This window comes from Silene latifolia, chromosome Y (assembly GCF_048544455.1).
Source record: "Silene latifolia isolate original U9 population chromosome Y, ASM4854445v1, whole genome shotgun sequence".
NCBI lineage: Eukaryota > Viridiplantae > Streptophyta > Magnoliopsida > Caryophyllales > Caryophyllaceae > Silene > Silene latifolia.
In genome coordinates, this window is record NC_133538.1 from 71,018,095 (window position 1) to 71,090,183 (window position 72,089).

The following is a 72,089-nucleotide window of genomic DNA, read 5'->3' on the forward strand; positions in this document are numbered from 1 at the left end:
TATTTGGCAATGTTGTCTACCAGAATGTCAAGATGTGGCAAATGGAAGTCATCCTTTGGACTCGCCTTGTTCAGATCCCTGAAGTCAACGCAAACCAGAATTCTTCCGTCTTTCTTCGGTACAGGAACAATGTTGTCCACCCAGTCAGAGTATTCAGACACTTTGATGAAACCAGCCTTGAATTGTTTATCCACTTCTTCCTTGATTTTTAGGGCCCATTCAGGACGCATTCGACGCAGCTTCTGCTTCACAGGTTTAACCCCGGGCTTAATGGGTATCTGGTGCTCTGCAATTTCTTTGTCAATCCCAGGCATGTCTCTGTAGGACCAGGCAAATACGTCCTTGTATTCGTGGAGGAGGTCAATGAACTGTTGTCTTTCCGAGGGGTCCAGGGTTGTCCCTATCCTAAGTTCTTGAGGTGTGTTATCGGTTCCTACATTAATAGGTTCGGTCTCCTCAATAATGGGGGTTCTGGTTTCCCGTTTGTCAAGTTCTTTGGCTAGGTGAGGTGGGTAGTCACTCAAGTCAAATTCCTCATACTCATTCAGAATTGCATTGCAGTTAAATTGAGACGAGTCATAAGCAAACTTAGCGTTCATTAAGTTGACACGAGCGAAAAGCTCGGAGAGGACAGACATCTCATGGTCAATCAAAGGTGACACAGGAGAGGAGGTGGCCCCTGGAACAGGCTCCACGTTGTCACCTTTCATGGGAGTGGGGGTGACCCGAGTAAACTCAGCCTCTGAATCAGCCACGACCTTGTGATAAAATAGTGGGAAGGGGACCTTGACTGGGACATCAGGAGTGTAAGGATCTATGACAGACTCTGACTCCGACTCAGACTCAGATTCAGATTCTTCTCCACTTCCTTCTTTGAACATAGGGCCTTCTCCAGTTGTGATCTTGAGAATGCGGCCTCGGCGATCGGTCCACTTGACGGTTTTCCTCCAGCCTTGTGTAGCTTTCTCCTGGTCAGTGTCGGAGATCAAGGCAGTTGCGTCAAATCGGTTGTCTTTCAGGGCAATGTTGATGATGTCCTCATAGTCGAGGTGCTTAAGGTTATCCTCTCCAAAGAGGAGGGTGACAGCTTGTCCATCGAGGCATGACGACGGCTTAGACTCAGTTGATGCAGCTTCGGTGTTGTCGCGGATGAAGTAGCAATCCTGGAAGACTTCCACACCCGAGTACCTGTCTTGGCTACATAGTCATAGATCGTTCCAGAAAGCCATGGTAGAGCTCTGATTCTCCCTCGGGAATAAAGTATCCATTGAGGGTCGGATGATAGGGACGGAGGATAACTCCGTGCTTCTTGCGTTTTCGAACTAGGAGGTTTATCTCTTGGATATCTTCATCGGTAGGTTCATATCCCAGTCCGAAGGGGATGTTGGGGACCTTAGCCTGTTTCAAGGGAGGTAAGGTGCTCTTCAGTGGATTGAGGGGCAAGCCCGTGAAGTAACCCTGAAGCATCATGATGCGGTTGACTGTGAGGTTGGAAAATGGGTCACAATCAAAGGGTGTTGATTCATCAGTTATGGCATTCACAGCTTGGATTCCCCACATTTCATTGTCATCTTCCTCAATGGTCTGGGAGGCTATTCCCTTTCTCACGACAGCTTTGATCGGGGAAGCAGGAATTGTGATTGTTTTCCCGTTGAAGGGGACCCTGATCTTCTGGTGGAGAGTTGAGGTAACTGCCTTGATGGCGTGAATCCAGTGTTGGAGCTTGTGCCCTCCACAAATTAGTGTGAGAACATTAATAAATCTCTTATAGGTTCACAAGGGTATACTTCGTATTTTATCAGTTGAATAACGATTACCTAATAACGGTTGGCTTGCTAGAAAGTTTGACGTTATTATCATACAGGTGGCGGTGATCAACTGGTCCCTAAAAGTCACACCTAAAGGATGTGTTTGAGAGATGTGATTATGGAAATGTAATCACATTGATGCCTTATATGACTAAACAGTTAGTCAATGTGTTGATGAGACGATTATTTAATGCCGATTAAATAATATTAGCTAAGACGAATTAACTGTCAATTCGTAAAATTGAATATAATATGTTATATTTAATTAATGTATATAATGTTAGCTTGGACGAATTAATATGTTAATTCGTAATTAAATATAATCGGTTATATTTAATTATAGTTAAAGTATATTTTACACAAGATTGTTATAATATATGTTGTCAGGCCGGACTTAATAAATCGACTACAATCAGTTATGTATGGACTTATTAAAACGGGACAACATGTATGACAATTAATAAAATGTACGCATTATATATAATTTTAGAATAACCAAAAATAAGAGGATTTTATCCTAATTTGTGGTTGTTGCTAAAACCGAAAATAAAAGAGAAAAAATCCTCTTAATTTCGGAAATTTGGGCCGAGATTTTGGAAGAAAAAATCTACCCTATTTTACCTAATACACGGTTTTATAAGGTAAGATGTAGATCATTATTTTTCTACCCTAATTCTCTTTTAACCTAGCCTCCTCTCATCAAAAAGAAAAACACAAAAAAAACCTAAAGTTAATCAGTTAATTTGGGGGATCGATTCTAGCAAAAGAACAAGGGCATATCTCATATCATCTTGGGTGTAACTGATAGGAGAATATCATTGCGATATTTTTCATAGGCCTTTTTAGCTAGGACCGAAGGTTATTTCTTATTCATCTTCGATTTTGTTTATGCAATTTATTTTATGACTAGTTATCATCACAATAAATTCGTTATAATCCTTAAAGTTAAAGGGATGCACACAGATAAATCCCACAAGTGGTATCAGAGACAGGTTACGAATTTTATTTTGATGATTTTCATAAAATTGGATGTAAACAATAATTAGGGTTTCGAAAAAAAAAAAAGAAAAAAAAATTTCGGCTGAAATTTTTTTATGCCGAGAAGAAATTTTTTGCAGCCGATTTGTTTCGTTTTTGTTGTTGTTTTATTTCCATTTGATTCTTTCATATTGTTGTTTTAATCAGTTAAGATAATAATATGATAATTTGTAGATGTTTCGATTTAATAAATCGAGATGTAAATGGAAATCGTTTTTGTCGGATTGATGAATTGTTTTTGCTGTTTTTTTTGGCATATAACTTAATTTAACAAAAGTTCAAATCAATTATGATAATCGGTTTTATCATGATTTAGATATTCTTTTAACAGGTTAAATTTGAATAATCTAGTTTGAATATGTATTTAAATTAAAAGTTGAATATGCCAATCTTGTTAATAGCAACTTTAAACAATTGTTCGTTTTTTTCGATCAAAGGGTGCGGCTGTTTTTCCAAAACAAAAAATTGTGTTTTTTTTTGTTTTAGGGTTTTTCAGCCGAGAAAAAGAAAAAAAAATTTTGGGGCTGTTCTAATTTTTTTTAGCCAAGACACAAAAAAATAGGGTTTCTGTTTTTTTTTTTTTCGTTTTTCAGCCGAGAAAAGATAATTTTTTTTCCTGTTTCTGTTACTGTTCACGATTGGGCAGAATTTTAAAAAAAAAAAAAATTCTGTATTTTTTATTAAAAACCGAGGAAATTTTTTTTTTTGGGGGCAGTTTCGGTTTTTTGCCGAGAAAAACCTAAAAAAATAAAATTTTTTTTTTGTTTGTTGTTTTTGGCCAATTAGTTATTGTGAAGCGGTTCATAATTCATAGATACCTAATTATTTGAAAGAGGTTTAAAATAATGATTGGATTAAATTCATATTACAAGTTTAATGTGAATTAAGATTAAAATTAATGTGATTAATTGAGGAATTGTCACTTAATTTGATTATTTAAATAGGTGGTTTGGGTAAAATTAATCTACATAATTAAAGAATTATGTCTTGTATGTTTAATTTTTTTAGGTGATGCATTTTATTTTAGTTGAATGAATCGTTGAATGGTTTTATTTACGTATTTTTGCAATCGGTTATATTTTGTAATACCTAGTGTGGCCTTAGTCAAATTTTGTTTTCGTAATGATGGGAACATAATTTTTAATGTAATTTGAGATCGTGTATCTCCGTTTGGTTTTCTTTATTTATTACGGTTTTGAAATTAGAATGTAAATAGATTTATTATGTTATTTTAAATTGTAATTTTTGAGACGACTAAAGATGGAGATTGGAGCTCACTCCCGCTACATGGATCAAGATGGAACATCAAGACAAGCTTCTCGGGTCCAAAGATGGATTCCAAAGTTGTACTTATGTTCATTTTGATAGGATAGGCCACACTAGGACTTTATTTTTTTGTTTTACCGTTCTTATTGTTTTTCATTCACATGCTAGTTAATGCATCATATTCAGCCTAAAACAAAACCACCTACTAAAATGCATGAAAATTGACTCATATAGATTGTATGTTAGTTTTCATAGACATACAGATGTCACTCAGTTTAAGCCATCACCTTAGTTTATTCATTCACGCATGCTAGATATTAGTTCACTTAAAATGAATTAAAACAAAGTTGATGGGACCTTCCTCTAAAACGGAAATTGAGATTAGTCTTTATAAGGGCAAACAACTATGAATCCCTTCTTCGTCGGTAGGTATAATATGACCCCTTCTACGTTGGGTAAGTAGTTTGTGTTGACTTAGTTTATCTCAACATTATAGTCCGAAGAGTTTCTCGTGATTATGATGGACTAAAGATAGAATTTACAGAAATTTATCGACCAAGAATTCTAACAGTAGAATTAGCCAAAAGGCTGGCTTATCAATTTACAGATAATTGAGTCTTGGGATCATTTATATAATTCTTGAGGAAGGTCAAATGTATAAATGCTTGAGTCTTCGCGTTATAACAGTATTGCATTAGACTTAAATTAAAATCGATGCACATGCTTATTATTTATTCTTCTTTTCGCAGTGTAGAACACGTTTATTTTACTGTTACAACAAATGGCTGGAAATAACGAAATCCCAATGCCAAGTGCCACAATTGGACGCGAGTCCTGGCCGAAAGTTTTTATGGACAACATGAATCAGTACACGCGACTGAAGAATGATGGGTCCAACTTTGCGGATCGGGAGGCACACTACGGAATGCTTGCCATTCGACGGTAAGCTCAAGTACTTAACTGAGCCAATACCGGTAAACCCAGGCCCCAATGCGGGAGTTAACGAGTCACTTGCTTATAGTGATTTCGTCATGGAAGCGGGTGCGATAAAGAACGTACTCATCTTTGCAATGGAAACCAATTTGCAGAGACGCTTCATTGCCCAAGGTGCGAACAAGATTTTCACCACGCTCACTAACGAGTTCTCAAAAGCACCGAGAATCGTTACTTATGAGCATACCTGTCGCTTCTTTGATGCGAAACTCCAAAAGGGCTAACCGGTTAGCCCACACATTCTTAACATGATTGAGAATGTCGAGAAATTGGAGGCACTTGATTGTAAAATCAGTGAGAGCATAGTCATTGACCTTATGCTTCATTCTCTTCACGATGGTTTTGCCCTTTTCAGGGCGAACTACTACATGAATGACTTAAAGAAAAGTCCTCATGAGCTACACTCACTTCTCGTACAGACCGAGAAGGATATGAAATTAAGTAGGAGCATGAAGTTGGATGTTCCCCCGATTTCCAACAAGGATAAAGGTAAGGGCAAAGCTCCAGGCGACCTAACTGTAGGTAAGCCAAAATTCAAGAAGCCAGGAAACGTTAAGAGTGGGCCTGGTGAGACTAGTGGCTCACAGGGCAAGGCAAAGAGCAGGAGCGGTGACATTGAGTGCCACCATTGTCACAAGACTGGACATTGGAGGAGGAACTGTCCCGTGTACCGTGTGAACATTAAAGCAGGCCGCGTCGTTCCTGTTGGTATGTCATCTTATATTCATATGATTGAGATTAACCATGCAAGTTTCGGAACTTGGGTACTTGATACTGGTTGTGGTTCTCATCTGTGTAATCATTTACAGGGCCTAAGAAACATCACACCTCTCGGAAAGGGTGATGTGGACCTGCGAGTCGGGAATGGAGCTAGAGTTGCTGCTGTCTCGAAGGGAACATATGTAATCCAACTCCCTAGTGGTTTTGAGTTATTTTTAAATAACTGTTACTATGTACCCAGTTTGTCTAAGAACATTATTTCAGTTTCCGTACTTGATAAAGACGGATTTTCAGTTTTAATAAAGGATAATAGCTGTATTTTCTCTTTCAATGAAATGATTTATGGCAAAGCGGTTTTCATGAATGGAATTTATATCTTAGATCAAACCACGGAAGTATTACACGTGAATAATAAGAAATTAAAGGTTGGTGACAAAGATCAAACCTATCTATGGCATTGTTGAATGGGACACATAAATGAGAAACGTGTAAAGAAACTCGTCGATAATGGGACTATTCCCGCATTCGAATTTTCTACATATGGCACGTGTGAATCATGTCTCATTGGCAAAATGACTCGAATTTCCTTCAAAGGTGTTGGAATGCGCGTTAGTGACCTATTAGGACTCATACATACTGATGTTTGTGGACCTATGTCAATTACGGCTAGAGATGGCTATAGATATTTTATCACTTTCACGGACGATATGAGTAGATACGGATATGTCTACTTAATGAAGCATAAAAGTGAGTCCTTTGAGAAATTCAAGGAATACCAGAACAGGGTCGAGAACCAACTGGGTAGAAAGGTTTTTTTTTTAAGTGAAATGTGAGTATATTATATATGTATCAAAAACCAACTCCATATACAATCAAAGCAAATAGCAGCTACTGAAAAAAGACAAATACAAAACAAATTGCATCTATCACATGAATCCTATACTTGCTTGGATATTCAAATCAGTATGACCATCCTTTTCCTTTGCTTTACTTCGTATTCTCTGCTGCACCAACTCCTTCAACTGCCTTGCAACCAACTCAGGTCTTAGGACACATAGATTATGCCTTGCAGAATTTCTATGATACCAAATAGTATATCTGTATGCTATTAGTATCAGAGCCAGAGCTTTCAGTTGCATTCTGTTGCCATTTGCAGACTGAATCTTATTGACAGTAGGGAAAGGTCTATCAGTCCGGACCTCAATGCAACGCTTAACTTTGCAGCTGAAAATGCAATCTTCAAAGAGATGTGTAATTGTTTCAGCTTGTTCTTCACACAAAATGCATAAAGCATCCTGACAGTAACCATAAGCATGCAGTTTAGATTTAGTGTTTAAACCTTCCTACATTACCACCCAAGAGATAAAGGAATGCTTGGGTATATTCCAGTTGCTCCACACCATAGTAGACCAGGTTTGTTGAGGGTGTGGACCCATCAACCATTCATAACCATTGCTAACAGTATACCCTTTGTGGTGAGGAACCCAGCAATTATCAGTGAAGCCAGCTTTGATCTTGTCCTTCACCTTGCAGATACTTTTCCATGTCCAAGTGGAGTCTGCTGCAGGAGTGTAGTCCTGCCAATTTTCACCCTTAAGATAGATGTTATCTACCCATTTAATCCACAGTCTATCAGACTTAGTATAGATCCAGTTCACCAATTTGCCCACAGAAGCTAAATTCCAAACATCAGCTTTTTTAATGCCTAAACCTCCATCAGTTTTGGGTCTAGTAACTTTGTCCCATCCCACCAGTGGTACTCTATGGTATTCAGTACTACTATCCCATAGAAAATTCCTGTAAATAGCCTCAACTCTTTTAATTGCAGCCTTAGGTATAACAAACATAGCAGCCCAATAGTTATATAATGTGTTAAGGACTGAATTTGTGAGGACCACCCTGCCTGCATAGGATAGTTTCTTTGCTCCAAGGCTTCTGATTCTAACCACCATTTTCTCAACAAGGCTATTACAGTCCTTGTTAGATACTTTGCCAGGCTGAATTGGCACCCCTAAGTATCTAAAAGGCATTTTCCCCTTCTGAAACCCTGTGACAGATAATAAGTCCAATTGCAATTCTTCATTCATTCCATTAAAAAAGATCTCAGATTTAGTAGCATTCACCTGCAATCCTGATGCATTAGAAAAGGATGTGAAGGCTCTCATCAACAGGAGAATGGAGGGGGCATCTCCTTTACAGAACATCAACAAATCATCAGCAAACATAAGATGGGTAAGTTTGAGCCCTTTGCACAGAGGATGATAATGGAAAGGCCATCTGACAGTAGTAAAATTGATGAGTCTAGTCAGGTAATCCATACATATAGTGAAAATTAAGGGGGAAACAGGATCACCTTGTCTTAGTCCCCTCTTACCCTGAAAATACCCAAAATTATTACCATTCAAGACCAAAGTATAGGATGTGGTTCTGATGCAGGCCATAATTAGGGAGACAAACTTAATAGGAAACCTCAATCCAATCAGCAATTATTCCACAAAATCCCACTCTACAGTATCATATGCTTTTTGCAGGTCTATTTTGAATAGACATTTGTGGGTGATATTTTTCCTAGAATACTGGTGAACTATATCTTGGCAAATCAGGACATTTTCTATAATGGACCTCCCACTCTATAGTTTTCCTCATGCATCTCTTCTTAATTATACCATGAAAATAGGCTGAATTAACATTACCCTCCTCAGTCCACAAGGCCTTAGATTTTTGCCTAAGAAAGCTGTCCCTAGCCTTCATCAAACCCCTCAAATTCTCCATAGCTGTCACCTCCATATTAACTGGGTAGAAAGGTTAAAGCACTCCATTCAGATCGGGGTGGCGAATATCTTTTAAATGAGTTTGATCAACACCTTAAAGACCGTGGAATCGTTTTGCAGTTAACTCCACCTGGAACACCTCAATTAAATGGTGTGTCCGAACGGAGAAATCGAACCTTACTTGATATGGTTCGATCCATGATGAGTCACACGGTAGTGCCTGATTCATTATGGGGTTTTGCTCTTTTGTCAGCTGCTCTTATACTTAACCGAAGTCCGACTAAAGCTGTCGACAAGACTCCATATGAAATGTGGAAGGGAACGGTCCCTAACTTGTCCTTTATTTGGGTTTGGGGCTGCGAGGCTTATGTCAAGTGGAGACACGAGGATAAGCTCGGCCCGCGATCGGTCAAGACATACTTTATAGGTTATCCAAAAGGAACATTTGGTCATTACTTCTATTCGCCTACCGAACATCGAGTTTTTGTTGCGGCTAGTGCGACGTTCTTAGAGAAAGAATTTCTCGAGAATAAGACAAGTAATAGAACCTTCGAGCTGTCGGAGATTCCAGAACCAACAACCGAGGAACAGATGGAGGAAGTAGTTCCTCCAACTGATGATACGGTTAGTATTCCTGAGGAACCTAGGAGGTCGGGTAGAGTCTCTAATCCTCCGGACAGATACATTGGTATGGTCGAGGAGAATGACGTTTTGCTCCTAGAGAGTAATGAACCCGCTACTTATAAAGGTGTTATGGCCTGTTCTGACTCAAAGCTATGGCTCAAAGCCATGCAATCCGAGATGGACTCCATGTATGAGAATGACGTATGGGATCTTGTTGATTTACCTAATAAGGTAAAACCTCTACAGTGCAAATGGCTTTACAAAATAAAGCGTTCTGTAGACGCGCAACCAGATACCTATAAGGCACGACTAGTGGCAAAAGGTTTCACTCAAGTGCACGGATTGCATTACGATGAAATTTTTTCACCTGTAGTCATGCTTCGTTCCATTCGGATAATCTTAGCGATTGCCGCATTTCATGACTATGAAATTTGGAAAATGGATGTGAAAACCGCCTTCTTAAACGGTTATTTGGAGGAAGAGTTGTACATGGTCCAACCCGAAGGTTTCATAGATCCTGAACATCCTAAGAAAGTATGCAAGCTTAAGCGTTCCATTTATGGACTTAAGCAAGCTTCTCGGAGTTGGAATCATCATTTCGACCAGGTGATAAAAGAGTATGGTTTCACTCGATCGGTCGAGGAACCATGCTTGTATATCAAGTCGAGTGGGAGTAAGATTGTTTTCTTGATATTGTATGTCGATGACATAATCTTGATTGGGAATGACATTCCTCTCCTATCTTCGGTTAAAGAATGGTTGAAGAACCATTTCCGGATGAAAGATCTGGGTGAGGCACAACGCATTTTGGGAATCCGTATCTACCGAGATAGATCACGACGGACGTTATCACTTAGTCAGGAGTCTTATTTGGATAAGATTCTTGAGAGGTTCAGCATGACCAACTCCAAGAAGGGGAACCTTCCAATGACGTCTGGGATGCAGTTGAGCAAGTCTCAGTCACCCACGACGCCTGAAGGGATTGAGCGCATGAGTCATGTTCCTTATGCATCTGCAATAGTATCAATCATGTATGCCATGATATGCACACGTCCAGACGTGGCATATGCATTGAGTATGACGAGTCGGTACCAAAAGAATCAAGGTAAAACACACTGGATAGCTGTTAAAAATATCCTCAAGTACCTACGGAGGACTAAGGATAGGGTATTGACTTATGGAGGCGATACTAATCTATGTGCAATCGGTTACGCAGATGCTAGCTTCCAAACGGATCGAGATGACTGAAAATCTCCGTCCGGGTTCGTCTTCACTCTTAATGGTGCTGCGGTCAGTTGGAAGAGTTCTAAACAGAGTGTTGTAGCAGATTCTGCTACTGAATCCGACTACTATGCCGCTTCGGAAGCATCTAAGGAAGCGATATGAATGCGTCAATTCTTACAAGGACTTACGATAGTTCCGAGTTCGAATGACCCGATCACCATCTATTGTGACAATAGAGGTGCCATCTTCCAGGCTAAGGAGCCAAAGTCTAGCAACAAATCTAGACATGTATATCGGAAAACTCACCTGATCCGTGATTACGTGGAGCAAGAAGAGATAGTGATTGACAAGATAGCTTCGGATGATAACATCGCGGATCCTCTCACTAAACCGTTGAATTTTGATAAGCATGAAGGGCACGTTATTTCCATGGGAATTAAACGTGTTCCTGAGTTGTAGTAGTTGATTATGGATTTGATACATTATCTTTTTCATATACTATTTATAACTTCATCGTTTTAATATAATATTTTTTTTCTATGTGGATTGTACTGACACCATTGAACGCCACAAAGTGAACTAAATTACATTATATTTTGTTTGGTCCGTAATCGCCTTAATGAGCTGATAACTCTAGCTATTATATTTTGCAGTTGATTGATGGTGGGTTCAACGAGCCATAAGTCAAACGGTTGACTGATCGATCACAGATGCGAGATTATAACGATACCTCGTAGGACAAATTTTTGTGACAACGTAATGGAGTCCTAAATGTTTAACAACATTCGGTGCCAGGTCGTGGATAGGACATCCATTGTATTCCTAGAATCGATTCTTTTGACTATCGACTGTCTCTTGAGATTAAGGCAGTTTTTGGGTGACTTTGGTTTCTTTCTCACGGTCTACCGTAACTGGAGGCTAAGTAGATTTTTTCTGGGTCATTTCATACTGTGCTTACATCTGCATGATTCGAGTTGAAGAAAATATCCAACCCTTATCAGGTATAGTTATTTCTCAGGGCCACTCGAGGAGTAGTAACTGAAATGCATGGCCATGCTCGAATGATGATTCGCTTATCAGTTAAGTTACTCTCTAGTCGGGGAAACCACTCTTGATACAGATCACTTGTAAAATACGACCTTTGTGAATACAGACTTTGCAAATTGTTTTACATTGAGTGGGAGAAATTTTAGGATATGAGAATCGGTTATCGCACATACACTTGTGAGGATAAGTGGGAGTTTGTTGGAGCTTGTGTCCACCACAAATTAGTGTGATAACATTAATAAATCTCTTATAGGTTCACAAGGGTATACTTCGTATTTTATCAGTTGATTAACGATTACCTAATAACGGTTGGCTTGCTAGAAAGTTTGACGTTATTATCATACAGATGGCGGTGATCAACTGGTCCCTAAAAGTCACAACTAAAGGATGTGTTTGAGAGATGTGATTATGGAAATGTAATCACATTGATGCCTTATATGACTAAACAGTTAGTCAATGTGTTGATGAGACGATTATTTAATGTCGATTAAATAATATTAGCTAAGACGAATTAACTGTCAATTCGTAAAATTGAATATAATATGTTATATTTAATTAATGTATATAATGTTAGCTTGGACGAATTAATATGTTAATTCGTAATTAAATGTAATCGGTTATATTTAATTATAGTTAAAGTATATTTTACACGAGATTGTTATAATATATGTTGTCAGGCCGGACTTAATAAATCGACTACAATCAGTTATGTATGGACTTATTAAACGGGACAACATGTATGACAATTAATAAAATGTACGCATTATATATAATTTTAGAATAACAAAAAATAAGAGGATTTTATCCTAATTTGTGGTTGTTGCTAAAACCGAAAAAAACGAGAAATAATCTTCTTAATTTCGGAAATTTGGGTCGAGATTTTGGAAGGAAAAATCTACTCTATTTTACCTAATACACGGTTTTATAAGGTAAGATGTAGATCATTATTTTTCCACCCTAATTCTCTTTTAACCTAGCCTCCTCTCATCAAAAAGAAAAACACAAAAAAAACCTAAAGTTAATCAGTTAATTTGGGGGATCGATTCTAGCAAAAGAACAAGGGCATATCTCATATCATCTTGGGTACAACTGATAGGAGAATATCATTGCGATATTGTTCATAGGCCTTTTTAGCTAGGACCGAAGGTTATTTCTTATCCATCTTCGATTTTTTTTATGCAATTTATTTTATGACTAGTTATCATCACAATAAATTCGTTATAATCCTTAAAGTTAAAGGGATGCATACAGATAAATCCCACATCCAGGGACGTCCCAGTAGCATATTTAAGTAGGCGTCGATGTCGACCACTTGTAAACTGGTTTGCCTTTCCAGTGGTCTGGTTCCGACAGTCAGCGTGATGAGTCCTGCGACCTTACGACGAGTGCCGTCGTAAGCGCGTACTCCTTGATTTGTTGGGACCAAATAAGCTTCCTTAATACCCAGCTTGTGAGAAGTCTTGAGGGGAATGACATTTACCCGGATCCATCATCTACAAGGACCATGGGTACATTCTTCTTGAGGCATTGTACGGTAATGTACAGGGAAATGTTATTATTGGCTTCGAAGGGAGGGATATCTTCTTCAGAGAAGACGACTGGGTTGTTCAAGTTAGGGGCGTCCCTCATCATATGTACCACTATTTTTTCAGGGGAAGAGGTGGAGGGCACAATAAATTTTCCCAAGGCCTGTAGCAAAGCCTGTCGATGCTCGAAGGATGTCGCGATCAGTTGCCAAATCGAGATCTCGGCTTTTGCCTTCTGAAGCTACTTGAGGATCGAATTCTCAGGAGCTCTTGGTTGAGTGTCTACTTCCGGACGACTTGGTCGTTTGTTGTTGGAGCGACCGCTGAATTGTTCGGGTTCTGATAGGGGCGTCCGGAACGGGTAAGGTGACCGATCTCTTTCGCCCGTTTCTCTTTCCCTGGGACAATATAGACATCTTCATAATCATCTCTCCAGATGCCGTTGATTTCAGGATCTCGAAGGCACATTGGAGGGGTATTCTTTGGTGGGTAGTTTTTGTGAGGGATATTTCTGTGAGGGCAGGTTTTGTGGGGTTGATTATTGTGAGGGTGATTATTGTGAGGATGGTTATTGTGAGGATGAATATTGTGAGGTACATGCCAGAATGGTCGCGGGAGCAATCCGTCCTGGTGAGGGTAGTTTTGGGCGCTTGGGGGAATCTCCCTCGGGCGTGGTGGTGGGGGATTGAAGATAAGCCGGCGGTAGGGATCGTCAAGTTGGGTAATCCTCTCGGAGAGGCTGGCTATGGCTTCCTCCACTATTGGAACATGGTGAGCGTAGTTGCGGCACTAAACACAAATACCCCATCCGAGGGATCTTTCTCCATGGTGTTTACCTCGTCATCAATTGGCAGGATGAGGTGTGAGCAGTCCAGAGTTGGCTCATCGTTGGAGATAGTGTGGATTCCCAGAGGGTTTGTTTTGTTGTTTGGCGTAGTCGGTGGGGGTAAAGGTAATTCCCCCTTCTCAATCATGTCTTGGATGATGTGTTTGAGTTTGAAGCAGGTTTCTGTATCATGCCCTTTCCCTTGATGGTACTGATAGTAGGCATTGGGGTTCCAGAAGCGGGATTTCTTAGGATCGGTCGGATCCGGGGTGGGTCCGATTGGTTGTAACTTTCCCTGGTCCATGAGCCTCTTCAGGGCACTTGCATAAGTTGACCCTATATTATTGAACACTCTCTGGGGGCGCTCAGCTCTCTTAGCAGATGGTTCAATGAGGTTGACCTCATCGATCTTGTTCGTTTGACCATAAGGGCGAGATCCGGTTGAGCTGGATCCCTGGTAGCCTCTGCCGGTGGTCTTGGCTAGGACACCCTTCCGGAGGTCATCTTCAATGCGTGTCCCAAGAATTTGCATATCCTGGAAGGTCTTAATATTTTGATACCTCAGTAAGTTGGCATACACTGGGCGGAGATTGTTGACAATCTTTTCCACCAAAGTTGATTCACTCGGCTTGCTGACCAGCTGAGTACTTACCCTCCTCCAACGGGTTAAGAACTTGGTGAATCCCTCCTTGTCGTTCTGGGTTAGGACCTCAAGGGTACGGGTATTGGCTTGGATTTCAACATTGTCAGCGTATTGCTTAGAAAATTCAACCGCGACCTCATCCCAGGTAGTAAGGTTCTTCGGGTCAAGGGAGTAGTACCATTGGCGAGGGATCAGTTCCAAGGATGATGGGAAGATCCGGGTGAAGAGCTCCTGTTTGACCCCTTTTATGGACATGTAGTCTTTGAAGGCACGGATATGATTGATCGAGTCCTCCACTCCCTTGAACATGGGCACATCAGTCAGGGTAAAGTTGTCAGGTAGTTGATCCCCAACAGGTTCAAACCTTCGGTTGTTCTCAAGATGGATATTGTTACTCCGGGCTAGGAGCTGTTCTTCCAAGAGCTTTAGCCTCTTCTCAGTTTCAGTCAGAGGTGGAGTGTTATGTTCTCCAGCTTCTTTATTTTCCAGGGTGTCGATACGGGTCTTGACACAATCCAGGGTGACCATAAGAGCGGTGAGCAGGCTGGCTAGCTGAGCAGTCATGACATCTCTGTTGTTATCATTGTTGTTGCTGTTGACAGACGAAGTGGAAGACGGGACCATGAATCTGAGGCAGAAAAATGGCTCACATTACAACTCAATCCGACACGGTTCGAACTCTGAACGCAGACAACACAAAGGACGAGACAAAGACAACACTCAACAAGACGATGGGGACCGTGTATGGTACCTCGGTGCTGACTCTATTTATGACGTGACGGTGTTGACCGAACCTTTGACACGTGTCTAACGTAGCGGCATGACGCCATTAGACGAGTCTCGTGGTGAGACGACTCATAAGTAAAAACCCATATGTACGTTTGCTTCGACTCGACAGACACGAGGTGGAATTGGAATGGTGGACTGAAGTTTTCAAAAATAGAAATTTTCAAAAAGATTCATTTGTCGCTTTGTGGACGGCTTCCAAAGATAGAGATCTCCGCAAGTCGGTCAGTTGAAGGGGTTGTCTTAAGTTTATTTGCAAAAGACGGTTTGAGTTTGAATCGGCTCGGAAAACAAGGTATTGCCTCCCAAGACGGTTTTTGAAATTCAAAATTGTATGTTTTGAAAATCGAGTTTGAAATGTTTGAAGAGGTCTTGGGGACGATGCATGGTCCTCGGGATCTCGAAAGTGTCTCGAGAAAAGGGTGTGTGCTTTTCTCGGGTTTTGAAAGAGCCATTATCGGCGCGAGACGGGTTAAAGTCCGTGTCTAGACGCGGAGATTATAACGGCGTAAAAAGGTGATTTGAAATGGTTGTAGAAAACCGAGTTTGAAAATCGTCATTATGACGGCCTAGAAAGGCGTGCCGAAATGGTTATAAAAAACCGGGTTTTGAAAATCGGCATTACGACGGCCTAGAAAGGCGTGTTGAGATGGTTATAAAAAACGAGTTTGAAAATCGTCATTACGACGGCCTAGAAAAGGCATGTTGAAATGGTTATAAAAACCGAGTTTGAAAATCGTCATTAAGACGGCCTAGAAAAGGCGTGCAACGGTCGGCAGAAGACCGAGGTTTGAAATGGCCATTATAACGGCACAAAAGGGTGTTTTTTGAAAGTTTGAAAATGACTCGGAAGAACTTATGATCAACTAGCACATAAGCACTCACAGTTCATTATATTATGCATTATGCTGACACGGGTTTTGGCTTAGAAGGGTGGGTTACACACCAAGCAATAAAACCCTGATTTGCGAGAGGGATACCAATCCAAACAAAATGTGTAAGGAGGGTGCCCTAGCCTCGTGCTCGAAAGTTATGAAAGCTCTTTGACGAAAAAGAAATGTGTGACGTCAATGGTATGCTTGACTCAATCGGGATTCGAAACACGGGGATGAGAAAACTCACAGCGACGAGACGAGCCAATTGGCCGATGAAGGTTAGGTTGTGGGCCCGGACAAGGAACCCGACCGTGACCGTAATATCAATTAATGCATTCCAACCAAGACCTCATTCGAGTCTCACCATCTAGGGATCACAAAGACGTAAGTGTCCTACTTTTCCACAACGGAGTCGCCAATCTGTGGACATGGCCCACCTGCAAGCCCAACCGATCTGTGGACATATAACGGTCTTTTGAAAGCCACGCTCGGTGGCATAAAAATGCTTTCGACCGGATCGTTTTAGATCGGTCGGTTTCTTCTCGGTAAGGGTCTCGAAACGATTAGAGATGTTCGGAGTCGCCACCAAGCATTTGTGGGATGCTTGGAACCCGTTCGAATCCACTTTATACCTCGGTCAAACGAAGCACAAAGCAGTGTTTGACATTGCTACTAAAGATAAGGAATCGTCCCTCTTTAGCATCCTATCTCTAGAATGACTCTCGTACGCCCTGGATAAGGTCGTCCACTATCCAGAGTTTCTGAGTAAGAGGTGAAGGTACGTATTGGGAAGCCCTTTAATCAGACACCCAATCCCGCCATGTAGCGCCTCTCTTGATCGATCTTGGTTGGTTGAATGCAAAAGTTGATAAAACGGTTTAAATGCATGAATGCGCATCTAATAATTTATACCTAACATGTGAGAGCTTTCTAAGTCGGTTGATTTAATCCAAGTATCAAGTATAAGATGTCGAGTTGGATTAATGGTTGATTTGCATGCAAGACGGAAATTAAACATCCATTTATCGTATTAGGTTTATGGTGCATAATGTGATCCATTTGTCTTAGTAAAGCATTTTGCAAATATGATTTTCGAATGAGCAAATAGTCATCTGATCCGTCCTATATCCGGGCTAACCGGAGTCGGGATCGTCCTAGACAAATGCTGGAAAAGGGAACAGGCCCTGTGCCAGGCGGCCATACGAGGCGCGAGCCTGTTGGCGATGCAAGGGGGTCTCCCCTGGTTTTGAAAATAAGAGAAAAGGGGCTTGTTTAGGCGGGGGCCAGTCAACGGTTTAAGACGCGTTCTGACCATTGAAAAACGTATATAAAACGTATTGAAAATGAGTATTTGGACCCGTTTTGGTTTGAAAGGACCTGTTTAGGTTGTATTTGTGTTGATTTGAGGAATGAGAATTGAATAATCATTATTATTTTGATGATATTCGATGTCGGGTTCGACTTCACAAGCTTGACATGAATAGTTTTGAAAATAATTATGAACTAATTGTTTTAAGTTCATTTAAATATAATTAGTTAATACTCATCATCGTACTCGGGTTAAAATCCGACATGGTATGTAGAACCAAGGATGACTTTGTGTTGGTGACTAATACCTTTATTTTGGAAATGTAAAGAAATGATGAAAGGCTTACAAGTACCTTCCAAAATATAAAGAAATGAAATAAAAGGCTTTAAAATACCTTTTAAATGTAATTAACCAAATATTATCACCGAAACACGGATTTATCCGTCATGGTATGAGGAACCAAGGGCGAAAAATGTTTTATGGTTAAAAACAAATAAACTAAAATAAAAAAGTTTTGAAAATATTTGAAATGGTAAAAACCGATTACAAATATGAAAATGGATTAAAGGGGAAAGACGAGAACAAACACGGTTGAGTTGTGACCTGGGCACCCCATTGAGGCGCGAGCCTTTGTGCACAATAAGGGGCTTCTGCCTCAGGCCAAAACTCAGTTTTGACTCGTTTATCCCATGTTTTGGATCGTGTTATGCATGTTTTAGCATGTTATAGTCATAAAACAAATGAAGACATAATAAAAGAAGGATTTTTACACCCTCATACTTACATGTTTGATTACGGCGAGAAACCGACGTAAGTGTAACAACTCGTTTGGTCAGAAAAGACTCGGTTTAAAACCGTTTTGGTAAGTAAAAAGAGTGTTTTATTAAGATTAGTGACGGTGTAGTGGTCGAAGTGGTCGGTTAAGTGATTAAATACACGATGACGGTACCAAACAATGTGTAAGGCTTGTATTTACGATCGGTAGGTCGTAAATACGCGTCGGATTGTGACTTAAGAAGTCGAGTCGAGAATTTTAAGGGAGAAAAGAGGGGGCGGACACTCGCGTAAGTTCTCAAATGGGGGCATTTGAGGGGTATTTATAGGAAAATGAGTGGTTGTGTGAGTTTTGAGCGATGTGGCCACCTGGGCTGCTCAAAGAGGCGCGAGCCACGCCGCGGGTCTTCGAGTTGTCATGTCACTTTTACACAAGTGCAATCATGATTTGTTCTATCCTAGGATTTGTAGTCACATGTTTGGTACTTGACCATTCATAAATCCGGGAAATCATAGTATAGAAGGCTTTGAATGTTTTGTTTTTTGTGGTTCACTCGGTTTGACTCGTTGTTGGAGTCGGGATTTTGAATTTTTGAGTCGGTTTTTGGTCCGGTGTCGGTTTTGACTCTAGTTAGTGTCATTGCGACCCCGTTGTCGTGCATTAAACACTCAAGGTACTTTTGAAAAGTTTTGAAATATTTTATTTTCGAAATCGTTTTAAGTTTTCCGACGTAAAGTTGTACACAAATTGTCGATCAAACGCTGCGATTCCAAAACATGTTATAGTCCGATAATCATCGGGTGTTTATTGGAGTCTCAGCAGATACTGGTTATCTACAACATCCGATTCATGACATTCGATGACTAGAATAGTCCCTCAACCCCCCCCCCCTCCTAGGGCCGTGTATGGACGTGTGTTTGCCTCGTCCTCCGTGCCACTTTTTTGGTTCGATTTGTTTTGTTTTGTCTAATTATTGCGATTTATTTCAATTGTTATGGTAATTTAATCGTTGTAATTATTGTAATTCATTTCAAGCAATGTAATTTGTACTTTAAATATGGGTCTAGTTAGTCTTTTATTTCAAGTCAAAATGATTTTACAAAACCTTTGCTTTAGCTAGTTAAATTGAAGTATTTAACTAATTAAATCGAAGCGAGTGCACAAAACAATGAAGAGGCTAAGGACGAGTCCTATATAAGCCGTAGCCCTTTATTGTCACGGTTTCCAACGCCTAGATAGGCGTGTCAAGTGTGTCAAGTGAGTAAGTTATGTTTAGCAATTGTACTTAGCTCGAGTTGTATCTTAAATTCAATTGTTTGCAAATTGAGTCGACGAGAATCGTCTGAGTTGTAATAGGTAGTTCCCCAATAGCTTCCCTTCAGCCCATGCAATGTTTGTGAATGCTTGTTAGCATAGCTCAAATAAACCTCACATGCTAAATTACTTGGATACAGTATATTAGATGCATTAAACGATTATAAACCAAGCTCACATGTTAGGATCAAAATGGTGTTTTGCACTCTGTAGCCTTATCCAATTAGCCATCATAGTCCCAAGTAGAGGCCATTATTGCAACTAGCGGGGGTGGGGGTTTTGTTAAAGAACTTTCCATAACGTACTCTCATCAACGAACTCAAATCTCATTTTCAAAAGTGGTTCCCAAATTTTCTTAAATTTGGTGGAGACTCCAAGACGATTTTCAACCCCGTGGATAATACCCCATTTTCCCACATCCAAAACTTCCCTAGACTTCTTTATCATATATTTTACATCATTTTATTTTCAAGTATTCAAACCAATCAAACAACCAATCGTAATCGACCTTGATAGAATTCTATTCATAGCATTTCATAGCGCAATTCCTGTCTCCTTGTGTTCGACCCCTTGTACTACATTCATTTGTGTTTAGGGAATTTTATCTTTGATTAGGTACACGACAAGCCTATCATCTCCAATGGTGACTAATACACAACCAAATAACCATATTCAAGCAAACTCTTGGCCTTATTGCCATGATTACAACATAATTAAAAAAAAAATATCCAAGCCTATGACTGCCATAATGTTACTTCATAGTCCAACTCATAAAGCATTAAGACCAAATGGGATGGCTCCCTCCTTACTCTCCTCCTTCCTACTCTTCATTCTCACTGTCACTAGCACTATCATCACCGTCGCCGTCCTCTTGCTCCATACTCCCCCTAGCCGCTCTGGATGAGCCTGCACCACTATTGCCATGCTGCATGTCACCAAAGAAATCGGCTCGGCTAGCCCTTTGCGGTCCCGCCCAAGGGCCAAGTAAATGCCCATCCTCACGGGGATTAGTATTCAATCCCGTCGGTTCCACGCCATAAGCATTAAAGATTCCCGAGTCATCCCCTAGCCTAGTCCAATAGCTCGGATTACGGGGTGGTCTCACACCTTTATTCGACGCCAACTCGAATATGCTCCTCATCACGATAGCATTGTTCACCCGGTAGGTGAGCTTCGCTCCATTAAGGTTAGGCTCACGAGTGGGTGGGTATTGGGAATGCCCACCGGTGTTTGGTAGAGGTGATATATGTTTAGGGAGGGTCGGTGATGGTACATGTACGGTCGGAGGAGACGGTGCTTGCAAGGTTGTGGTAAAAGCTAGGGGTTTAACATCCTTATCAAATTCAAAGAGGAGCCTATGGGGAATGGTGTAGGTTTGCGGCGGAGGGCGAGGCTCATTTTTTTCTTTGAGTTGATTAGTCTCCAAAAGGTCCTCCACCGCGGGAAGTCTCATCCAAAATTTTCCTTTCACCTTCCACACATACTTACCCTCGCACAATTCCTTAAACCACTTCAAGTTCTCCATGAACTTGTTACTAAAGTACAGTACTCCTTCCATCATAGGTTCATGTTCTGGTCCCGGTTCGAACCGCACGAGCTTTTTCGAAATTCGGGTGACGAGGACCCCACAATCTAAGGAGCCATTTTTTAACTTTGTCATCCTCTCCAAGGCAAGGCATACTATGGATATGGCACTAAAGAAGAAGGATTTTTCTCTATACGGATTCAAGTAGGAGCTTAATTAGAATAAGACTTCGGTGGAATTAAATTTACTCACATTGTCTTTACCGAAGAGCAAATGGGTAATGAAGCGTAAGTAGATCCTCAAAGTTGGGTGCTCCACATCATTAGCTTTCATGGCACCCACCATGGTGCATTCTTTTCCGGTGTATAAGCCTATATATCTTGTCGCCTTCATCCCCTTCAGGGCCTCCTCAAAGTGAGTCTCCTTTTCTTTTGACACTTACAAAGCCTTCACAAACTCGGCCCGCGTCATATCGAAGTTCTTATTTTTGAGCCTGAAGGCCACCCTCTTAGTCGCCTTGTTATAATGGAAAGAACTCAAGAATTTGAGGGTTAAGTACCAATAGCACCTCTTCTTAAGGGTGTATAGGCCCCCAACCCGAGGACGCTAAAAATGTGTTCTATATCCTCCTCTATCCCCATCTGTGCCAACACTGAGGTTGCGACGCACCTAGTTAGGTTCATGGGCCTCTCGTCTAGAGAAAGGAAAACATTATTTTGGGCCTCACTCTCAAACACAATACCCAGAAATCCCGGGGCTTCTATCGCGAGTGGGGTCTCTGGCTCTTGGCAGGGTTGCCTTCTATAAGCGTTCCTTGATGGCCTCGACATGTTAGAAAATTAATCCACTCAACAATGTTTCAGATTTAAAAGATGAGAATTTAAGGCAACTTTAAAACGGATTGAAAACTTCCCCCTTTTTTTCTAGTTTAACTACAATTTGAGTGGAAAAATTTGGCATGGTTCTTTTTAAATTTAATCAACCAAAAGTTTACTTAAGACACGACTTTCCGGAAAAATGGAATTCTAGTGAATTACTCGAGATTATAAATCAAATTTAGAAATCATACTACAGTTCTAGTTGTTATCAAACCTTTGACACAATTAAATCAAAATGAACCATGAAAAATCAGAATCCGGGTATGTATACTACCCATTTTCGAAATTTTGGAGAAAATTTTAGGATACCTTCTCATCTTTATGACCATTGATGGCATTTGTAACACCCCCATCTAACAAAGTGCCTTACCAAGGCCTACCTTATCACATGTGAGCGTTACCATCTCGATTTCACGAGGTAGTTCATATCAAATTGACCATAAAAGAACAATTATAACTTTATTAACACAAACTTGAAATACTTATACAAGTCAAGTTCAACTCTATTATCAACAGGAAAGAATACAAATAACCAAAGTATCGATCGTTTGAACTAGGTGAGACTCAGCAATGACACAAGCCCTCTAAGAATCCCAACAACACCTCACAGCCTCCTCCAAGACACCTGAAAAGTCTACCTGCTCACCATTTGCCAACAATATCAAATAGATCACAGCAGACACACAACAGAAAGAAAACACAAGACACACACACGCACACAAGGTCAACCAGCTATACATACAATCAAAACTCAATAGCATGTAATAAGCCAATCCAAATATTTCCCGTAGAAATCATCAACCTCCAACTCCGAGAGCCAGTGTCCGAACCGCATCCCACACATGAATACACACCGCAGTGAGTAGCCTTGCCAGGTTACCCATCGCAACAGTGATGTGGCTCATATATACACACATTTAGTCCCCTAAATGACCTCATTTCGCATGCTTTTATGTGATTATTAGAGTCGTTTCACTATGTTTAGCTTCTAATTTGCTATACTTTGAGGTTTGTTGCCTTTGGTATGAAAGAAGCACTAACTTTACTTGAGTGGAGCATTACGGAGCTAAATGGAGGCATCCAATGACCAAGCATCAAGAGGACACCAAAAATAAAGGCCATAGTTCAATAAATCAAGTTTTTAGGCAATGAAGGGCAACCCCCACGACCCAAGAATCAATCCCCACAAGTTGTTGGGCAAGAGTGACGAGAAGGGAGCCATTACAAGAGGAAATTTGCTTGGAACAAAATGAATAATTGCTTGTTCGGCTCTGAAACTATGATAGATGAAACGGCGTCGAAAAATCAAGTGGTCTAGGCTTTTGAATCACTCTAATAGAGTTTGGATGAGGAAATGATGTCCGTTTTACAATCCGACCTCAAATAGACAAGCTGAGTACCGCCTCACCCAAGTTAAGCTCAGCTCGCCCAAGCTGGCTGGCATAATTGATTCTTCAAAGCTCAGCTCCCATGAGCTAGCTCACCTCTTGCAAGTTGATGGACTCATCTAATGGGCCTAGCCTTCATTTAGGCCCTTAATTAACCCTAAAATTTACTTACTATATATACCCTCTTTGTAATAATTTGAGAGTAAGTCCTATTAGAGGTGGCTTAGATTAGATTAGGAGTAGATTAGACTTAATCCTTCCATAATTGATGTAACACCCGCTATTTTATAACCTCATTTATTTATTTTTCTTTATGAGATTTAGTTTTAATTCTTAATTTATCGGTTTTTGTTTAAATCGTTGATTAATTTCGTTTTAAGTCATATTTTAGTCCTATTTCTTCTTGGACCGAATTTATATTTAAATGACATTTTTATAAGCTAATGTAACACCTCCATTTATTTAGGAGCCTTTAGCAAGACATTCCCAATAAATAGGACTGTTACCATCTCGGTTACCCGAGGTAAATGATACAAATTAAAAAAACCAAAGTACTTTAATAACTTTAACTCAAATAATGGTTTTATTACATTGCCAACCGATTAAATTTAAATCTTAACATTACAATTTACCACGCAGCGGAAATTACATAAATAAAGTTGTATAAGTCAACTAAGTGATTTAGACAGCAACTATGGTCCAAGTCGAGCTAACATCCCAATGCTCCCAAGTCAGCTAATCTTAAGCACCTGCAAGTCTGCTTCTTATTTATGGTTCATCACAGGTGTTCACGAATACACTGTCAATCACGAGGTTGAGTAGAATAATCACACAACATTAAATATACAAACTTAACAGATGTAAACAGGGGGAATAAATATCACCATCAATTCTCCATTATATTCACCCTAGTCATCCCGGCCCCTGACCGAGGCTCTACCACACCGTCGTCCCGCCAACTCCTGGCCCAGGGATAAACACAAATGTCGTCCCAGTCCGAGACTGAGGATATCTCATAACTCATTGTCGTCTCAGTCCGAGACTAAGGATATCCAACAAAATAATATGCCAATATGAATATTGTTGGAGCTTGTGTCCTCCACAAATTAGTGTGATAACTTTGTAAATCTCTTACAGGTTCACAAGGGTATACTTCGTATTTTAATCAGTTTATTAACGATTACCTAATAACGGTTGGCTTGCTAGAAAGTTTGACGTTATTATCATACAGATGGCGGTGATCAACTGGTCCCTAAAGGTCACACCTATAGGATGTGTTTGAGAGATGTGGTTATAGAAATATAATCACATTGATGCCTTATATGACTAAACAGTTAGTTAATGTGTTGATGAGACAATTATTTAATGAAGATTAAATAATATTAGTTTAGACGAATTAACTGTAAATTAGTAAATTGAATATAATAAGTTATATTTAATTAAATGTATGTAATGTTAGCTTGGACGAATTAATATGTTAATTCGTAATTAAATATAATTGGTTATATTTAATATCAACAAGATGAATGTGTCATAGTGGTAAGAGTGAGGGTACTCAAACCAAGAGGTCATGGGTTCGATCCTCACTAGATGACAATTTACACATTTTATACATTTTTGGAATAACCGAAAATAAGAGAAATAACTCTCCTAATTTCGGATTATGGGCCGAGTAATTAGTAAAAAAATTCTACCCTAATCTCTCTCTCATACACGGTTAAAGGGAGAGATAGGAGTAAATTTTTTTAACCTAATTTTTACCCTAACTCTACCTTGCCTTCTCTCATCGGAAAAACACAAAAAAACCTAAAATTAATCTGTTGATTTGGGGATTGATTCTAGCAAAATCAAAGGGCATTTCTCATATCGTCTTGGGTACAACTGATAGGCGAATATCAACTTTGATATTGTTCTTAGGCCGAATTTGCTAGGACCGAAGGTTATTTCTTAATCCTTTACGATCTTGTTTATGCATTTTATTTTATGACTTGTAATTCATTATTATAATTCGTTATAGTCCTTAAAATTAAAGGGATACATACAGATAAATCCCACAAATATTCCCATCCAATAATAAACAACCACAATAATTCAACATTAATAATAATTTACGCATCCATTAATCCATTTAATTCCACAAAAGAAAACGAGTTGAGTAGTTATCCTACCTTGTAGCAATTCCGAGCATACAAGCCAAAATAATAACGATCTTCTACAACGCCGGAATCTTAATTAGCTAAGGACCAGAGATGACGGAAACGAAATAGAATGATGATGACGGTGAGGGAATGTTGTGTAGCGTGACGAGAGACGATGAAGGCCAAATAACAATCGACGGCGTGCTCAAGCCCTTCTCCCTGTCGTCCCTCTTTTTTTTTTTTTTTTTTTTGTGTGGGTGTGTGTTATAATAGAAAACAGGGGAGGGAGGAGTATATATATATATATATATATATATATATATATATATATATATATATATATATATATATATATATATATATACCTTCCATATTATTAGGTTAGTATTTTAATAATATAATATTAATATTAATATTTAAATAGTGTAGGGTATAGCTAGTCTAACAATAATAATAATAATAAAAATATTATTAATATTAATATTAATATTAATATTAATATTAATATTAATAATAACACAATAACTATAACTATTATTAATATACTTTAACTTTATTAGTATTACTGTTACCATTATTCCGTCTCACTTCTATATAGCTGAATAGTATCCTATTATTATTTAACCCGATACGATTTCTGAGTAATAATTTTATTAAAATATTTACTAAAATAATTATTAATTAAGCTCTCAAAGTACGGGGTATTACAGTCTTGCCTCCTTAAAATGAACTTCGTCCTAGAAGTTCACCCTAATACTCAAAAGATATCACTCAAACTAAAAGAAATGCTAGCATCACCAATTAAAGACAAAGAAAACGTAATTAACATACATAAAAACATGAGGAGTATCACATTCTACCCTCCTAAAAAAAAAATTTCGTCCCGATGTTTTGTAAGAAATACTTAGTAAAGTGCTATGAGAACCAAAATGCCCAAATAATAATAAAACTTCCTAAACCATCTAATAACTAGATATTTTTTCCTTCAGTCCCTTGCACTGTAGCAGCTGCTGACTTCCTACCATTGCTTTGGTCACCTCCTCTCCCTTGGTCATTGCGATTTTGACTTGCATGGCTATTATTGAAATGTCTCTAGTTACTCTAACCTCCTGACTTTTGATTGCTCCCATAACCTGATATAGGAGTATAGTAACCTCCATCCCGATTTCCATTGCCATAGATTCCCCTTCCATTACTAGACTTCGTCGTCGATTGGCATTCCCTTGCCTTGTGCTCGTATTTGCCACAAGAATAACATTTTGAAACATCGAGTTACCACCTCCATGAATAGCTCCGATGCTCCCACCATATCCAAATCTACTATATGGCCTCTTACTTCCTCCGTCACCAACCGTTTCAGTCTTCCTCTTCTCCCCCTTTTCCTTCTTCCATTCCTTCCCCTTCTTCTCTTCTTTTAACATGTCAGCAATCCTCTCTACGTGTCCAGCTCGCTGGTAAACATCATCCAAGGTACTTGGCTGACCAGTTGCAAGCCTCTTCTTAATAGTGGTTGCTAATCCCTTTTCAAACCTAAGTGCCAACATCTCATCACTAACATTCAAATCATCTACATATTCTGACAATTCCATAAATGTGTTATAATAAGTCTCTACTGTCATCTTGAAAGAATCAAATCCAGCTCTCATCTTACTCCTAATATGTTCTGGTACAAATACAGCTCTCATATTCTCCTTAAAACCCTTCCAAGTTATAAAAGGTTCATCACTCTCCCTCCAAGCTTCCCTTATGCCCTCCTTACTACGATTCCACCACAAACCAGCTTTTCCCCTCAAATAGTAAGCAACTTCATCTACCTGCAGCTCTGCAGGACAACCCAGCAACTAAAAAAGGTTGTCAAATTCCCTATGCCAATCCCCAAGTAAATATGAACCTAATCCGTCATATTTCGTCGAGTTGTGCCTTGCAATATTGGCACTCATCTTTGTTGGATCCTGAACTGACCCCTTACCCTTCAGTGCCGTAGTCAAAGCATCATTCATAGATATCAAACAGTCAATCTCCTCTAGGGACACGGTAGAGGGTGTAGGTGTAGTTCTCTTTGGAGGCATGGTTCTATAAAAGTAAAATAAGACAACATAAGCTTCTACCCGCGGAAAGATGGCTTAACATTTTAAAGCAATATGTATCCACAATCAAAACAAGGTGTAGTCAACTGTATCCTATCTTACCCCTCCTTTGGTCCCCCTATCATTATTCCCATCTCTCAAATATCATAGGTTAAGAATCGATAGAGCATTTATAATGAACTTTTGGTAAAACTCGCGTTTTCAGAAATCAAAGTCAAGCTCTAACTTTAAAAAATCACCATTAAATAACCGTTACATTCTACGTTGATTTTTTATACTTTCCAGAAGATATAAAGAGTTTTCAAAAATGAGAAAAAGAATCGAACTAAAATCTCGAACAACCATTTTATAAAGATATTTATAATCCAGTTGGTCCAAACAGAAACCGATCAGCAATCTGTCAAAACCTTGAGTCAATTTTTAAAAATCACCATTAAATATTAAAATTTTATCTTGAAATGTGGCTTATCAATTTGAAAACATATTTGAACTTTTTAAACAGTGGAGTTGGAATTAGGCAAAAATCTTAAGTAAGAATTAAATGAGAACTTTTACAAAATTTTTTGTCAAAAACTTAACTGTACAGGAACATTCTGACCACTGTCCACAAAAATATTTATTTCTCCCAAGCCGTAAAACGTTTAAACATGAAACTAATGACATTAGAAAGCTAACTCACTGGGTTATCACTCATAAAACTTCCAACCTTAGACGATTAACAGAGGTCAAACGGCAACTAATTCAATTAGGGGTAAAATCTGAAAAATAAGGTTCAACTTCTGCATTCCTTTTTACTAGATCATAAATCCTTATTAACACCCTCCTATACTTGTAGTAACACAACTTGGTCATCATACTTCACACAGGACTAGCATCTACTCTAAAGCATTCCTAGAACAAATTTACTCATTTCATAATATTGTAAATAGCATGGTTTCGGGATTCACATAACCGCAAATCGCTAGACATGATACTATTATAACACAGCGTCCAATCATATAATCAATATCAATTCCAATTACTTTCATGCTCATGATCAAAATAATTCAACATCAAATCCTTATTTCATCAATTCCACTCTCCTTAAAATTAAGGTTACGTCCCATAACCTCGGTTATCAACGAAAACAATATACATCCAAGGCAACAATGACTCTTAAGAAAATAAACAACATTCATTTTCAATTACCCCACTCTTCAATATATCTGCAGGTAACCGGTTCAAAACTGGAAGGGTCGGGGTTCGGAGTGAGGGTACCTTCTCATCCTAAGCCAAAAAGGGCTCCTAACAGTTTCTACCCGGGGTCATTTTATTAGACACGTCCTAATTCATTTTTATATTCATTGGTTAGGCCTGAGGATCATTTTGCTCTGATACCACTTTGTAACACCCCCATTTATTTAGGAGCATTTAGCAAGACATTCCCAATAAATAGGACTATTACCATCTCGGTTACCCGAGGTAAATGATACAAATTAAAACAAACCAAAGTACTTTAATAACTTTAACTCAAATAATGGTTTTATTATATTGCCAACCGATTAAATTTAAACCGTAACATTACAATTTAATACGCAACGAAAATTACATAAATAAAGTTGTATAAGTCAACTAAGTGATCTAGACAGCAACTATGGTCCAAGTCGAGCTCACTTCCCAATGCTCCTAAGTAAGCTAATCTTAAGCACCTGTAAGTCTGCTCCCCATTTATGGTTCATCACAGGTGTTCACGAATACACTGTCAACCACGACGTTGAGTAGGATAATCACACAACATTAAATATATAAACTTAACAGAAGTAAACACGTGGAATAAATATCACCATCAATTCTCCATCATATTCACCCTAGTCATCCCGGTCCCTGACCGACCCTCCACCACACCGTCGTCCCGCCAACTCCTGACCCGGGGATAAACACAAATGTCATCCCAGTCCGAGACTGAGGATATCTCATAACTCATTGTCTTCCCTGTCCGAGACTGAGGATATCCAATAAAATAATCTGCTAATAAGAATATTCCCATCCAATAATAAACAACCACAATAATTCAACAGTAATAATAATTTACGCATCCAATAATCCATTTAATTCCACAAAAGAAAACGAGTTGAGTAGTTATCCTACCTTGTAGCAATTCCGAGCACACAAGCCAAAATAATAACGATCTTCTACAACGCTGGAATCTTAATTAGCTAAGGACCGGAGATGACGGAAACAAAATAGAACGATGATGACGGCCAAGGAATGTTGTGTAGCGTGACGAGAACCGATGAAGGCCAAATAAGAATCGACGACGTGCTCAAGCCCTTCTCCCCGTCGTCCCTCCTCTTTTTTGTTTTTTTTGTTTTGTTTTGTTTTGTGGGTGTGTGTTATAATAGGAAATAGGGGAGGGAGGAGTATATATATATATATATATATACCTTCCATATTATTAGGTTAGTATTTTAATAATATAATATTAATATTGATATTTAAATAGTGTAGGGTATAGCTAGTCTTTTGATAGTGTAGGGTATAGTTAGTCCAATAATAATAATAATAATAATAATAATAATAATAATAATAATAATAATATTAAAATTAATATTAATAATAACACAATAACTATAACTATTATTAAGATATTTTAACTTTATTAGTATTACTGATGCGTGTATTTTATATAAGGTTTTTACCCTATATTTACACGCATTTCTGTGTTATTTATGTAGTATCTAGCTACAAATGCCCCCGAATAGTTTACTTTGGTTTGTCTTATATTAATTGCAGGAATGAACCAGAAATGAGCATAATCAAACCTGAACCTGTCCTATTTGCATGCATTTTGGAAATGGAAGAATCGGAGCTTGGAAATTGTCACCTAAGGATGCGTGAAGTGGTTTCGGAAGGTGTTTTGATTTCACCCATGATGATACAGTGCTATTATGCTCGATCGACTAGAATTGGTAGCTTAAACTGGTCGATCGAGTAACTTTTATGCTGAGCGTTCTCGATCGAATAACTACTATGTTCGATCGTGAAGGGTGTTTAAGGAGTCCCTCGATCGAGTACTTATTGTGCTCGATCGAAGTGTTTGATCTTGATGTTACTCAATCAAGTGGTTTACTTCTACTCGATCGATTGGTTTTTCCGTGAGGATATTTTTTCGCAAGGATATTTTATTTCTATCTTAGAATAAATAGGACGACGGCAGTAGAAGAAGGCATCTCTTCTTTTGGATCTAAACTTTTCTCTCTTACTTTTACCTTTTACTCCATAGACCTAAACCTTTGCACTTTCGGAATTGATTGTAATCGGTATTTTTGATCTTTAATTTCAATTATTAATTTATTTCATTTGCTCTTGTTTACTCATCTCTCTTGCATTAATTCTTGTTTGCTTTTATAGTTAGAATGTTGAAGTTAATTGTTTCTTTTGTTCTTGTTGATCTTTCCATCTTCATTATACGTAACTAATATCTTATGCTGGGACATAGGGGAGCCATGGTAATTAGAGAGATTATGAATAGGTGATTAGGATTTGGTTAAGATTAGGTTTGTGTTGTTAATCATTGCATTTAATAGCGATTAGTTGCTTGAGTCGACGCATTCAGCTAGTTGATTCGGTACACCTTGAACTAGATCGAAAGATTGGAAGGGGTAAGACCTGCAGTGAACATTAGGGTATTCTAATGAGGGCGGAAGCTAAGTTAGTAATGTTTTAGGGCGAATAGGGGACCGGAAGGACCTTTTCACTACCCTATAGACCGAGTTTATGCTGACCTTTGACCCTAGATTGAATTCCTAGGAAACCATGGTGAACCGATTGTCCTAGCTGTTTCTCTCTATCTGTTAATCTCTTTAAAGTTTAGTTGTTGTTCCCCTATTTCTCTCTTTCTCTTTGTCTCCGTAGTTTAGAATCAAAACAATTAAACCCCCACGAAATGGTTACTTAGACAGACTTAGTTAGCATGCAGAATTTCCATCTCCCTATGGATTCGATACCCGACTGCCTCTACTACATTTTATAGCGTCTGGTTGGTTTTATTTTTGATAGGATTGCGACAGCCGTGTCAAATTTTGGCGCCGTTGTCGGGGAGACGGTGATATTTTGTTTGCTTTATATTAAGTTTCTCTCTCGTCTCAAGGAATTCATTCCTTGAGACTGATCTCATATTTTTCCTAGTGCAATAGTTGATTTGCAGGTGATCCGTCTTCGAAGAGGACACTGAAATACCTGCTTTTCTTACAATTTCATCTACTAAAATGCCCAACATCGCCAGTGACTTTGAACCTACTGTAGATTCCCTACTCAAAGGTTTCCTGCTTCCTACTACAAATGCTGGGACCTTTGAAATTCATCCATCCTACATTCAGTTGGTCGAAAGGAATCTTCTTAAGGGAGTAGCTGGTGAAGATCCATGCAAGAATATGGAGTTGTTTACTGATTACTGCTCCACTATTCCTCTAGTTGCTGGTGTGACACAAGATAGGGTTAAGGAAATTCTTTTACCTTTTTCTTTGACTGGTGACGCCCCGGATTGGTTGAGAGATTTGGATAGGGAAGCTGCTGGTGTTACTGACTGGAATTCCCTAGCTTTCGCCTTTTACAAAAGGTACTTCCCACCACAGCGCACCAATGCATTAAGAGGCCAAATCACTACTTTCACACAAATGGCTACTTAATATTTGAGTGAAGCTTGGACTAGGTTCAAGAAGCTAGTTTGCTCCGTACCTCATTATGCCTTCCAACGATGGTTCTTATGCACCCAATTTTATAATGGGTTGTATGCCGATCAAAGAGCTATATTGGATGGTGCGGCTAAAGGAAGGTTTCAAAAGAAAATTGATGACAACATGGGATGGCATCTTATTGAGAATATGGCCATTCATGTAGCTGAGTTTGGGAATTCTATAGGAGGAAGGCAAGTGAGCAAAAGCGATGGTGAATCCCATGTCGCTGAGGTAGCAGTGCTTAATGCTGGGTGTGACGAGACAGAGGGCCCGATAACTCTGGGTGAACAAGAACCGGTCCATGCCATGATTGAGCAAGTGGTGATCTGTGGTAGATATGGCGCGGAAGGACATGATCTGATTACGTGTATGGCAGAAGTAGAGCGAGTCCATGCTTATCAACAATTCAAGCAAGGAATCCCGTTCTCCCAATTTTATGAAGATTTAGCCATACCAAGTGTGTCTAATCCCATTGATTCAATGCCGCAGCAAGATGAATCTTCTTCTACAAATATAGAGATAGCGGAGCTAAAATCCTTAGTGCTATCTTTAGCACTACAAGTCCAGAAAAATGCAGAAGAAAATGAGGATTCTATGAAGAAGTTGCACGATCAATTTGCACAATTTTCATCTGAGAAAATAAACCAAGCAAGTCAACCACCCTCTTGCGACCCGGTTAATGTAATCAATCTCCGAAGTGGTCTTACCTATGATGCACCAAAAATGCCGGAAAATGCCGATTTATCTGTTAACGAAAGTCCAGAAACTGTTTTGGAAGAGCAAATTGACGAAGATGCTCCTGATCCTCGTCAAAGTCCTCGATCGAGTGAGCTGGGTACTCGATTGAGCAGTTCTCCCACTGAAAGCTCTCGATCGAGTGATAACAGTGCTCGATCGAGAGGTGCCGAAATTGAAGACCTCGATCGAGAGGATGGTGTTCCTCGGTCGAGCAGATCCAAGGAGAAACGTTCTCGATCGAGTGAAAATAATGCTCGATCAAGTACATGCAATAGCGGAGACGCTGTTTCGAAGTCTAAACACGCTGCTGGGTCAGCTTCCTCTGCTGCGAAGATGCCACATTTAGATAAAAGCAAAGATAGAGTCGTAGACCCGCTTACTGTTACTAGAATTCCTTATCCAGGACGTCTGAAAGATGCTTAGGTTGAGCGACAGTACGGTAAGTTCGTGGTTGTGGTCAAGAATATTCAGGTGACCGTTCCTTTTACCGAGCTAATTACCCAGGTACCTTATTATGCGAAATTTATGAAAGATATTTTGACGCGTAAGAGAGAGCTTAGTGAATTTGACACTGTTGCCTTTATGGAAGAGTCTAGTAATTTAATTCTTAGTAAAGCTCCACCAAAATTGAATGACCCGGGTAGTTTCTCTATTACCTATGTAATAGGAAATGAAGTGATAGATAAGGCTCTCTGTGATTTAGGAGCCAGTGTCAGTGTCATGCCTTACTCCGTTGGCAAGAAACTTAATATTAGTCATCTTAAAATGACCAATATCACCCTTCAGATGGATGATAGATCGGTTAGACAACCGTTAGGTATCCTAGAAGACGTGTCTATCAAGGTAGGCAAGTTCTTTATACCAGTAGATTTTATTGTCTTAGACATAACTAAGGATACCCGGACCCCGATCATATTGGGAAGACCATTCTTGTGTACAGCCGGGGCCATCATTGATATCAAACAAGGGCGTTTGACTCTTGCAGTTGGAGATGACGCTATCACTTTCAGTTTGCCTGGTACACTGACTAGAACAATGATAGAGGATACTTGCTATTCAGTTGATATCGTTGATGAGTCTGTTTATGAGTTCTGGTCGGATTCCTTGATAAAGGATCCGCTGGAAGCTTTGATTTTGCTAGATGAGTGTCTAATAACCTGGAAAACAATGACATTGTGTTGGATCTGCTTGAATCTGCGATACATGAGCGTGAACTCACCGACGCCGAAGGAGAGAGGTTAGAACAATTGGTAAACACTCTTTGAACTATGGAGGTAAAGGTACCTGAGCGTAAGCCTCTTCATTCTCATCTCAAATATGCATTTTTAGATGATACTGAGTAGTATCCAGTTATTGTTAGTGCCAAATTAGATGATAAGCAGCTGACCGCTTTGTTAGCTGTTCTTAAGAAAATTAGGAAAGCAATGGGTTATTCATTGGATGATATTCAGGGCATCAGTCCTGATATCTGTATGCACAGGATTGAGCTAGAGGAAGATCACAAGCCTTGCAGACAAGGTCAGCGCAGGCTAAATCAGAAGATGCAGGATGTTATGATGGCTGAGGTAATGAAGCTACTTGATGCATGTATTATCTACTCTATTGGTCATTCTAAATGGGTGAGTCCAGTTCAGGTGGTTTCTAAGAAAGGAGGAACTACCGTGGTTAAGAATGACAAAAATGAATTGATACCTACTAGAGTAGTGACTGGTTGGTGGATGTGCATAGACTATAGACAACTGAATGCCGCCACAAAGAAGGATCACTTCCCCCTTCCTTTTATTGATTAGATGGTATAAAGGTTAGCCTCTCATAAGTTTTTCTTTTATTTAGATGGGTATTCAGGGTTCTTTCAGATTCCTATTCATCCGGATGATCAGGAAAAGACCACTTTTACTTGTCCTCAAGGTGTTTTTGCCTACCGTAGAATGCCTTTTGGTTTGTGTAATGCCACTGCCACCTTTCAAAGGTGCATGATGGGGATATTTTCGTAGTATATAAAGTCTATTATGGAGGTCTTTATAGACGATTTCAGCGTCTATGGGAGTGATTTTGATAACTGTTTGTCTAACTTTGATAAAGTGTTGCAGCAATGCATTAAGGTTAATCTTGTGCTTAAGTGGGAGAAGTGCCACTTTATGGTCAACGAGGGAGTTGTCTTAGGGCACTTAGTTTTTGATAGGGGTATCAAGGTGGATAAAGAAAAAGTGCAAGTGATTAAGCAATTACCTCCTCATGTCAATGTTAAAGGAGTGAGGAGTTTCCTTGGACATGCTGGCTTTTACCGCCGGTTCATCAAGGACTTTTCTAAAATTGCTAAACCACTTACACAGTTGTTACTTAAGGATGCCCCCTTTATTTTTAATGATGAGTGTCTTTCTGCTTTTAACAGGTTGAAACAGGCCTTGATTTCAGCACCGATTATCCAGCCTCCCGACTGGGAGCTTCCATTTGAGATCATGTGTGATGCCAGTGATTATGCATTGGGAGCGGTGTTAGGCCAGTGGAAAGACAAAGATTTGAGTGCGTTTTACTATGCGAGCCGAACTGTGGATGAGGCTCAAGTGAAGTATACTACTACTGAGAAGGGGTTATTAGCTGTTGTTTATGTGTTGGAGAAATTTCGCTCTTATTTGATAGCTAAGCCACGATTTTTGAGGTGGATACTCCTCCTCCTGGGAATTGATCAACAAATTATAGACAAGACGGGCACAAAAAATGTAGTAGCTGATCACTTGTCGTGGTTACCGCAGCAGGAGGGAGAGGATCCTTTACCTATTGACGATTCATTTCCTGATGATTCTTTATTTGTAGTTGCTACTAACATAGGTGTTGATCCGTGGTATGCAGATTATGCTAACTACGTTGTAGGTGGTCAGCTGCCACCTAACTTGTCTTATCAACAGAAGAAGCGATTCTTTCATGACGTGAAGCGCTATTTCTGGGATGATCCTTATCTATTTAAGGAGTGTGTTGACGGTCTTTAAAGACGGTGTATTCCGAATTGGGAGACCAAAGCAATCCTAGAGGGATGTCATTCTTCTTCTTATGGCGGTCACCACGGTCCGTCGCGAACCGTGGCTAAGGTACTTCAGTCTGGTTTCTTCTGGCCTACTTTGTTTGCAGATGCTAAAGTGTTTGTTTCAGCTTGTGATGCTTGCCAGCGCTCGGGAAATATCTCTAAGAGACATGAGATGCCTGAAAATGGCATTCTAGAGGTTTAGGTTTTCGATGTCTGGGGCATTGATTTCAAAGGACCCTTTCCGTCTAGTAAAGGTAACAGGTATATTTTAGTAGTTGTAGACTATGTGTCTAAATGGGTGGAGGCTATTGCTTCACCTAACAATGATGCCAAGACCATGATTAAATTGTTTAAAAATATTATTTTTCCCTAATTTGGCGTCCCTAGGGTCATCATTAGTGATGGGGGTATTCATTTTAAAGAAAAGAAACTTACAGCTATTCTGTCTAAAGTCGGTGTTCAGCATCGTCGCGGTTTGGGGTATTATCCCCAAACCAGTGGGCAGGTTGAGGTCTCTAATAGGTATATAAAAGAGATTTTGGCTAAGGTTGTTTCTAAATCACGGAAGGATTAGAGTCTAAAATTGGTTGACACATTATGGGCATATCGGATTGCCTTTAAAACGCCGATTGGTGCATCACCATATCGGTTGGTTTATGGGAAGTCTTGTTATTTACCTATTGAACTAGAGTCCAAAGCTTGGTGGGCTATTCATAAATTAAACTATGATTCTAAATTGTATGGTGTGAAACGTTTGTTGCAGCTAGATGAATTGGAAGAGTTTAGGCTAAATGCCTACGACAGTGCGCGCATCTACCAGGAGAAAACAAAGAGGTGGAACGACAAAAGAATCATACCGCGAGAATTTCATGTCGGGAAGATGGTGCTGTTGTTTAATGCCCGATTGCGCTTGTTTCCTCGTAAGCTGAAATCTAGGTGGAGTGGCCCCTACACAGTGACAGTTGTCACCAAGTTTGGGTCCGTTGAGTTAGAGCATCCCGATGGCAGAAGATTTAAAGTGAATCGCCATCATGTGAAGCATTACTATGGAGCAGATGATTATGTTGGCAATGTCGAAGTGTTCTACTTCGACCATCTTGACGGGAAAGAAAACTGAAGCCAAAAGGTCGTGCGGGACCTCTTAAACCTAACCTGCGCTATGCGGGAGGCAACCCGGCTTGTAATTTATTATACTTTGCTTAAGAACTTTTAGTTAATTTTGTATGCTTTAGTTGGTATTTTACAGGCAATAAACTGAATATTTGAACTGGTTTCGTTAGTTCTATGGGTCCTTTGTTGCGGTTTTGCAGATGCTTCAACGGACGCCAAGAAGATCAGGCCTAAGAGATCGATCGAGGACTATTTCCTCTCGATCGAGTACTTTCCTCACTCGATCGCGACCTTCACCTCTTGATCGAGCACCCTGCATAATTGACCTTTCGATCGAGGACAATCTGCTCTCGATCGAGCACTTTTGACGCCCCATTGTACTCGATCGATTACTTCACCCTCTCGATCGAGTCTTTTTGCTTTGACTCGCGTGCTGTGATGTTATGGGGCTATTTGCGACCTCCCATGTTGCTGGCTGAATTGGGGAGGTCCCTACTTCACGTAAGTTTTCGAGCTTTATTCTTCTTTTCAGTTTACATTTCCTTTCCCTATTTTTGAGGACAATGAGGGCATTGTACGGTTTGGTTTGGGGAGGTGATATGCATCCATATCTGTGTCTACATACTATTTTTATTGCATTTCAGTTTGCACGTTTATTTTCACATGCTTTGTTTGTTTTAATCTCAAAAAAATATCATAAAAATCTTCTAAAAATTGAAATTTTTTCGAAATATATAAAAATTTCCAGTTTTACTTTTTGCACTTATGTTGAGTCGGAACGTTATGACTTTTATGCTACGTTGAGTCTTTTACCCTTGCCTTGCACTTTCTTAATATTTCGTTGGCATGGTAATGTGCATAATCTACGAGTTTTTGTTTAAACCTATCTGAACGAATAGACTTGACTCTAATATTGACAAGCTACATATACATTCTAAGAGTTAGAGCTTGATAAACTGGTGACATTCATGACCAGTTTTGTTTAGGATGTGAGTAGTACTCCTTATAAGACATGTAACATCAAATTGCACAAGTATGACGATCTTTTCTTAGTACCTGTGTGAATTCGATTTGCGGTGGTGACACATGTGGAGAGGTAACTTACAACCTTTCTTTCTTTACTACCCCTTAACTTCGCATTAGCCAAATTTGCCTTTTGACCCCCTAACTACATCCAAAATTTAGCCTGCCATGTCAAGCTAGTTAGGTGGTTTTTGTGGGTATGCTATTATCCATGTCAGATTTGATTCGTTTTGAAAGATTTGAAGTTGGTAGTACGAATGAAAAAGAAGAAAAAGTGAAATGAAAAAGATTGGAAAAAATATGAAAAAAATGAAAAATGATGAAGAAAAAAAAAGAATCATGTGATAAAGTTGCTGTTATGACATGCTTATCATTATTTTTCATGGGGAGTCTTTTGATGATGTGAGTGATGTTTTGCCACAATGGAACGGTTTTACGTTTTGTATTGAGTAGTGAAGCGGAATGAGTTGATTATTTGGTTATGGTTGTACTAGCTTGGCTTTACATCCACTTATCCAAATTTATTTTGCCCCTTCTTACCCAATTACCTCATCTCACATTATACGTAAGTTCTCGGCGTGTGTCTTGGTCCCGATTGGTTGAAATGAATATGTACGGTTGATAGAAATCGGTTTCATGTTAGCTGCATGCATGTTCTTATAGGTCGAAGTTTAGGTGAGCGTCTTTACTTCTTTCTATTTCATACAATTATACTCAACTTGTGCTTAATTTGTGTGATGAGTGACCCGTGAGAGTCCGATATATATGAGTCTTGCAAGGTCGACGGTTCAGTAGTTTAAAACATTGATTTAACTCGTTTGCATTTGACCCATTACTAATTGGTTATCCGTTGCATTAAATTGGTCTGGTGGACACTTTGTAGATGGTAAGTTGGTCCCGTTCCACTAGTTGTCTTCAGTTGCATTTATAGTTTGTTTGGGGACAAGCAAAGGTTTGGTTTGGGGAGATTAGATGCGTGTATTTTATAAAAGGTTTTTACCCTATATTTACACGCATTTCTGTGTTATTTATGTAGTATCTAGCTACAAATGCCCCCGAATAGTCTACTTTGGTTTGTCTTGTATTAATTGCAGGAATGAACCAGAAAGGAGCATAATCAAGCCTGAACCTGTCCCATTTGCATGCATTTTGGAATTGGAAGAATCGGAGCCTGGAAATTGTCACCTAAGGATGCGTGAAGAGGTTTCAGAAGGTGTTTTGAGTTCACCCACGATGATACAGTGGTATTATGCTCGATCTGTTGGAATATGTGTCCTCCGACAATAATGCGATCACAACTGTTGATCATAATGATCACATGTTTAAATCTCATTTTAAGAATACATGTGGGATGTAATATTTTACAGTCAACTGGTCCACACATATCGGTAATGATTGGCTGACTAGAGTTTGACATTACTGTCGTGCGATGGTGGTGATCAGTTGATCCCCTTAGGTCATACCTATAGGGAAATACTCTTAATTGATTATTTAATTAATCGTATGCCGATACGAGTTAATTAAATTGCTTAAAAATTGACGGATGATTTTGTGAGTAAAATTAACGTGTCTTATTGTAATTCGATTATATTAGATACGGTCTAAGTAATTGAATTGTTTTATTACTTAGATAAAATTATTGTTTACGAAACAATTTGGAATTGAAATTGAATGAATAATTTATTATAAATACAAGACGTTGTAATTTATAATTTGATAAACCGTTTTGGTACAAGTAATTACGAATTACTAGTCGATTTTGTAAATGACATATTTTATGAGTAACATTACAAATTCACATGTCAAGTAACCTGTCACATATGTCACAATTGACAAATGACAAAATAAAATGGACCTTCCATTTTATTTTGTATCTACCGAAAATTGGAGGGAGTATTAGTGGAAAAATTATGTTGATTATTTTAATAAGAGAAAACATAATTATTAAAGCCTAATCTCTAGCCATGCAACCCTACAAGCTTTTGAGAAGAGCAAAAATAAAAGGCATTGGGCATGCTACCCAAGGCCAATAATTTCGGCCACCATATGGGAAAAGAAAAGAGTTTTTCTTTTCAATTTTCCATTCATCATTTTACATATAATTTTTCTAGTGTAAGAAAAATGCATGCTCTCTACAATTTGTGAAAATTCTAGAGAAATAAACTCCAAATAATTTCTCCTCTCCACCGAAATAGTAGAGAGACAAATTAATATTTTGTGTCAATTTTTAATTTAGACTTTTATTATTACTAGATCATAATAATATTTGTTATTGAGAGGTTTCCTTGGGTATTCACTTTTGGGAGAGATTCTATACTTGAATCTTTGTTCATCCATTATTTGGAATGCTCAAGAACTAACAAGAAGGAGATCTTGTTGGTGTCCTTTTAATCCGTAATTATAGTAAGGAAAACGACTTCTTCACTTATCTATTTTAGTTTGCATGCATAAGATTTGTATTTAATTTTATGACTGAATTAAAATGTAACATATATGAATATGTTTAGTAATGAGATATAGATTTCTAACAAGCGGTATCATGAGCCTTAGGTTGTTTGCATGCAAATCGGTTATAGTTTTTCCGAGTTATACGATGAACATATAAAACTTATAAATTTGTGTTATTATGATATATCACGAAATAAATTATGCATGTGAAAGTTTCTGATCCTAAAATGTATTTAGGATATTTTGGTTAATTTATGGATTTTTATTGTTCATCTTATATAATAATGGCATTAAAAATGTGATTTTATGATAAAAAAATGTCATTTTCGGACTAAAATTAGCTAAACTTCGAATTTTCCATTGGTTTTTGGATATGTTTTCACATATATTATTTTTATATGACCTGTACATTTTCAGAATTGTTAGAGTTTTTATGCTCGAAATACGGATTTTTCATGATAAAAATCGAATTTAAATGAAAAATAGGTTAATATGAGAAATATTTCGAATCTGGTCATATAAATTTAGTATGTTGTCACATGCAATTTTACAAGATGTGTGTAAAATAATAGGCTATAATGAAGTCTTTATGCATGATTTATGATTTTTTGATGAAAAATAGCATAAATAGTGACTCTAATTAGTGAATAATTGCTAAAACATACTTCATGACTAAGGAAAAACGTCACATGTTGCATTCTATTACCTATTTCAGATCTAAAATTAAAAAGTTGATAAATATAATTTTTCTCATGTTTTATGATTATATTTGATAAACCCGATAAACCGCAACATAGTTTTTCCGATAAATTTTCGAAATTTTAACCTAAGTTTTTGAACATTATGAGTGTCATGGTATTTTTCCAGAATGTTCATGAGTTTAAATTTGAAATTTCAAATTTATTTGAATTTTTACGATTTATTTGGAGTTTATGGCATTTTTTTGTAATTTTGAGTCCATTAATGAACAATTTTAAGATATATAAGTTAATTATAGTCATTATGTTAGTGGAGACTAATTTTGAGTCCTAAGAAGTTTAGGGTAATTAACTTATGCATAAATATGATTTTATGTATATTATTGTGATTTTAAAATGTTGAATCACGCAAATCCGTAAAACCCGATTAATATATGATATTGGCTCCCTAAAGGTGATTTAGCATAAAATTGGGCATGTTTATACATATTATAATGCTTCATTTTATTTATGATTGTCATAATTTTTTTTTATGTAATTTTTAAATTATGTAATTACTTAGTATGGCTTTAGTTTTAATTGGTATTACTCGAAATGTATGGGAATATCGATTCGGTTGTAATTTATTGTGATTTCGTATCGCCGTTTTGTAATTTAATAGATTTATTTTATTTTAATTACAAATGTATAATAGGAAATTATGTAATTTGTTATGTAATTTAGTTATTTCGGAGTTCCTTGAAGACGGTGTCACTCAAGAAGGCGATACATAAAGATGGTGTTACCTCGAGATGCGTGCTAAAACCGAAGTTCAAGGGACCAATGGAGTTGGTTTCCGAATATGTAAAAGTTAACTAGATTTTCTATTTTAGGAAGGCCATACTAGGATTTAATTTATGCTTTGCATTTTATTTATATGTCGCATGCATCGCTAAATCGCCATAACTAAAACATGCATCATTATTTTAATCGAGTTTATTGACCGTGTCAATTAGAATTATCGTAGTTCACCGCTTTAGTTCGCTTAAAACGTGATAGATAATAAATTGACATGACCTCTCGCTAAAATAATCAATTGAGACATAGCCTTACCAAAAAGTAGAAACCATGAAAACCTATTTCGTGAGAGAGTGCACTCGGCTTTACCGGGGTACAAACCTTATTACGTAGGTTAAGTGGGTGATAAATGTCTACCCACCGAATTTATAAAGATGAGGGTTGTTTTCGGCTTTACCGATGCCCAAGTTGATGTAAATTTGGATCATGGACACATTTATTCGAAATTTGGGTTGAACTCAACGAAATTATTCTCGACGGTTGCCGGATGTGTTTCGGGCTAAAGATAAATATTAATGTAATTTTATCGACCAAGAGTTCTAAAAGTAGAATCGATTAAAGCGTTAATCCACCGAGTTATATTGATAATGGTTGTTTTCGGCTTTACCGATGCCCAAGTTAATATGAATTTGGATCTTGGAATCATTTATCATAGTTGGGTAGAGGTCACTATGTAAATGCTTTACTTGTCATTTACAAGTATTAATAAAACGATAAATGTTAAGTTTTCCACTATTCCGTTATTATATTGTTCTATTTCTTTACCACAATTCATATACGATATCATTTCGATTTTAATTCAAATCTTCATTAAAACATCGTAACTAAAGACAAATATGAATTTTCTTCTAAAACCTCATATGAACCATTGCTAAGGATCTCTTGTGAAGAGTATAGATAAAAGTTATTCATTATCAAACAGGATTTTTGATTCTTGACTAACACATCTACTTACAATGGATTGTTTTTCATATACTTAATCGAATTAAGTACCTTGAAGCGATAAATTGTTTTGGTAATTAGATTTGTCGGAAATCGTAATAGACCAAAATACCGCAACCACATCAATGAAAGTTTTAAGACTAAACAAACGAATGAAGAGTAGTCTTCATGAATATAATTTTGCTTCTCAAACCAAAGACTCATTGAAATGAGTGGGAGCATTCTCTTAAACCGTTAAGAAAAGGATAAGATTTTAAAGAAGTAAAATTAGAATGGAATTGATACAAGGTAATGTTAAAAGTAACGTTATTCAGAATAACAATACTAAACCTATCAGTCCCGACCGATAAAGTTTCAATTGTCTTAATTGTTGGACGTTAGAAAGGAAACTACCCCAAATTATTGAAGAATCAACAAGTTAGTTGTGGGACATCTAATCGGACCTTCTTCTTTAAATGTTTATTTGATTGACATAAATTTTGCTAGTACTACTTCGTCAATATTAGAAACCGATGGTGGTTTTCATCATTATACTTGATACATAGGATGATTAGAATATGACGACTAGCAACAATGATGCTGAGAGGTAGAGTCATTGTGTACTCAATCTAGTTTTGGGTTTAGAGTTGTACTTAATTGTGACTATTAAGTGCATAAACTCTAAATAAGAATATAAACTTGTTAAGATACAAAAGAGGTTTCACTTTTGTGACCCTATACACCACGATTTGATGTATGGCTAGCCAATTATCAAGGTGAATATATTCTAAACCAAACTAGAATGATATATCATGTAGATGATGCAAGACTCAAATTGGTAACCCAAGATTAAACCTTAGATTCTGGAATGATGAACGCAAAGAGTTATCGAGTTCTCTTGAAACCATTAGATCTTATGGTATATGCGTATCTTGTATTCAAAGCAAGATGTCTCGTGTCTTTTGGTTGTAAAGGAGATCGAGGTTGTAAATCATTGATCCAAAATAGGTTGATCATTTTCTTTTACCAACGATTTAAGTTGACGCTAATGTGTTCACTTAATAAGGTAAATAGAGAAATCTTTGAAGAAGTTCAAAGAGTTCAAGGAATCACGATTTAGTCGTGATGGGATTATCAAAGTGAAGACTTTGATATAAGCCAAAGGAAATGTGATATAGTATCACAAAATTAATCTCTCTCAGCACACATTATGGGATAATGTGTGGATTGGATAAGAAATCAAACACTATTCGATATGGTTTGGACTTCAATCAAGTTTACTTTGAGTTACTTGATCCTTTTGGGGATTTTATCATTTTGTCTAATTTATTTTTCCACTAAATCTAAAACGAATCATATGAGATATGAAATGGTAGGGTACCATGTTTGTAAGCTTACACAAGAAACAAATGCTCATTTTTCCCTTTCAATTATCACGAGTACAACGGGTTTGTGGCTCGTGAAGCTGTCTTCCTAACATACAAGTTTATTTCTAGAAGACAGTGTGGGAGAAAATATTCAAGAGCCACAAATTTTATTGTGCCAAAGAATGTTATGTCGCAAGAAACTGGTCTTTCTTGGCTACATGAGACGTTTTGTGTAAAACGTTGTTTCTTCAAAACCTAGGAGGTTAAAGTCATCACTTGTTGAAGATGATGAATTAGTGTTACTTTTAAGAAAGTAAAGAGCTTACAACTTACAATGAAATTGTTTGATTCAAGTTGATTACTTCTGGAAAGTAATGAACATATGACTTACATGAGAGTGTTTAAGTCACAAACTCAATACAAGGCTTAGAGCCATGAAAATCCGAAATAAAAGGCTTGATTAGTGACAAAGGGTTTTGCACTAATAAAGAGAGATTTCAAAGCTTGATTGGTTGCAAAGGGTTTTGCACTAGTTGAAATGCTTAAGTCTATTTGGATTTTCTTAGGAACTGTGTTTCATTATGAGATATATATAACGAGTGAATCTAAAACCCACTTCTTCATAGAAGGAATGTATTCGATACATGTTATGAGTTTTGTAGATTCTTACAATCCTAAGATAATGTGAAACTTAAGAGAGGGTCTTAAGTAGGACATCAATGAGTTAGAATCAATGTTTTAATCATGTTATAAAACCTTTCTCGATAAGTCGAGAAGTTGTGCTTATACATGAGGTTTAGTGGGAGTTACGAAAATTTTAATTAGTCTTATATATGGATGACATATTGATCATTGGGAATGATTTAAGACTTTTGGAGTATTATAATACATCTTAATATCCAGGTTTATGGAGATAAATCCACATAATATTAGCGTCAAATAAGAAGTCTTATGTTGATAAGATTCAAGACTAGTTCAATCAAGTTGAACACATTTGATTGATTCCATTTGCTTCCGCTGCCGAATCAATTAAATAGGAAATGATGTATAACACTTCATATACTTTGAGTATGATGAATTGTTTCAAATCGAATTTAAGTAATATTTACCAAGAAAGCCATAAAGATTACCCTTAAGTGCTTGCAGAAGCATTAAGGATGTAATGCAAAGTGTTTTTGATGCAAAATTTTGTGTAAGGGTGTTACATAAGTGACAATTGACAATTGAGATTGCGCATGGTTTCTGACAAAACCATAATCAAAACACATTAGGATGGTTATGATACCATTGTGGCTATATTATTTAAGGAATAGATTATTCTAGAATTGTTGTAGGCAATAAAGAACAATGAGAAATATTTACAACGAAAATTGAGTACACTTGCAATCATGGGATGTGCAAGAGGGATGAGTCCCGCACACAGTGAAAACAGTGGGAGCTATTTTAAGGCATGAAAGCCTATGTCTTGATTGGATCTCGACACGTACTCAGAAAGTTTTGTAATGCAAATGTATACATTACAAAGGAAAACGAGTATGTAGTAAGGTTAAGTAAGGTACAAGAAGTTGATAAAATCTACTAACCAAAGCCTTCTCATAGGCTTAACATGATAAGTCATGTCATTTCAATTGAATTGAGATGAACAACTACATTAAAGATCAAACTGGATTATAGAATATGAAGTAGTAATCAAGTATTGACTACTCATATGATAATCATATTTATCGTTCGAGTTTTTAAAATCTGAAAACTCCTTTTATACCTTGTTACATCCAAACGGGTTGTAGAGACAATATTGAACCCCGTTAAAGTGAACCCGGATTTACATGGTATTTGCCCATAGTCACTTGTATGAGGTGACGTCTCGAAGTGACTAGAGTGTGATGCGATTGATGGCAAGTTCAAGTGACATTGTGGACAAGGCCCTCGGGAACTGCGTCCGAGGGATCCACACCGGCATAATCGACTCGAGGTTCTTTCGAATCGAATTAAGACCAATTAGAGTCGCCACCAAGTTTTTTGGGAACTTGGAACCGTTCAAGTCAACTTTACACCTTTCATCGAAAAGCATAAAGCCCATCGACTACGAGTGATTAAAGATAAAGACTTGTACCCTATATCACTCGAATTGAATGACTCTCGTAATCCAATGGTATTTAGACGGATCCACAAACCATAGATCTTGAGTAAGGGGTGAGGGTACGTGTTGGGAAGCCCATAAGGACACCCAACCCCGCCCGTCGATAACGGCCTCTACTAAGTCAAGTGTCGGATTTCAAACAAGGTCATAGCTACTGCGATGTATGATGTGCAAAGCGTTGTTTTAAACTCTATCATGTGACAACAGTTTCTATGTCGTTTAATGCATGAATACTAACTTTGTCAAAGTTATTTTAGCATGTTGGTTGATTGATCTAAGCAACATATAAATGAAAGCAAACAAGGCTTAAAGGGGAATGGGGGAGCCATTGGGATCTACCTATTACAAACCAGGCATTTCATGCCGACACAACAATAAATAAATTACAACTCGATCTAAATACAATTGCTACAAACGACTCAAAACGCGACACAAAACACACGGCCAAACGGCCTTGAAAACCGTGCACATGGGGGAAGTGACTCACGGCCTACATGACACACGGCCGTGGGTCCCTCCTCGTATTGCGTGCCCTCACTTAATCCCATCGGATTAGACATCGGGCTATGCACCAAAGCATGCATTAGCATAAACCGGGCCATGTTGTTTTAAACAACATGCGGTTTACTACGCTCTTACAAGCATTGGGAACAACCGTCTAACCAAATAAAACCAAGGTTTTCAAAAAAAGGTTTTGACTCAAAAAGGAGAACAAATTACAAATAGATTACAAAACGTGACTCAAAGAAACATAAATTAAATACAAGCGATAAAACGAATAAAGAACGAACGATGCAAAAACAAACGAAATAGGGGGGGCCAAATACACGGCCAAACACACGGCCAACCACGGCCCAACCAGAGTCAACCTAGTTCCTAAGTTAGATTCATTAGTTAGATCGAATGATTGCGAAAAGGAATCGAAAACAAGGTCAGAAAACGAGTTAAAAACGATGTTGATTGATTGTCGCGTTATGGTGCATTCTACACGGCCTAAAGGGTCTAATTAGGTCAAATATCATAAGATTAACGCTTACTCGTCGAGTGTTAATAGGAAGGTGCTAATCACGCACTCCTATGCTAGCGAGAAATCAAGTGATAAGAAAGATGCATTCAATTATTTACAGAATCGTTAGTTGATTTATAAAGCTACGTCAAAGCCACCTATTATGTCTAATTAGGTTATTAAATTAAATTAATGTTATCTAAATATGTCATAGGTTAACAACCAGAGGTTAAACTAACATGCAACGGGTCCTAGGGTCCATCGATTTGGCCAAACAAGATAAAGGGTCGAAAGCGATGAAAGTTAGACAACTCGTTTTAATTATGCCCTACCTTGAACACGAGGATATGTAAATGAGACGGGGGTGTACGACCGACAGAAGGAGCGGTTTCTTTTCCCATCTCAAGTCAACGCGGGTGTTCATGGTGGTACTTTAACTCATACTCGGACTAACTAGTTTCATAGTTAATTTAGAACGAACGATAAACAAACAAAAAAACAAACAAAAACAAGCTATAAAAAAGGCATAAAAAACGAAATAAAAAAAGGAAGAGAAGGGGATTTGATGCACCCTCAACCTACATGTATCGTTGACACCGTCTTGGGTCGTAATCGAAGGTAGGTTTTATCTCGAGAGGCCGTCGTCGACGAAGAACAAAGCACACGCGCGTTTTGGAAAGTTTCTGGACAGCAGTTTTAAAACAGTGATATCTCCCTCGTTTCACGACGAAAATTCGATCCGAAAGATGTTTTGGAAACTAGAAAGAGAGGAGAACAAGGATCTTAAAGCAACCCCTGCTCGATTTGGGTTATTGGGCACGAAAAACGAGCACAAACAGAACTGGACAGACAAGAAGAAACCGCGAAAACAGAGTGTTATTTCACTCTGTTTTTCGAGGGATTTCGTGTACTCTCAAGGGCAATTTGGCTCGTGATTCTTTATCTAATGTGTGTATGGATGTTGTATGGTTAATTAGGAACAAGGAACTCGAATTTTTATGGTGATTTGATGGAGGAACGAGATGATTTTCGAAGGAGGCACACAAACAGTTTCTGTTTGTGTGTCGGTTTTGTGTAGGGTTTTTGGAGGATGTTTAGGGTTTGTTTCTGAGGTTTAAAGCTTGTGGGTGATGGTTGGATGTATGGAGAACTTAGAGGACTGATTGTATGGTGAAGGGGTGGTATTTATAAGGAGTTAAAGTAGGTTAAAAGAGAGGGAGAGGCAATCGGGCTTGCTGAACATAGCTGCTGTCCAGCAGCTTTGGGAGGGGTTTCTAGGGTTCGTTTTGGGGGATTTCTTGGTGATCAAGCTAGGATAATATGGGTAGGATACTAGGGTATGGGTTAGGGTTAATGGGTACGGGTCTTGGTAGTGTTTGGAGCGGGTTTTGGGCTCGAGATTGAGCTGCCAAAACAGGGGGGCTGCTCGTTTGTTGCGGGCTGTTTGGGGAGGTGTTTGGGATGGAATTTTGGGCCGTGGATAGGGGTTCGAACAAGGGTGGATGGGTAGAGGCTTGGGTTGGTTAATGTACTCGAGATTCGTGCCAATTCGCAAGGGAAACGGGCTTAAAAACCGAGCTAAATCGAGCTCAAAACACACGATGCAAAACGAGTTTTTCGCTTTTAAAATTGATTTTTCAAACCAATTAACAAATTGAAATAAATGACTTTTCAAATCAAATATACTTATAAAATGATTTTTCAAATCAAATATTTATTTTATTTTCAATAAAATAACTTAAGAAAATAAATTCAAAATAAAGCTTTAATTTAAATATCATTTAAACTAAATAAAAATGAATTCACTCAAAAAACACATTAATTTTAAATATCATTTAAAATAACAAAATGAACCCACTAAAAACATTAATTCAAATATCATTTAAATTAACAGAATGAATTCACTAAAAACGTTAATTTAAATATCATTTAAATTAATAAAATACTTCATCGACGACGCCCATTCTACCTCGTAAAACGAGCTCCAAATAATGACAATGACAACTAAAGAATACATGTGTCCTATCATCATCGGGTGTTTGTCGGGTTCTCTATAAATTCCAATATCGACGGATACGGGTATCTACAGAGCCCCCACTTTGACTGAGGCTTGGACAAGGCGAAAGTCAAAGTATACCCCAGGTCCCTTTCGACCTGAGGATTCTTCGGGTCGTTTATAGTCCATTAGACTCGCGTATATAAGCTCGCCAGCCATAAGAAGAGATCATACCTGAAACTTCGTTGGGGATTAACTCTTGCTTCTGTTGCGTCGAATTATCATTGTTGGTCATCGACCCATGAACTGCATAAAAGGTGGGTTGAGCCTTATCCTTAGGCGCCTACGTATCCGTTTCTGACGGAATCAAACCCGCGTCGTAGTTCGGCAACTGCTGACACATGCCCAAAGTTTATCATCTGCTGGCATTTGTCCAAAATTCATCATCTGTTGACACTTGCCCAAAATGGGACGGGACTTTCCGAGGAGGTTGCCGCCACTTTCATCATTTGCTTTCAGCTACGGAATTCTTCCATTTCATACTCTTGTATCGAATTGAATTCTGAGTGGATGTCATCCTTTTCATCTTGATAATGGTCTCTGAAGCCAACGGCTTCAGAGCCCCCAGTTTGCAATGGCTCTAAAGTCGAAGACTTTAGAGCCCCCAGTTGAAGCATATCCTGCTACATTTGAAGCACAAAAACGTACTAGCAATAATCATCACAAAAGCACATTTGTATCATCGATCTTAAAATTGGATTATTTGAAAACCTGGGTCATCGACCCGAAAATTGAATTTGAAAATTTTGAATAATTGGGCCATCGACCCGAAGTTTAAATTTGAAATTTTGAATGATTGGGCCATCGACCCGAAGTTTGAATTTGAAATTTTTGTGTGATTGGGCCATCGACCCGAAGTTTGAATTTGAAATTTTGAATGATTGGGCCATCGACCCGAAAATTGAATTTGAAAGACTGGGTCATCGACCCAAATTTTGAATTTGAAATGAAACACCTGGATGCTGGGTCGTCGACCCAAAAAGTTTTTGAAATTTTGTAAGTTTTTGAAATTTTGAAATTGAACCTTGATGGGTGACCATGAAACGTGACTCAGACATTCTATACGACCGGTAAACAACGTGGGCGTAGCCCGCTACCGCCAAACAAAAAAAGAAAATAAAACCGTAAGTGTGCACGGGCTTTAATTCAAATATGGGCTTGTCGAGGGTGGAAATGTAAATCGGCCGTTCCGGCGCCAAAATATGGCAAATGGGAATCACAAGGTCGTCGAACTTGGGACGGAGATATCGTATGGCATGGGCGTGCTCCCGAGGGCACATGGGAATCAAAATAACTTGGCATTGACAAGGTGGATTAAACTCACGGAGCAACAACGTTGGCTTCGCCCAGACGTTAAACACAGACTGATTTTTTGAGAACACTTAGACATCACACATCACTCTTGTTGGGAACATTCTGTCACTCTTCTCCTCGCCTCCTTTCTTTTCAGCGAGTTTTCATCATTTCTTGCCACCGCCTTCTTTCTTTTCAGCGGGCTTTTACTATTTTTCTTCCACGCCTTCATTCTTTTCAGCGGGTTTTTCATATTTTCTGTTCCCAACAAAAACCCACATCTATCTGACTGAGCATCTTTGCCTACACCGTTAGATAAAGCTCATTCCGAGACTTGACATTACTCATCTGAACCCATATCCTTATCCTAGCCTACATCGAGTGCTAAGACCGACTCAAACAAAGGTGGCTTCATTTGGACTTGGTTAAGACCCGTAAGAAACCGACAAGATGACAATTTGGTTGATGAGTGGATTGAATCCCTTATTCTGAAGGACTGCCTACGTATTCGCGTGGAGCGAAATCAAATCCGACGTAGTTCGATCTTGGTGCATAAACATGGCATATTGATTGTGTGTACACACTCGAAGGTTTCACCTAAGGTATCATGTCGCATCCCATTCTAGCCTGTAAGGTACCGTTAAATCCCGTGTCTGGGGTTAGGTGTAAAAGGCTTGGATCTTTTGGGATGTGGAGCTTGGTAATAACAAGTTGGAATGGTTAACCATCATTCTGAAGGTTTGTTTTGTGGTGCTAAGGCCAAGGGCTATGGCTGCTGATGTGGTTGGAATGGGTGTCTCGGGTTTGATGAACCACGAGTGCAAATGGGTTGAAAAAAGATGTGGGTTCAAATTTCCATGTCTGGACCCTAGAGGTTGGGTGTAACAACACAAGCGGAATAATTCTCAAAATTCCCAACTATCCCCTTGTAACTGTCTCAGGAAGGACTTAGGGGTAAAGAGGTTACTACTTAAGCTTTTGGGCTTCGCCCATTGAACTTCAACTATGGGTACTTGACTTGACTTCTGGCTTCCGTAACTTCGACATTCAACCAAAAAGCATTCCGCAATAACTTCAACATCTTTTTTCTTTTTTTTCTTTTTCTTTCATCTTTTTTCATTCTTTCTTTTTTTTTATTTTTTTTCATTTTTCCAATTTTTCTCTTTTTTCATTCTTTTTCATCTTTTTTCTTTCTTGGAAAATGATCTTCTATTCAGTCTCTTAGTCACAAATGGATACACCTTGAAAACATGGCTTCGCCAACTAATTTGGGTAAGAACTAACAATTCCTTGTTAGAACGGGTTGATATCTTCTCTCTTCGAGATGGGGTGATTTTGTTGGGGAAAAGGCTTGTCTTCCATCATCGATAGGGGAAACAAGGAGCTAGTTCGGGTTCGTCATAGAATCATCTAAAAGTTTGTCATAAGCACTGGTTCTGATGGAGGTTTTCTACCGCCAGACATGGAATAGGTAAAGGAATCAAACACGGAATCCTATTGTACCCTACGTTTTGAAATGGGACATATTTCTACCCCAGGGATGCCCTTGAGTGTGTTGTGCATTTTATCATGTTTCGGAATGATTGAGGATTGAAAACAAGAGATATTTGGAAACGAAACTGCAACATTTTATTGGAATGACGAATGCTTAACAGACTCGAAGGAACGATTACTAGGACACATCCTAGGTCATCGTGGAACAAACGACTCAAACTTCAAGAAAAGAAAGTCCTAGACTCGACTCGACTAAGAAAAGAAAACAGATCCCGACTCATAATTTTTCAAATCTGGTCTTGAGCTTTCCCTTGTTCAAATTGTCGGCTTAGATGCTCGGTTCTAGTCCTTGATCCCTTTGATGGTCTGCCTCCATCCTGAGGTAGTCCTCTGAGGATCTACGCCAGTGATGAAGGTTGGTGAATCGAATTGTCCTTTATTAACTTCGTTAACGAGAGGAGTACATTCTAGAGCGAGACTCCCGATTTGAATTTCATTCTTCGGGTTTGGCAAGGATTCACAGCAATCCACAAATATTTTCCCGATAAACACCCCTTTCAAGCGACATGGGCGGATAAGATGAGAATAATCGACATTGTCTTCGACAGAAACAAAGTTAGTGTGATCGCCAAATGGATTGGTGATGTTATTGGGTTTAACAGTTGGGATCGGGAGTGTTCCATTCTCGATCATGTCTTGGATTTCGTGCTTCAGTCGATAGCACCTTTCAGTATCATGGCCTTTCCCTTGATGAAAGGCACAGTAGGCATTTGGTTTATACCATTTACCTTGTTGATCAGCGGGAGGGTCCGGAGTTGGACCAATAGGCTTCAGCTTTCCTTGGGCTATGAGCCTTTGGAGAGCGTATGTATAAGTGCATCCGATATCGGTGAATGCCCTAGGTGTTTGGCGCTGCGACTTCTTCGATTGCCCTTCTAAGAGATTGATGCCTTCATCTAAATGGGTCGTTGTTGGGGCTTTGGTCCTAGACGATGAGGCCCCTTGGTACCCTTTCGGCTTTTCAGCCTCTGCCCTTATGACATCATCTTCTACCTTTATCCCAATTCTTATCAATTCTTTGAAAGAGCCAAAATTCTGGTATTTCAGAGCATTACGGTAAACCGGTCGTAAATTCTTCACGAACTTATCTACCATTTCGACTTCGTCAGGCTTCTTGGCTAACTTCACGCTTTCAGCGCGCCATCTTGCAAGGAATTCAGTAAAGCCTTCTTTATCTTTCTGGGTCATTACTTCCAAAGTCCTTATGTTGGTTTGGATCTCAACATTGTCAGCATAGTGCTTACAGAATTCCACCGTAATATCTTCGAAAGTGGGGAAGTTCTTAAGGTCAAGATTATAGAACCACGCCTTCGGGTGTTCATCCAGAGATTGGGCAAAAATTTCAGAGAGCATGTCGCAGTACTCCCTTCGATGCTAAGTACCCTTTATAGGCCTTAACATGGTGGATGGGTCTTGGTGCCCTTGAACTTTGGGATGTCGGTGAGTACCATGTTCGTGGGCAACTTGTCTGAACTGAATCGCATAGGCCCTAGCATTCTCATAGTGGATATTCTTCCCTTGGGAGAGCTTCAAACGGTCCTCGATGAACTTGAACCGTTTCTCCAAATCAGTCAGAGGTGGAGTAGATGAAGAGGAATCTTCAACCAACTTAGACTCGATCACATCCATTCGGGTCATCATGAGGTTCACGGCCTCCGTGAGCTTGTTGATAGCATCTTCCATTGCTTGACGTCGGGTTTTGGGCGGCCTTTCTACAAGAAAACCCCGTGCTGAGTCAATATTTAAAGTAAGAGCCCCTGCACACTTAAGGACACGACTCCAACTTGACTCGACAAAGACCTGACTTAAAAAAAGACTAACCCAAGGTTCGACTCATGGTTTGATTTAGACGTCAGTTTATTTTAGACTCGACAAAACGGCATGACTCAAACTGTCATAACTCGATTCTAAACCGGACTTGGTGTGACCAAACCCGTGATTGGGCTAACATAGCCCAGGGGTTCGCGTGAAACGTCCATAAGGGCCTAGCCTGGACGTTTTTGTGGACTATTCTAGACCAAAAGGTCGACCATCATGACTCAAAGCCCAAGAGGTGAGTTTGGGTGACCCAACAAGGTCGTGTTCTAGACCCTTAAAATAAAACATACCCGGCCTAACATGGCCATGACCCGGACACGACTTGACGCATTTCATGCTTGGTTGAGGTTCGAGAAACATTTTGGATTGATTTTGAAAAACGAAGGATTGATTTGAAAACGAGATTTGAAATGGGCGACATGCCGCTATAAAAGCTCAATTTGGGCCGAAATTCTAGTCCTATTTGGGCAGCATTCCGCGTTTTGAAAATCATGCTAGGTTTGAAAGTAAGTTGTTCAAAAGTTCGGTTTTGGAAAGGACTTGGAATTTTCGAAAAAAAAGGACTCGGGAAAACATATTGCACATTGTCATTCTCATGTTATAAGGATGTATGCTCCTAGACATCTCTAAGTCTCGGCAAGTCTTCTACAAGAAGGTCTATGCCCTCCATCCTTTTGCGGTCTTATAAAGCGAGGTGTCTTAAGGTAAAGTACCTAGAAGATCGTCCCCATTCCCAAGAACCACGCGAGGCGAAGTGGAAGCGAGCAATGTGCGCTTCCGGCATAGTGGGACGTCGCCCCCACGCATCACGAAGAAACGCCGGGACGGCCCGGCAAGTCCTTAAGGGTTTATGCATGAATCGTAGCACTATGAGTAATGTTTTACTTTCCAACACTTTCTTTTCAAGTTTCACCTCGGAGGAAAAGACCCTAGAAACACAGTGTAACTAGTCCTCTTTTCCCCAGCGGAGTCGCCAAACTGTGGACAAGGCCCTCGGGAACTGCGTCCGAGGGATCCACACCGGCATAATCGACTCGAGGTTCTTTCGAATCGAATTAAGACCAATTAGAGTCGCCACCAAGTTTTTTGGGAACTTGGAACCGTTCAAGTCAACTTTACACCTTTCATCGAAAAGCATAAAGCCCATCGACTACGCGTGATTAAAGATAAAGACTTGTACCCTATATCACTCGAATTGAATGACTCTCGTAATCCAATGGTATTTAGACGGATCCACAAACCATAGATCTTGAGTAAGGGGTGAGGGTACGTGTTGGGAAGCCCATAAGGACACCCAACCCCGCCCGTCGATAACGGCCTCTACTAAGTCAAGTGTCGGATTTCAAACAAGGTCATAGCTACTGCGATGTATGATGTGCAAAGCGTTGTTTTAAACCCTATCATGTGACAACAGTTTCTATGTCGTTTAATGCATGAATACTAACTTTGTCAAAGTTATTTTAGCATGTTGGTTGATTGATCTAAGCAACATATAAATGAAAGCAAACAAGGCTTAAAGGGGAATGGGGGAGCCATTGGGATCTACCTATTACAAACCAGGCATTTCATGCCGACACAACAATAAATAAATTACAACTCGATCTAAATACAATTGCTACAAACGACTCAAAACGCGACACAAAACACACGGCCAAACGGCCTTGAAAACCGTGCACATGGGGGAAGTGACTCACGGCCTACATGACACACGGCCGTGGGTCCCTCCTCGTATTGCGTGCCCTCACTTAATCCCATCGGATTAGACATCGGGCTATGCACCAAAGCATGCATTAGCATAAACCGGGCCATGTTGTTTTAAACAACATGCGGTTTACTACGCTCTTACAAGCATTGGGAACAACCGTCTAACCAAATAAAACCAAGGTTTTCAAAAAAGGTTTTGACTCAAAAAGGAGAACAAATTACAAATAGATTACAAAACGTGACTCAAAGAAACATAAATTAAATACAAGCGATAAAACGAATAAAGAACGAACGATGCAAAAACAAACGAAATAGGGGGGGCCAAATACACGGCCAAACACACGGCCAACCACGGCCCAACCAGAGTCAACCTAGTTCCTAAGTTAGATTCATTAGTTAGATCGAATGATTGCGAAAAGGAATCGAAAACAAGGTCGAAAAACGAGTTAAAAACGATGTTGATTGATTGTCGCGTTATGGTGCATTCTACACGGCCTAAAGGGTCTAATTAGGTCAAATATCATAAGATTAACGCTTACTCGTCGAGTGTTAATAGGAAGGTGCTAATCACGCACTCCTATGCTAGCGAGAAATCAAGTGATAAGAAAGATGCATTCAATTATTTACAGAATCGTTAGTTGATTTATAAAGCTACGTCAAAGCCACCTATTATGTCTAATTAGGTTATTAAATTAAATTAATGTTATCTAAATATGTCATAGGTTAACAACCAGAGGTTAAACTAACATGCAACGGGTCCTAGGGTCCATCGATTTGGCGAAACAAGAAAGGGGTCGAAAGCGATGAAAGTTAGACAACTCGTTTTAATTATGCCCTACCTTGAACACGAGGATATGTAAATGAGACGGGGGTGTACGACCGACCGAAGGAGCGGTTTCTTTTCCCATCTCAAGTCAACGCGGGTGTTCATGGTGGTACTTTAACTCATACTCGGACTAACTAGTTTCATAGTTAATTTAGAACGAACGATAAACAAACAAAAAAACAAACAAAAACAAGCTATAAAAAAAGGCATAAAAGACGAAATAAAAAAAAGGAAGAGAAGGGGATTTGATGCACCCTCAACCTACATGTATCGTTGACACCGTCTTGGGTCGTAATCGAAGGTAGGTTTTATCTCGAGAGGCCGTCGTCGACGAAGAACAAAGCACACGCGCGTTTTGGAAAGTTTCTGGACAGCAGTTTTAAAACAGTGATATCTCCCTCGTTTCACGACGAAAATTCGATCCGAAAGATGTTTTGGAAACTAGAAAGAGAGGAGAACAAGGATCTTAAAGCAACCCCTGCTCGATTTGGGTTATTGGGCACGAAAAACGAGCACAAACAGAACTGGACAGACAAGAAGAAACCGCGAAAACAGAGTGTTATTTCACTCTGTTTTTCGAGGGATTTCGTGTACTCTCAAGGGCAATTTGGCTCGTGATTCTTTATCTAATGTGTGTATGGATGTTGTATGGTTAATTAGGAACAAGGAACTCGAATTTTTATGGTGATTTGATGGAGGAACGAGATGATTTTCGAAGGAGGCACACAAACAGTTTCTGTTTGTGTGTCGGTTTTGTGTAGGGTTTTTGGAGGATGTTTAGGGTTTGTTTCTGAGGTTTAAAGCTTGTGGGTGATGGTTGGATGTATGGAGAACTTAGAGGACTGATTGTATGGTGAAGGGGTGGTATTTATAAGGAGTTAAAGTAGGTTAAAAGAGAGGGAGAGGCAATCGGGCTTGCTGAACATAGCTGCTGTCCAGCAGCTTTGGGAGGGGTTTCTAGGGTTCGTTTTGGGGGATTTCTTGGTGATCAAGCTAGGATAATATGGGTAGGATACTAGGGTATGGGTTAGGGTTAATGGGTACGGGTCTTGGTAGTGTTTGGAGCGGGTTTTGGGCTCGAGATTGAGCTGCCAAAACAGGGGGGCTGCTCGTTTGTTGCGGGCTGTTTGGGGAGGTGTTTGGGATGGAATTTTGGGCCGTGGGTAGGGGGTTCGAACAAGGGTGGATGGGTAGAGGCTTGGGTTGGTTAATGTACTCGAGATTCGTGCCAATTCGCAAGGGAAACGGGCTTAAAAACCGAGCTAAATCGAGCTCAAAACACACGATGCAAAACGAGTTTTTCGCTTTTAAAATTGATTTTTCAAACCAATTAACAAATTGAAATAAATGACTTTTCAAATCAAATATACTTATAAAATGATTTTTCAAATCAAATATTTATTTTATTTTCAATAAAATAACTTAAGAAAATAAATTCAAAATAAAGCTTTAATTTAAATATCATTTAAACTAAATAAAAATGAATTCACTCAAAAAACACATTAATTTTAAATATCATTTAAAATAACAAAATGAACCCACTAAAAACATTAATTCAAATATCATTTAAATTAACAGAATGAATTCACTAAAAACGTTAATTTAAATATCATTTAAATTAATAAAATACTTCATCGACGACGCCCATTCTACCTCGTAAAACGAGCTCCAAATAATGACAATGACAACTAAAGAATACATGTGTCCTATCATCATCGGGTGTTTGTCGGGTTCTCTATAAATTCCAATATCGACGGATACGGGTATCTACAGACATGGAGTCATATGAGAATGACTAGTCGATCACATAGGCAGACTGTTAAGAACACTTTGTCGGGCCTTATGACCGCTTATAGAGTTCTGGCAAATTTATATAGCCTTGTCGTGGCAAGAGCTACTATAGTATTCTAATGAGTCGATTCTTTTGACTAAAGATTGTTCGCCTAAGATGGCACAGTTTCAGATTAACTTTGATTTGTGTTACTACGACCTTCGTAAATGGGGTCAAATGGGCATATTTTGGGTTATGATGGCTGTGGCTAGTCGAAGGGAATAAGTGCGATAGAAATTGTCCACCCCTTTTCAGGGTTATAACAATATCTCAGGGCCACTCGAGGAGTAATTAACTGGAAATGCGTGGCCACGCTCGGAAGATATCTATGGTAGATAAATCCGGTCAATCAGTTATTCTCCAGATCGAGGAAACCACTCTCGATATGATCACTTGCAAGTACGACCTGGAAGACACCTTGCATTGAGTGGGAGATAGTAATAGGACAAGAGGATTGGTGACGCACACTTGTCAAGGACAAGTGGGAGATTGTTGGAATATGTGTCCTCCGACAATAATGCGATCACAACTGTTAATCACAATGATCACATATTTAAATCTCATTTTAAGAATACATGTGGGATGTAATATTTTACAGTCAACTGGTCCACACATATCGGTAATGATTGGCTGACTAGAGTTTGACATTACCGTCGTGCGACGGTGGTGATCAGTTGATCTCCTTAGGTCATACCTATAGGGAAATACTCTTAATTGATTATTTAATTAATCGTATGCCGATACGAGTTAATTAAATTACTTAAAAATTGACGGATGATTTTGTGAGTAAAATTAACGTGTCTTATTGTAATTCGATTATATTAGATACGGTCTAAGTAATTGAATTGTTTTATTACTTAGATAAAATTATTGTTTACGAAACAATTTGGAATTGAAATTGAATGAATAATTTATTATAAATACAAGACGTTGTAATTTATAATTTGATAAACCGTTTTGGTACAAGTAATTACGAATTACTAGCCGATTTTGTAAATGACATATTTTATGAGTATGTTGATTTTTAATATGTTAAAAATACATTACAAATTCACATGTCAAGTAACATGTCACATATGTCACAATTGACAAATGACAAAATAAAATGGACCTTCCATTTTATTTTGTATGTACCGAAAATTGGAGGGAGTATTAGTGGAAAAATTATGTTGATTATTTTAATAAGAGAAAACATAATTATTAAAGCCTAATCTCTAGCCATGCAACCCTACAAGCTTTTGAGAAGAGCAAAAATAAAAGGCATTGGGCATGCTACCCAAGGCCAATAATTTCGGCCATCATAAGGAAAAGAAAAGAGTTTTTCTTTTCAATTTTTCATTCATCAATTTACATATAATTTTTCTAGTGTAAGAAAAATGCATTGCTCTCTACAATTTGTGAAAATTCTAGAGAAATAAACTCCAAATAATTCCTCCTCTCCACCGAAATAGTAGAGAGACAAATTAATATTCTGTGTCAATTTTTAAGTTAGACTTTTATTATTACTAGATCATAATAATATTTGTTATTGAGAGGTTTCCGTGGCTATTCACTTTTGGGAGAGATTCTATACTTGAATCTTTGTTCATCCATTATTTGGAATGCTCAAGAACTAACAAGAAAGAGATCTTGTTGGTGCCCTTTTAATCCGTAATTATAGTAAGGAAAACGACTTCTTCACTTATCTATTTTAGTTTGCATGCATAAGATTTGTATTTAATTTTATGACTAAATTAAAATGTAACATATATGAATATGTTTAGTAATGAGATATAGATTTCTAACACGATCGATTATAATTGGTAGTTTAAACTGGTCGATCGAGTAACTTTGATGCTGAGAGTTCTCGATCGAATAACTACTATGTTCGATCGAGAAGGGTGTTTAAGGAGTCTCTCGATCGAGTACTTATTGTGCTCGATCGAAGTGTTTGATCTTGATGTTACTCGATCGAGTGGTTTACTTCTACTCGATCGATTGGTTTTTGCCGTGAGGATATTTTTATGCAAGGATTTTTTATTTCTATCTTAGGATAAATAGGACGACGGCAGTAGAAAAAGGCATCTCTTCTTTTGAATCTGAACTTTTATCTCTCACTTTTAACTTTTACTCCATAGACCTAAACCTTTGTACTTTCGGAATTGATTATAATCGGTATTTTTGATCTTTAATTTCAATTACTAATTTATTGCATTTGCTCTTGTTTGCATTTCTTACATTAATTCTTGTTTCCTTTAGTAGTTAGAATGTTGAAGTTAATTGTTTCTTTTGTTCTTGTTGATCTTTCCATCTTCATTATGCATAACTAGTCTCTTATGCTAGGACATAGGGGAGCCATAGTAATTAGGGAGATTATGAATAGGTGATTAGGATTTGGTTAAGATTAGGTTTCTTTTGTTAATCATTGCATTTAATAGCGATTAGTTGCTTGAGTCGACGCATTCAGCTAGTTGATTCGGTACACCTTGACCTAGATCGGATGATTGGAAGGGGTAAGACCTGCAGTGAATATTAGGGCATTCTAATGAGGTCGGAAGCTAAGTTAGTAATGTTTTAGTGCGAATAGTGGACCGGAAGGACCTTTACACTACCCTACAGACCGAGTTTATGCTGATCTTTGACCCTAGATTCAATTCCTAGGAAACTATGGTGAGCCGATTGTCCTAGCTATTTCTCTCTATCTGTTAATCTTTTTAAAGTTTAGTTGTTGTTCCCCTTTTGCTCTCTTTCTCTTTGTCTCCCTAGTTTAGAATCAAACCAATTAAACCCCCAAGAAATGGTTACTTAGACAGACTTAGTTAGCATATAGAATTTTCATCTCCCTGTGGATTCGATACCCGACTGCCTCTACTACATTTTAAGAGACCGGTTGGTTTTATTTTTGATAGGGTTGCGACAGCCGTATCAATTACTGTTACCATTATTCCGTCTCACTTCTATATAGTTTAATAGTATCCCATTATTATTTAACACGATACGATTTCCGAGTAATAATTTTATTGAACATTTACTAAAATAATTATTAATTAAGCTCTCAAAGTACGGAGTATTACAGCTAAATTGAAAATCGACTTTAGCTCCAATTATTATTTAGACCGTGTATTATGGCTTTTCACTAGTTATTTATTAAACTTTTTTTAATTCTTTTATTTTAAGTTTTCAACATATTATTTCTTATCCTACTTTTAATTATTTTACAACATTTATGAGAAGAAATTTTTTTTGGTTGAATAACTCTTTTTGGCTGGTTGTTTTGTGAATATTTTAAGGAGATTTTGTGCTAATTTATTCTTTTTCTTTTACTCTTAAACTATTTTTTATTTAGTATACATTCATTAGGTCATTTATTGTTTACAAAATAAGAATAAACAACCTAGTATCCTCTCTTGTTATGTGTCGTGATATTCTTTATCAAAACCTCCATCAATTTTCTTCAATTATTGTTCTAATTCCATCATTAATCCTCCTAATTCAAGGGTAAATTCATTTCTCTTTAAATTCTTATTTTAGATTAATGATTCATATGTTTTACATATATGTATGTTATGTTTTTGTAGAGATTCAAGGAGATCCATTTGAAGCATTATATTGTTTCGAATTCGGAATAAGGTAACTCTTAAGGGCGTGACTCGATGTTTCATCAGTTTTATGAGTAGTTGTCTGATTATGCAGTTTTTAATGTTTAATTTGTTAATTACGCAAAATTCGTTTTTATGGTCTGTAAAATGTATGATAAGATCTCTGAATAGGAAAGGATGAGCATGTAAAATTTCAAGAATAAATCCGTTGGTTTGTTTTTTTTTTTTATTATTAAAAGGAATCGTTAATTGGTCATAATCACAAGTTTTAACCAATTTTGATGTATTAATTATCAAAGCATGAATAAATTTCATGGGATGATTTATTTCAGTCCTATAGCGTATTTTGATATTTAAAAAATAATAAGATCTGGTTTATAGGTTTAATTTGTAATTAAAAGCATTTAATCTTTGTTTGGGCAGAATTAGTGTTTGATTTTTAATAATTAATTTTTGGAAGTTTAATTTTATTGGCCTATGATAATAATTCAAATAATAAATTTAAGAATGATAAAAACTTTCTTATGAGTTGTTTTGAGTTGATTTATATTTTTAATAATTGAAATACAAATCTGGCTGTTTTAAAGATGTATTTTTAATAAATTGATTTCCGGACTTTTGGTTGTTGGGAAAAATATTTTTGGTTTTTTTAGTCATTACAGAATGTACCAAATTTTCTTGGGCATTGATGTGGTAAGATGCTATTTTTATAAATCAAATGGTGTTTTTTGGTTTTATTGACAATCTGGTTTTTAATTCGGTTAAAATACCAACTTAAGATATCTTTTTATGAAATTTTGCAGGATAGTCAATGTTGATATGAATAATAGACACGTCAAATTTCATAAGTTTCTAAGTTCAACTCGATTTTACATAAATAAAACACTGTTTTAATCAAATCAGGTAAATAATGGTTTTGAAACTAGATTTTGGAAAAGGGCAATATGGTCATTTCTCTCATGAGTCCAGAATATCTAATTTATCTTTTTCTAAATTAATAAAGGACTAAAGTATTTTATTTTATTTAAATATATAATTGCTTTGTTTTAAAGTTCCTATATTAAGATGTTACTAATTTTAAGAAAATTTTATTTCACGAAGTTTCTAAGTTTGAAAAGTTTTTATTTTTGGAATTTACTAAATGTTGAAGGTTTCCTTTTAAAGAAGATTTGAATAATGATTATTCATGCAGTAAATTTTAAATAAGTTATGGAACAGTTAGGTGTAAGTTTAGAATAATAGCATAGGATATGCTTATAATTTGCCATCAGCTAAATAGGACTAATTTGGATTATCAGTGGTCAAACTGGGTGTCAAATGATACCTCGGGAGATATGTAAATACGTTAGACTAGGGCTTCGCACTGCGGAGTAAGACGCCGCTCTATTATTGGTTGAGTAGCCTAGTTAGGACTTGGAGTTGGTTACCGACACCGTGACACTGAGCCTCGAAAACTTGGAGTTGGTCACCGATAGCATAACACTGGGTTTCGAAACTAGATTGGTACATCAGTACCGTAGCATAGTCCGAGTGAAAATCTATACTAAGACATTAAGCTGATTTGCATAAGAAGAGTTGAGATTTTGATAACGTGGTACTTTATCTTTCGAGCTATGGTTTGGTTTGAAAGCTTTTCTATCTAATTATGTTTTAAATATATGATGATTTTTTAATGTTTTCAGTTTTCAAGTATTTGGTTATATTAGCATTACTTGTTTAACTTGATGAAATGTGGCTGGGAGAATGCCTGAATTACTACCCATTGATTGTGGCTGTTATGTATATAACATGACAGGTATTGGTTTTGTTGGGTTCGAAGAGTGAGCTACCGAGTAGTTAGATCCTACTATGTTTTTGTTTTATTTATTATGGATTGTTGTTGAACATTACTTTCTATGTTTTAATTTTTAGCCCTTTTTAGCAAAAATGGCAGTTGTATTGACTATCTTTTCGGGAATGTTTCCCGTGGATTATATTTAATTTAATCCGAGTTTGGTGATTTAGTTTTATCATTGTGAATTTAATCACATTCCACAGTCTTTTCGCCCTTATTTTCCACTAGATTTTATACGGGATTACAATTGGTATCAGAGCATCACTGCTCCCGGCGCTCACACTTTGATTTCTAGGCAAGAAGACTAATAAATGACTGATTGCGTTAAAATGAATTAGGGAGAGAAATGGGTAGAAACAAAAAAGGACTTGTTTGCTAGCTTTTGTGTTTGTGTAACTCAATCACTAGCATTGAATTTATGTCTTGTTCCCCCAACGAAGAAGGTGAAGGGACGAGGACTTGTGCTGCAAGGAAGATACAACGGTGGTTTTCACCCTAGATTCAGTTTTGCTGAAGTTGCAGACCAGATGACCAAGAATAGACTCAAGTTTCACGATGGTGCAGTAGACCAAGAGATGATTACACTGTGGATCTATCAGATAGAGCGACCCATGATTGGTATGTTTATTTCTCTACAAGAAGATGAAGTGATCTAGTGAGCCCTTTTGCAACTCTAGAAGCCTGAAGATTCCTTCTTTGATCTCAGATCTTGTTATTCTGCAATTAAGGTTTCTCTTCTTTCACTCTTACAAATATTCTTTTCGTATTCTGGTGCATGAATCCTTATTCGTGATCCTTCCTCTTTTGCTATTTATTCTCTTGAGATTCATTGGTCAAACTGACTCTTTCTTTGTGAACTGAGATGGAAGTCAAGCGCGATTGAGGTTTAGTGGAACTTTGTTACTTTTGGTTTGAGGGTAGTGAGTTTTACCTTGAATGTCTAGTCTTTTAAGAGCTTTTACTTATGGATTAGCTTGAATGACTACTAGTAAATGGAGTTAGGATTTTGATGTATCTAATTTATATATGATTTTACTCCCTATTTTAGCTCGGTTTTATTTGATTATTATACTTTTATTAGTTATTTGTGAGCTAATTCCGTGTTCTAGGTGTTTTGCTTGTATTCACTGCATTTTATAGGAAATGAAGCATTCGGTAGCTTTTTCCCGTCAAGTTAGCAAGCACCAAAGTTCACGAGGCTAGTGGAAACAAGACTTGAACATGGAGGGGCGTATTGGGAAATCCCGAGCATGGAAATCCCGAGCATGAAGAAACCAACTTTGTTTGGTGGACAAGTAAAGAGATGAAGCCCAAAATGAAGATTAAAGATCAAGCTTAGGATTCCCTTTTTGCAATTAGATGAGGGAATTAAGAAGAGTTAAGACGGGTCATTGGATTCCCTATGATAAATAATCAAAAATGAAAGAAGAAAATTCGGATTACCACTTCCCGATCGGGCTGGGGTGTCCCCGACCGGGGTGACCCGTATTTAAGACGCTTGCGTTTTGCACCTCAATATCCTATATAAGGGGTCTTGAATCTGTAATTTAGGTCACACTTCTTACGCCTAAACACACAATATTTCAGTTTTCAGAATTATTTTAAATTTCCTTTAAGCTTTCATTGTTAGTCTAAACAATTTCCTTTAAGCATTTCCATGTAATAATACAAGTTTCTTTGCAAGTTATTGGGTTTTGTTTGTGTTCTTCATATTCAAGTTCCATTTCCTTTCTTACAGTAATCTTATTTCTAGTATTGTTTCGTTAATTCATATGTCATTTTCGTTGTTAGTTAGTTTGTTAAAATCACCAATAGCTTGTCATTATTCCGCTCATTCCATTGTTACATCGTTATCACTATCGTCATACACATTTTTCATATTGTTGCAAAGTTATTACATTTTATTGCTAAGTTATTTTCCTTATAGTTAATATTTAGTATTTTCATATTTATGTTTACTCATAGTCATTTTGTTAATTACGTAATTAGTCTCATTTCTAATATTTATGTTATCATCATCATTTAGCATAATCTTTATTCTAAACATTCATTTAGTTATAATTTTATTATAATCATGCTTATCATCTCATATGTTATTAGTTTAATTTCTAATGTGTGTGAGTAGTTCATTTCTCTAGGGATTAGGGGAGCCATGCATAAATATTATTTGTAATTGTTGAAATAGAATGCTATAATATCGTTTAAAAGTTTCTATCACATGCTTGTACTGTTTTGTTAGTCTTTGATTATTGATCACAATCTTAGATTAAATTTGTTAAATCACTTTTAAAAGTCGAGAGGCACGAAATTGAATTAGACTAAGTATGTTTTAGTAGAACGATCTAGTAATAGCGAGAGCTCACTAGAACCCGTTCTATGGTTGACAATAAGGCCAAGAGGTGGTTGTCGTTAGACCTAAACAATTATCGTTATTAAGAATTCCTAAGTTGACATGAGCATTTACATAATTTCACGTGTGATACGATTCCCCTAGGCTCTTTTATTATTATTATTGATTTTACATTATTTTATAATAGTTTTACCAATCAAACCAAACACCAATCGTAACCGACCCTGATAGAATTCTATTCATAGCATTTCACTATGCAACTCTCGTCTTCTTGTGTTCGACCCCTACTTTACTACATTCATTTGTTCGCCAAGTCTAGGGTATTTTTGTTAGGTGTGCGATAGCCTATCAAATTTTGGCGCCGTTGCCGGGGAGCACAGTTTTGTTGCATTTTGATTTGTTGATTTCTATCTTATTTTCTTTTGTCTTCAGAAACATTTGTTCCTTGAGACCGTTACTTACTAATTTCTTGTAGTTGTTGTCTTATGCCCAGGTCCTCTCGCACCGGAGAATTGCCGGAGCCCGAGAGAACCTTCCATAGCCGACTCAAATATTTCAAGGACCTTGCCGATTCTTCTAGTCCCGGTAGTTTGGCTCGCATTCGTGCCAATTATCCACTTTGTGACGAAGAAGAAGTTTCTAGTTCACCATAACCAATCAAGAAGATGGTGAAACTTTCCGATCATTCCAAGCCCACCGCGGCTATGCTTCATAAGGGTATCACTAGTACCTAAATTGGAGCCACCAATTTCGAGATCAAACCGGCTTTCATTAGCCTAGTGGAGAGAAGGCAATTTGGGGGGGAAGTCCTTTGGAGGATCCCAATTTGCATGTGTAAAACTTTTGTGACTATTGCTCAATGCTTAAGCAAATGGGAGTCACACAATCTCAAATAAGGGAGGTAATTTTCCCTTTTTCGTTGAAGGACAAGGCTAAGCTATGAATCAATAGCCTTGATAGAACCGCCATGGAGATCACCAATTGGGATACTTTGGCTCTTGCTTTTTATCAAAAGTATTTTCCACCGGAGAAAACACAAACTTTAAGGAGTCAAATCACGGGGTTCCGTCAACAAGGGCTAGAGAGCTTATACGAAACTTGGGAAAGGTATAAGGAGTTTCAAATACAATGCCTACATCATGGGTTGGATCCTTGGTTTCTAGCTATTACATTCTACAATGGGTGTTGTGTCGAGTCCCGACGTGTTCTAGATTCCGCCAATAATGGGCGGTTTGATAAAATTGACACCGATATTGCTCATGATACAATTGAATCTATGGAGATTCATGATTCACAATATGTCAATTTTCAAAGTGTACCATTGAAGACTAAGGTGAAGTCTTCCGATACATCCGTTTTGAAAGCTACGCCCAAAATGCAGGTTCATCTCTTGAACCAGTTAATGTTATGTCCACTAGTAGCCAAATACTTGTATGTGAAGGTTGTGGATGTGCGGGACATTGCACCGCTTTGTGTAGGGCCATTATTGAGAAGGTAAATGCTTTTCAAAGTTTTAGACAAAATACACTTCCACCGAATACTTTCTCAAATACTTACAATCCTAATTTGAAGTACCACCCAAATTTATCTTATAAGAGCACAAATGTGCTAAATCCTCCATAACAAAATACCTTTATGCCCCAACAACAACAATCTACCTTTATTCCACAACAACAAAGGTACTTCAATCCACTGGGTTTTCAAAATCAAAATCAAAATCAAAGGCCACCTGAACAAAATTTTCAACAAAACTTCCAACAAGCTCAAGGTCAATCTTCAAATTCGCAACAAAATGACCAAGGGGGGAGCAAACTTGAAGCCTTTGGTCATGCAAATGGCTAAGACTTAATCCGATTTGTTGGCTCAAATACAAAAGAGTGATCAAGCTCACAATGCCGCTATCAAGATGCTAGAGAATCAATTGGCAGAACTAGCCTCTTCAAGCTCTCAAAGTAAAACGGGTCCAATACCGCCCCAAGGTGAGCCACCACATGATACTGTTATTGCTATTACCTTGAGAAGCGGTACCAAATATCAATGTTGTCAGGATCGGGATCCTACTTTGGATTAAAAAGGGGTGTAGGATCTGATCGCAGGATCGAATTGTAGGATCGTAAGATCCTACAAATAGCTTGGATAAACAAGTTTATGTAAACACTTTGGTATAATATGTGATGTATAATGTGAAAAGTTTATTTAATAACATGAAAGTCTTGATAATCATATCAATATATTACATATACCTTTAATTTAGAGTTTTAAGTATAGAAGAACAACCAACTCACAAATTTGTAACACAAAAAAGTATTTTACGATCCTGAACGATCCTACCATCGATCTTACACGATCCTGTACGATCTTATGTGATCCTACCAGATTCTGACTGATCCTGTACCGATCTTACCACCAAAACGATCCTACGACGATTTGAATCGTTTTCCACTTTTTGGATCGTAGGATCGTACGAATCTACGATCCTGATCGCGATTTTAAAAACAAGGCCAAATATGATGAGCCCCCTATGCCTAAAGAAAATGAGAAGGTACTTGTTGAAACGGAGGTTCTCCTATTTCAAAGAAGGTTGATGCTATTCCCAAGAAGGTTGTTGAACCTATTGTTGTTGAAGAAGTGAAAGATATGGAGGATGCTCTTCCAAAGAAGGATGTTGAAGTCAATGTTCTGGGAAAAGTCAAAGTGCCTTTCCCTCATAGATTGGCCAAAGCTCAAAACGAGACTCAATTCGGTAAGTTCATGGAAGTGGTGAAAATCTGCACGTAACTGTTCCTTTTACCGAATTAATCACTCAAATTCCTGTTGGAGTTAGTGTCCTCCACAATAGTGCGTTTACATAGTAAATCTCAATAAAGGAATATCATCAGATATTTAATTATTTGATCCTCGTCAGTTGATTAACGTAAATCGATAACGGTTGACTGACTAGAGTTTGACGTTATTGTTGTGAGACGACGGTGATCAACTGACCCCTTTCGGTCACACCTAAAGGAACGAACCCCAATTGACAACTAATTAATTGTATGAGATACAATTTATTTAGTCCCTTTATTTATAGACTAAAAGGTTAATCGGTTATTTTTAGAGAGATTTTGAGTTGCGAACTCAAGGAGCGGCAGTTATTATTTAATTACGCGATAATTAAATAATAAATTTTATGAGATGGGTTTTAGTTAATTAATTGTTAATTCACTAAAATTGTACTAATTGATTAATGTGATTAATATTATTACGTAAATAATATGTGTAGTGGTACACATATATTTACGGAGTGATTTGGACGAATTAATTATGGAAGTATTTAAACATGAAACGATGTTTAAAATAAAATTACACCTATTTGTGCGACAAATATAAGAACCAACATGGACCCGTAAATGGGCAAGTGGACCGTGTAAAATAGAGTTGTGGATGATTAGGAACATAATCATTTCACCTTACTTTATATTCTTCCATAAGTTATCTTATAATGATTTTGCATGTGATGTAAGATTGATAAAAAAATAAGAAATTCACTCCTACAAACTACCTCACTCCACCCACGACTTTCCCCTCTTATATACTCCATCATATGTTCATTTCTACACTACTTCACTTATGTGTTTTGCATGTGAACAAAATCTATCATCCCTCTAAAATTATTATTCATCCTTTACTAAGTTGTTAGTAAACTAAAATAAATAATTACTAGGAGTGTTAGTATTATTTACATATTATCAAGGGAATAATTCTAATAAGTTACTAGTAAATACTTGTTAGAATAATTGGGTTGAGTTCTTGGGTGCATATTGTTAGGAGATCTTCTCTTTGAAGATTTGTTAGGAGGATCATCCATTTGTTATAAGCTCAAGAACAAACTAGAAAAGTGATCTAGTTTGTGCCCTTATTACCATAAAATCAATGTAAGAAAATTGATTTTCCTTAAACTTTCATTTTTATGCTTTTATATTTGCATGCATGTTACATAGATCACCAAAATGATAAATTATAACTCCTTGGTCCCTTGCCTGTTCATTCCATAAGTGGCTCCTCCTTGTGGGATTTGGAACACCTTCCAAAAATAGACTCCGTCTCGATGTAATCCGTCTTTTGGAAACGCTGGTAAGAATAACTATTACAATTGAATTACATAGCTATTCCTATTATACATTAATTAATAAATTAAATTAAACTATTAATTAATTACAAACCGACGATACGAGATCATATTTAATTACAAACAAATCGATATTCCCATTCATTTCGGGTAATAACGATTAAAATTAAACTAGGCCATATTAGGTACAACAAGATAAATACTTTAAATAAATGACAATCATTCATTCAACTTAAATAAATATGCTTAAAATGCTGTAAAATGATGGCAAAATCGCCCTTCACATGCATTTTATTTTCGCGGTTGTCAATTCACGTCATTTACATTCACCGACTTAGTTCACTTATAGGGAATTTGTGACTAAATTGACAAGATCTCTCACATAACTAAAATTGAGATTAGCCTTACCAATTAGTAACACATATGAATCTCTTGTTCATTAGAGTCACGCTCGCCCAAGCAGGGTGTTCTCTTTTTACCTTGGGTAAGTAGGGTGGTAAACGGTTATCACACGCTAAAATTGGTTGGACTCGATGGGATATAAGACGGTCTTGTGTTCCGGGGCTAGTAGATGGATTTAAGGAAATTCGTCGACCAAGAGTTCTAGAGGTAGAATTAGTCAACGTGACTTACCGAATTTACACAATTATGGGATGTTTCGCCCAAGCGATGCTCATTTTTATTTAATATTTGGGTCTTGGAATCATTTATATAATTTAGTGGGAGATTATTATATAAATGCTAAAACTTGTTAAACATGCCTTCACAAGTAATTTTTAAAACAATGGATGTTAATTTTTCCTTTTTGTTGTAGCATTTTAATTCGCAATGGCAACTTCATCAACTCCATCGACTACTTCACTAGGCAAAGATTCATGGCTAAGGTCTGTAATGGACAAATGTATCTTAAAAGATGATGGTAGGAACTTTCTTGAATGGGAATCCAACATCAAAAGTGTCGCGTTGTCCCACAATGTGCTCACTTACTTGACCGATGCTCCTCCTATCGAGCCCAGTCCAAGGGCTTCATCGGCGCTGCGGACCGCCTATGATGACCATGTGAGGATGTCGAATGATATCAAGAATGTGTTGATATGGTCAATGTCCCAAAAGCTCGAGCTATCATGCATTTATTTAAATGCATACGAGATATTCACTCGTATGATCACTATGTTTTCACAAACACCTAAAGTCCGTCAATAAGATGCGGCGGCACGCTTCTTTGAAGATAATCTTGAGAGGGGCCAAAAGGTTGGTCCTCATGTACTCAAAATGGTCGAATATGTTGACATCCTAGAGCGTCTAGGGTGTAAAATTCCTAAGACTCTTGTGGTGGATCGTATCCTGCACTCACTTCCCACCAAGTTTGCCCACTTTAGGGTAAACTACAACATAAATGGCATGGATACGAGTTATCATAAAATTCATGCACTCCTCACCCAAGCGGAGAGGGATATGGAAGCTAGTGGGAGTGACAAAGGGGATGTTTTAACCATGAGGTTAAAGAACATGTCTCTTGGAGTTAAGAAAGGAAAAGGGAAGGAGAAGTCC

At 38.0% G+C, this 72,089-nt stretch overlaps 1 protein-coding gene, 1 long non-coding RNA gene and 1 other non-coding gene across 3 annotated transcripts; 2 read left to right on the plus strand and 1 right to left on the minus strand.

The window, feature by feature from the left end:
* Nucleotides 1–36,245: 36,245 nt before the first annotated feature.
* LOC141628308 (uncharacterized) lies at nucleotides 36,246–37,153 on the plus strand. Its single transcript, XM_074441468.1, has 2 exons — nucleotides 36,246–36,290; nucleotides 36,800–37,153. Exons 1-2 carry the CDS (start codon nucleotides 36,246–36,248, stop codon nucleotides 37,151–37,153), a joined length of 399 nt encoding a protein of 132 aa, XP_074297569.1.
* Nucleotides 37,154–61,820: 24,667 nt separating this feature from the next.
* Nucleotides 61,821–65,396, plus strand: LOC141626964 (uncharacterized). The gene is made up of 3 exons (XR_012536522.1): nucleotides 61,821–62,145; nucleotides 62,226–62,277; nucleotides 64,521–65,396. It is a non-coding gene; the product is annotated as an uncharacterized LOC141626964 (long non-coding RNA).
* Nucleotides 65,397–67,468: 2,072 nt separating this feature from the next.
* On the minus strand, nucleotides 67,469–67,576 carry LOC141635610 (small nucleolar RNA R71). The gene has a single exon (XR_012540284.1). It is a non-coding gene; the product is annotated as a small nucleolar RNA R71 (small nucleolar RNA).
* Nucleotides 67,577–72,089: the final 4,513 nt, after the last annotated feature.

Bases quoted from the DNA above. Each gene is read 5' to 3' on its own strand.
- LOC141628308 (XM_074441468.1), top strand. From the start codon at position 36,246: ATGTCTGGGGCATTGATTTCAAAGGACCCTTTCCGTCTAGTAAAG. The intron at 36,291-36,799 runs GTAACAGGTATA...CGTTTGTTGCAG, and splicing joins ACCCTTTCCGTCTAGTAAAG to CTAGATGAATTGGAAGAGTT.